Source organism: Azolla caroliniana, unplaced genomic scaffold, assembly GCF_043228905.1.
Source record: "Azolla caroliniana isolate FFs.n. ecotype wild unplaced genomic scaffold, voAzoCaro1.0.p SCAF_4, whole genome shotgun sequence".
Classification (NCBI taxonomy): Eukaryota; Viridiplantae; Streptophyta; class Polypodiopsida; order Salviniales; family Salviniaceae; genus Azolla; species Azolla caroliniana.
In genome coordinates this window covers 16,825,861-16,897,949 of record NW_028230439.1, presented here as the reverse complement: position 1 = coordinate 16,897,949, position 72,089 = coordinate 16,825,861, and the positions used below count along the sequence as shown (strand labels likewise).

General features: G+C 44.6%; 4 protein-coding genes and 1 pseudogene across 10 annotated transcripts in view; 2 read left to right on the top strand and 3 right to left on the bottom strand.

Moving 5' to 3' along the window:
* The window catches only part of LOC147865162 (uncharacterized), a 5,002-nt gene extending 4,571 nt beyond the window's left edge, over positions 1-431 (top strand). The window contains exon 3 of the mRNA XM_087317917.1: positions 1-431. This exon is cut by the window's left edge and continues 34 nt beyond it. Coding sequence (XP_087174043.1) covers positions 1-248 — 248 coding nt within the window. The 3' untranslated portion in view covers positions 249-431.
* Positions 432-2,964: 2,533 nt separating this feature from the next.
* On the bottom strand, positions 2,965-5,599 carry LOC147865161 (LYR family of Fe/S cluster biogenesis protein). The gene is made up of 2 exons (XM_087317916.1): positions 5,319-5,599; positions 2,965-3,445 (listed from the first exon to the last, which is right to left on the bottom strand). The coding sequence occupies exons 1-2, from the start codon at positions 5,541-5,543 to the stop codon at positions 3,254-3,256; spliced, it is 417 nt and encodes a 138-aa protein (XP_087174042.1). The 5' UTR covers positions 5,544-5,599; the 3' UTR covers positions 2,965-3,253.
* Positions 5,600-13,544: 7,945 nt separating this feature from the next.
* On the bottom strand, positions 13,545-28,421 carry LOC147865159 (Peptidase M50 family protein). 7 transcript variants are annotated; one of them, XM_087317911.1, is made up of 12 exons: positions 28,334-28,421; positions 23,227-23,337; positions 23,078-23,143; positions 22,177-22,246; positions 21,965-22,057; positions 21,663-21,766; positions 21,351-21,498; positions 21,140-21,220; positions 20,583-21,002; positions 14,694-14,772; positions 14,476-14,546; positions 13,545-14,105 (listed from the first exon to the last, which is right to left on the bottom strand). In XM_087317911.1, the coding sequence occupies exons 1-12, from the start codon at positions 28,411-28,413 to the stop codon at positions 13,929-13,931; spliced, it is 1,500 nt and encodes a 499-aa protein (XP_087174037.1). In that variant the 5' UTR covers positions 28,414-28,421; the 3' UTR covers positions 13,545-13,928. The 7 variants fall into 7 exon arrangements, with proteins under 7 accessions (XP_087174037.1, XP_087174036.1, XP_087174034.1 ...); XM_087317910.1 differs by having other exon boundaries at positions 14,694-14,775; positions 28,334-28,418; XM_087317915.1 differs by having other exon boundaries at positions 13,966-14,105; positions 14,476-14,554; positions 14,694-14,775; positions 28,334-28,418.
* LOC147865160 (uncharacterized) lies at positions 24,796-26,041 on the top strand (annotated as a pseudogene).
* Positions 28,422-30,755: 2,334 nt separating the features above from the next.
* Positions 30,756-33,462, bottom strand: LOC147865158 (uncharacterized). The gene has a single exon (XM_087317907.1). The coding sequence runs from the start codon at positions 33,426-33,428 to the stop codon at positions 30,981-30,983; it is 2,448 nt and encodes an 815-aa protein (XP_087174033.1). The 5' UTR covers positions 33,429-33,462; the 3' UTR covers positions 30,756-30,980.
* Positions 33,463-72,089: the final 38,627 nt, after the last annotated feature.

The window sequence follows — 72,089 nt, the reverse complement described above, 5'->3', positions numbered from 1 at the left end:
TTCCGGGAGCAGAACAACGGATCTATATAGTGGGTGATGAGAGTGAATACAATGTGGGAGGGGGATTGATTGGGCAACTTCGGGATCCAATCTTCAAGGCAATGGCTGCACAAGGGGAATTTGATGCTCAGGATGAGAAGGAACAACAAGAAGAGGCAAAAGCCGAAGAAGAAAGGAGGGCTCAAGAGATCAGAGACAAAGAGGCCCAAAGGAATGAAGAGATTGCAAGACTTGAAAGAGAATCATGAAAAGAGAAACAAAATAGAAAAAATGAAAAAATAATTCACTTTGAAGAGCCTTTGAAGGGCAATCCTTTCAAGAGCCTTTGAAGGGTCTTTTTAAAGGTTTCTATAATGGACTCTTGGGTCATATTCATAGTGCACCAAATAAGAAATTTTTGTCTCATTGAAGGAAATTTTTATTTATTTTGATATCTATTCTCAAGGTGAATAACAAGAGATTACGTGGCTATGATCTTTATTAAATGAAAGCATTTTGTTCCCAAGAGATTTCAATTCGAATGCACTCGGCCTGTTTACCAAGTTGCTCTTGGCATGCTTAGTCAAGTGTTCATCTTTGCCACTCAAAATAATTGATTTTGCTTACGAAGAGATTCACAAATGCTCATAAGTCTGTGTATATTGATGTGTGGAAATCCATAACCCAAAGTGTGACAATCGTTACTTCTAGTCATAAGGTATGTTTATGCTTGTTTAGTATTGCATTTATTATATAGCCTGTAATAATGATTTCAATTACTGGTAAATAGGTGCGAGAAAGAGAGATGCCAATTTTCAAAAATGTTGGTAAGCATCTTGGTAAGGGTAATTTCCAAATTGATTTCCACATTTTTGAACCTTTGTGGAAAGGGATGTAAACCCTAAACCCTAAACCCTAAACCAAGTCGCTGGATGAAGAATATGAACTAAATATTTCTCACATCAGGGAGTCTTATGGATCAAGATAAATTACTTAAATGATATATATGTATATGCTTCTACTTAACCCGTTGAATGGCATGATGTGTATATGACTACTACCTTACTATGAGTGTGTCTACTTTGTTGGCATTAATCACAGTAGTCTATGAATCTCCAAAATAATTTTTACAGTTTTACTTCTTGGTGGAAAGGGACCCAAACCAATTCATTTGAGTAAATATGACCTGTAATATATTTCTTTCTTACTTCAAGGAGTCTTGAGGAACTAGATGAATTATTTGAGATGCGCTTTCATATTTATGTACCATGAAAACTCATTTTGTGGCAGCTTCATCTTTCGACCCAATGTTTCTTTTTAACAACATGATACTCACTACCATGTCATCCTTATCCATGCTCTAGTTCTGCAAATATAGGATCTTTTTCCAAGTGGATCTGGTTGTTATCTTAACACAAAATGTCAACAAATTTACAAATAGACTACGATGAAATGAGAGTTATCTTGTATGTATAATGTCCTCCCAAATATTTAAATCTATTGCATTTTTTGCTACAATTTAATGTTTATTACATTTATAGTCCATGCTTATTGTTAGGAAAGAGAAAATCCCAATTTATAAATAAGGATATCCAAATAGTATTGCTTTTCTTTTCCTTGGATGACTGAATTAAATGGGAATTTACTGCAATCAACTTACTCCAGTGAAACCCATACTAACAAGAAAATAGTTAAATGTACATAAAATTAATAAACCTGTAGTTTTTCCGTGGAAAACACAAATAAGGAAAAACCATGGGCTCTTGATACCAATCTAAAAATCTTCCATTATTAACAATAATGGGATTACAAATACAATCTCCCTAGAACATCTATGGGCAGACCAATTCAACAAATAAACCTCAAGAGGACACTCTTGGGTACCAATAACAATAGCAAGAGCACATAAAATATCACTCGCAAAGGGGATGCAATCATCAAGTTTGAATTAAACTTGGAATTAAGTGGAGAAAACTCGTTACCACCAAAAGTGAAGAAAATGGATCATCAAAACAGGTAGATATGTAGAGCACAATGATATGAACGGCCCCCAAAATTTAATCAAAATAGGACCACAAACAGTCTTCAATGTCACTGTTTTTCTCTCAAGTTTGGAGATACCGAATGTTAAATCAAATAAGCTTTTAAGTCCACTTGTGCAAGCTCACTTGCAAGAGCCAATTCTCCCGTGGCATAGACCATATTTCATATTTCTCATGTCCATAAATCTTTTAATATAGTTCAGCAACATAACTTCTTGAGATGTAAAGAACAAACCCCAGCTTCATTGTAAATGATCGTTCCAAACCATTATTCTTCGCATATTTCATGAAACTTCCACTTCACGCATGCCCTTGTAGATGCATATAATTGATACTCCCTTTTAGGAAGTAAATATAGCACTTATGACATGGCCAAATGCATGTAGGCATATATTGATGCAATAAAAATAAGTAATGGCATAATGCAGGTCCACCTCATACCTTAATACTTCTTTAATTCATGCCAAGCTTTGGTCATGATCTTCAGTACACTTGGAACTCAAGGTTTGATTATTTATTCTTCCCATTATTTACTTGAGATTTTGTCTGTGAATCACCTTTATCGTAATAATGAATTAATAGCCTCTCAGCCTGTGAAATATAGTTGACTCAACTAATGCACATTGAATGACTGAGTTAAAATAGTGGTCACTCTAAACAGAAAATATACAACAAAAAGCACATGCGCCAAAATAACAACAGGATTTTCTTGGTAGATAAATCCAAATCCATTATCATGTGGAAGTAAGCAAAGGACAAGCTTTTTTCAGGCATGGCCATTTCATGTGCCTCTGAAAGTTTCATGTTATTCCTTCATGGTCTGTTGCTGGCTAATATACATATGCTCAATTCGTAATGTTCTTAAGATATGCATTAAACAAACTATTCATATGTGCACTTGATAAATCTTTTCACTTGAAAGAATGTCCTGTGAATCGACTCATAGTCCAAACAAAATCTTAGAAATCTTGTCTACCTTGAGAAGGAGATGTAACAAGCAGCACCTTGGCAAACAAAAGCTTACAAACCACACATCAATCTTGGCCTCCTTGACAAGGAGATTTAGCAAGTTATCAGCATCTTGTCATCCTTTTTATTGAGAAAAGTATAATCAAGCAAGAAAGATCCTAGCTAAGGACATGCAACCAGAGAAATTCGATGTAATATTTGAGCTCTTTGACAATGCTTCAAGTTCAAAACAACAATGTGTTCTATGTAAACAATGTTTACATCTATGCACTGTTGCTTATATAGAACTTCTTCAAGAATTCCGACTCACCATGATCGGCGATTCCCAACTTCAAGGGGTTTACCATACCTTCAGCTCCCACTATGTACTGAGAAAGCACATGATGTCGTTGCTTTGCTTGTGTAGTCATATTTTCCAGTTCTTCTTTCCCTTTGAAGACCAGCATATCTATAACCTACAGAAACACAATCCCATTGGATCACCATGAATAAAATGATCAAAACTAAACTTATCTCGAGGGAAAGTTATATCACTCAAAAAACCTAGATATAAAAGAGCTCAATGGATAAATTTTGAAGGGCTGAGATAAATAGAAGTAATAGGCTATTAATCCTCTAGATGCAATGAGGATCTGTTGATCGATTCATACATGACAACTCCCAGCATTTGCTAAGTGACAGTAGCATAAAAATAATTTGAACCCTTCTTTACCCATTCTCTTGCTCTTTCCAGGACCATACCTCTCACTCTATGAATTAGCTTGACAATAACTTGCATAATTTAACTGATGAGTTCCACCATTGCAATTGAATAACACATATATCTCATCATAGAAACACCACTGTAACATATTTCTTTATTCAGTGTTGTATCCTCAATGAAGAACAAAGTTGTCTGAATAGCTTGCAATCATGGAAACAGTTGGCATATGCCTTTTCTCAGTTGGACTGTAGGAACAGATTGTTGGGCAGATAACTTTGTGGTTCACAAAGAAAAATATATATGCTTGATACGAATGTAATAATGTCTACATGTTGCATATCACAGGGAACCCTATCTCTCTACATTTATAGACCCAAAAGACTTGCATCACAAGGAAGCCTCTTCTCACAAAGATGAGCAACTACAAAGATAATTTCATGAACTTCTGACAGGATGGATTTATACAGAGACCGCGCCGCACGAATTTCTATACACCCCATAGTACTCACAAAGCAATAGGCTAATTCAGAATTTAGTCCCACTAGCCAGAGAAGGACAAACACTTTGCATACCTAGGGCCAAAGGATTTTGCAAATTATGTGATGGAGAGGTCGAAAGAGAAATCAACATAGTGTGTGAAGGTCCCCTACTTACAAGCACATCAAAGAGAAGCATATCACCCTATATGGAGAAAGCTGACCACAGCACTCTAGCTAAAGTTTGCTTGAGCTTCAAAAGCATTGGAAATCAATCACCATTCAAAAAGTGATTGAGAAAGCTGACCACATCACTCTAGCTAAAGTTTGCTTGAGCTTCAAAAGCATGGGAAATCAATCCTTACATTACCAGATGAATGTGATGGCAACCAGGCATCGACTTCTGTCATAGGCCCAAACCTTCATGAACAACATCTCGACGAGTTATCATAGAGTAAGCAAGGGAATGCTGATGAAAACAGATCCCGACGAGTTATCATAGAATAAGCAAGTACTGGGATATGAGGAAAACTTCCTGCTCATAAACCATCTCCAGAATCATTCCACTCTTTAGTAAATCTAGAGCTTTTATTTTTGTTTCAGCATGAACCATATGAATTCGCCTGTACTTGTAAACACAAGTTCTCTCTCTCTCTCTCTCTCTCTCTCTCTCTCTCTCTCTCTCTCTCTCTCTCTCCACCAGTTTAGAATCTAGTGGATAAGCCCCGTCTTCAATAATGGATGAACTCCAACGTTAAATTTCAGTATATGCACTAATTTACTAGATACTGCTGCCCAGACTATAGGGGTTGAACGCATGATCTTCTGGTCTCTGCCATGCAACCTTACCAACTGAATTGCAACACTTCTTTTGGTCACCATGAAACGCCAAATACACCATCATCATCATATTTACCCACCAGAGATCATAATGACCAGAGAGAAAAAAAAAAACACATTTTATTGGAAGTGGCATATATCTTAGAATCAACGGGGAACTTTCAGGATACCACAAAAGAAAAAAAGTAAACGTTCATCGCAAAAGAAAATTAACAAAATTTCATCGCAATTGAAGGAGATCAACCTAAAGAATAAAAAAAAACAAGATATCCTCTTTGAGTTCACGCACAGCGTGTTTATTCTTCCTACCTTAGGGTTCTGTATATTCTGATGCTTCCGGAACTGCGCAGAGACGATGGATCGAAGGTCAGAGAGAGAGATGGTTTCATGGAGGATGTAGATATCCATGAGGTGTGGGAGAGCTCGGCAACAGTCTTTGAAGAAGGACATGGCTCTCTCCTTCGCCTCTTCAAGACTTGCAGAGCTGTCGAACGTCGTCGCGTACCCTCTCCTGCACAGATGTCTCGACGCCATGGCGACTACTCACACACACAGAGACACACACAACAGACAGACAGAAAGAAAGTAAAAGATATGTTTGTTAACGTTCTTTTAATAGGCCAAAATGGCCTATACATACATACATACATATAACACCCCAAACAAGAGAAACGAGAGAAAGAAAGAAAGAAAGAAAGAAAGATATATTAACCGTCTTCTAAGACCAAAATTGGCCCTTAGAGACAATTGGGTTTCGAACCCAAGACATTGTAACTTGTAGTGTAAGAACTTACAATAGGGTAAGCGAGAGAGAAAGAGAAAGAAAGGAAGAGAATGCAATCTTTTTAAAGAGTATCTGCACGCTGGTTTCTGTAGAATGTTACAGGCAAAATTGCCATTCGGTTTGTATGCATCTCATGATCGCTTGCTTTGTTTCCTTCTCCAACCAATTTACTTGTAAGTGAGCTCTCTCATATATATTTTGTGATATGGATGTTAGTGTTTTCATGAATATGGATGAGTCTTCGAATTCCTCAAAGGATGCATTGCATGGTTAAGTCAGTATCGAGTCCAAGAGGGGATTGGTAAAAGACAACGATGTATTAGAGATGATACTAATGATATGTCGTATATTGATGCAATGCGACAAGATGATATTGAGAAAGATGATGGTCATTGGGAACATTTAAGATGCATGACAAATATACTAATGGAAGATTGTATAATGGAGAATGTAAAAGTTGTTGACGATGAAGTGGCTAAGGTAGAAATAGACAATAAGGAGTTTTTGGGTTCATTTGCTAAAAAAATTTTATAGAGGGGTCATATTATTTTTCATGGGGAATATACCTTTCTTTTGGAGGGTCAAACAATGGTTACGTGGGATTTTACAAGCTGATTGTGTTCAAGATGTTTATGTCGGTCCTTGTGGGTTTTATGAGGTTGTTTTGGTATCACAAGAGTATAAAGAGAAATTACTCAATAAATTGCCAGTTTTTTATGAGAAAAGTTTGGTTCATATTGTTCCGTGGAGGCCACTTGTAGAATACCAAGATATATTGAAGCAAGAGTGTCCTGTATGACTTGAGGTAAAGTGCACATATTTGGTGGTTTGGCCAATATTACGATCAACAATGGAAAAGTTGGGAGAGATCTTGGTGCCTCCTAGTGCTAATGCTCAAAAACGATATCGGATGTGTATTCTTTGGAATACAGCTACAAAGAGGTCAAGTTCTTTGCAAATTGCATGCTCTGGTATGCCTCCTATGTATTTTTAGCTTAAATGGGGTACATTTGCAAGACATTGTTTCCATTGTGGTGTGTTAGGGCATTTCATGGTTGAGTGTCCTCAAAAAAGAAATAATGTAGTGGAAGTGGTACATGAAGAGCCAACAAATTATGATCAGATGCAAACTTTAACAATTTTAGAGCAAATAAAAGGGAAGGTCACAATTTGTGAATGACAAGGATGGAAAGACTCTAGAGGATGAAGGGAAATGGTCAATAGTTTTTGGAAAAATGAAGAAGTTTAATAAGAATGTTGGACATAATGTATCTATGGAGAAGGTAACACTGATTTAGCAAACAAATTCCATGCGGAATAGACCATGGGGTCGTCGTGAGGACTATCTAAAGAAATTGTCTTTTGATAATAAAGGTGATTTATATAGTCCTTGAATGAAACGGAAATCAATGCCTTTTTCATTGTAGGAGCAATCGGGGTTTGGAGTTTTGCATTCCCATAGTAATTCGTATGCAATCTTAGGTGATTTATTTCAAGATATGACAAAAACATTATCAGTGAATGAGAACGAGATTTCTCTAATTAAAGGAAAAAATAAAGTATGAAGATCACCCCATAGAATATGAGGGGATTGTGTTCTAGATTTAGTATGCATGAGGTTTGGAGGATTCTGTTAAGTCAGCAATGGGATGTTTTATGTGTAGTAGAGCATAAAGGCCATCGTATTGATGGATTAATTAGTTATTCTAAGGGTTATATATTATGTTATGCTAGTGATTAGCAATGGGCCCGGTTTGGTTTTGGTTAGGTTCGATTTTTTGGCCTTAAAACCAAGCCAAACCATTAATTTATAATAAAAACCAAACCAAACTGCTTAAAATTTATGAAGCCATTTAAACCGAACCGTTTAGAGCTGAACTGTTTAAACCAAACCGTTTGCGAAAAATGTAGAACCAAACCAAACCATTGTTTAGAGATATTGATTATCATATATATTATGAATTTGTGTGAGAAAATTATCATAAATTTGCTTATCATACTTATCATAAATTTAGTTATCACACTTATTATAAATTTGGTCATCATATCATACATATCATAAATTTGGTTATCATACTTGTCATAAATTTGATAATCATACATCAAAATGAGACTCTACTTATAATGCATATAAAATTTAATAAGTTACAACCTAGAAGTTTAAAATTAAAAGTTCAAAATTAGAGCCTAGAGGTGAAAATTTAAGAATATTTTTTAACCTATAAACCTTTAAATTGAACCACATTAACCGAAACCGATAAGCCGCTAAACCGCTAAACTACGAAATTCAAAACCGAACCGAACCGAAACCAAATCGGATCATAACATTTGAAACCAAACCAAACCAAACGGTTTATTTATCTTTGAACCAATAAACCATTAAGTCACGGTTTAATGGTTTGGGTTCGGTTTGAGCCGAAACCGGGTCCATTGCTACTGGCAATGTTCATGGGGATTATTCTGGGATTGTCAGGTTTATAAGAGATAAATTTCCCCCAAAAGTAATTGTTTCAAATGAATTTGGAAGATTTATCGTGGTTGAGATATGTTATGAAGGGCAAGTTGTTTGGTTAGTTGGTGTGTATGCATCGAATGTTTCACAAGAACGAATGTTGTTATGGAGATCACTAAACTCAATGCTTAATAATGGTAGATCGGGTTTATTGATGGGGATTTTAATGTTTGTTCTGAGACAGATCAATCAACATCTATCCACTCTATTATGGATGGACCAGCGGCTCAAGAATGGGGAGATTTTGAAATTGAAGTCATGTTAAGGTATGTATGGAAATGGATCAAGGGAGATGAGCTTAGTTATACCTTTCAATCGGCTCAATATAAGAATACTTGGAGTAGGTTGGATTGCATGTATGTAATGGATACCGAAGGGTTATTACTAGAGATTTTGGATATTCTAGCATCTAATGGGTTAATTATATCATATTATTTCCCATTAATTTTTGAATTCATTAACCACTCAATAAGAGCTTTTCATGAGTTTTTAGGAAAACCGTCGTTGATTTTTAATTCTTCATTTTTGGATCATGAGGTCTTCCATGCCTAGATATGTCAATTGATTGATGCATTTGCCTATCGTGTACAATTTGATAGGTATGAAGCATGGGAAGTAATTGTTACAAATGTTCAGAGGTTAACTAGGTATTATGGAATTCACCATGCTTTTAGAAGCTTGAAAAAAATTAAGTCTGCTAGTTAATTTGCTTAATAAATGCAACTCATTGTTAACTTATTGGCCAACAGATGTAGAGTTGATGGGATATCAAGAGGTATTAATTTCTACGATGGATGACCTTATGGCAAAAAATTATCAACATGCTAGACTACATCGTCTAAGACAAAAAGTGGAGGATGCTAATTGTCAATCACATAAGTTTTTTCATGACCTTCATGAATCACATGCACGCCATAATGTGGTAAGGTTAAAGGAAAATGGTATCGTGTCTTCCGATCCTCAATAAATTGTGAAGAAATGCGTAGAATATTATACACAATGGTTGGATGTACAAGTGTGTATCGATGATAATGTTAAAAAGGATAGAGATGTATTTTTTAATGGAGTGAAAAATCATGTATCGCATGATGTGGCACAATCATTAGATACAAATATTTTAGAGGATGAGGTGGAACATGGCATGCCACATCTTGCTAATGATAAGAGTCTTGGGCGAGATGGATTAACAAATGAACTCTTTAAGAAATATGTGATTAAGTTAAAGGGGCCTTTTATGGTTTTATTTCAGAAGGTGTGCACATTAGGGGAAATGTCTCATTCTTTGAAGATTGGTTTGATAAAGCTTTTGCCAAAGGTACCTTCTCCATCTTCCTTTGCTCAATGGAGGCCTATTTCATTGATGGGGGAAATGTACAAGATTTTTGCAAAAGTGATGGCCAATAGATTGCATAAGGTTTTACTTTCTATTATTCATAATGCTCAATATGGGTTCTTAGCAATAGATGGCCAATGGACAAGGATGTCTAGTCAATCCTTTACTATTTACTATTGTGACACATCCTATTCTTGTTAAGTTACACAATATGGCTACAAAGGAAGAACTGCTTGGACTAAGGTTGCCATCAGGGAAGCCATGCATTGTTCAACCTCTCATGGATGACCATATTATGTTTTTGGCACCTAATTGGGAAAATATTAGTAAGACAAGAGATGTGTGGGAATTTTTTTCAAATGCTTTAGGGTTGAGAATTAATATACATAAATTGATCCTCATTTCATGTACAGAACAAGATGTGTTAGGGTTGGGGTGGTCAGGAAGGATAGTAAATCGTGGTATGATTTTTCGTCACCTTGGATATCCAATTGGGGTGGAAGTTTCTCATGTGAAACTTATTGAGTGGGTATCCAAAAGGTTGGAGGATAAGTTTATGTATTAGAGGTCTCAATTTTGGCCTTTTCATGTACAACTTAAGGTGCTCCAATCGATTATGGTCTATATGGTGTCTTATTATCTTCTTTTGCTCCCATGGAAGAAGAAAGGTCTTGAAATGTTATCACATGTGAATGTTGTTATAGAAAAGAAAAGGGAGAAGTGCCTTGTCGTGGTTGGCATGAAATCATGTTTTTACTCTGAAGTGTCTTGGTGGGGCATCAATATTGAAGCTATATGAGCATATAGTGACTCGTCGATTTACTTTCATCCAATTTATGTTTGAAGGTGTACAACTTTGGGCAGAAATGGTAGTGTACATTATATAGAAGAATGGAATTAAGCTTGGAAACATGAAGGTTGAAGCTAATTGGTGGAATGTAATTAATTCTGGAATGGATGTTAAATGTGCAAGGTCTCTAATAGTTAATCATTTGACATCTTGGTAAAGTATGTTGGATGTCAAATGTGCAAGGTTTTGGTGACATCAAGGTTGTTGAGGTGGGAAGGTAAACAATTTCTTAACCTTCAATTTAATCGGATGGCTAGATTGGGTTCGGTAACAGTCAAGGATGTTATGTTGGTGGCACAAAGAATATTAATGACCTGTCGAACAACAAGATCGACATTTCGTATTCCAAAAGGTTATACCTTTATTTGGGATAAGTTGCAAGAAATATTATCTTCATATGAGCCAAATCTTGATTTCGATGGGCGATCTCAAGAGCTTGATTGGAGGTTTGTTGGAAATAAGAGATTGACTATGATCTTAACAAATGTTGCTTATCACAAGTTGATTGACGAGCATAAGTGGTTGGAAGAAATGGTTATAAAGATATGGGGTTTTTGTAAGTCCATTACTTGGTGGTTTCATGTGATCAAGGCATGTTGGTGTTCTCGATTGATCCTACAAGGTAAGGTATTTATTTGGAGAGTTATGGTTGGAGCTTTACCATTCGGGGATGCATTAAAAAAAAAAGAAACATTACTAAAGGATCGTGTTTCTTTTGTTCGGTGGAATTGGAACATAGTAGGCATCAATTGCTTTCATGCCCGATGGCAAGGATGTTTTGGAGGTGTATCAGTTCAATGTGGATATCTCTAACTGGAGTAAGCCTATCTTCCTTCAGTTGGGTTTTTGCACATATGGAGAACAATGAAGCAATGCCACATTTCCAAATTATTTTTGAGTTCTTGAGGTATTGGGGGCTATGCTTCAATTGGAATATGCGAAATGCTTTCACTTTTGATTTGCTAGTTGGGGTGAGAAAATATGTTTTGAAGTTAAAAGGACTTCTTTTATAGAAATTGATAGTGCTAGGGAAGTCACGAAATCCAACTCATGAAGAGAGAGAACTCTGCAAGGTCACATATCATCATATTCGCCATTTGAATTGGTGTATAGGGTGGCATTGAGTTTGGAGTCGTAGTAGTCTTTAGATCCATAGATAGAAGGGTTCTATACTTTGTAGTAAGTTAGTCATGGTGGTGTTTTTTCTTTTATAATGAAAGCCATTATTTGAGAGAGAGAGAGAGATATAGATAGATAGATATATTATATTATCATCTTCGGATGTCAAATATGACCTATGAGACCAAAAATATTACATTTCATGTGATACGTGTGAAGGTGAGTAGCGACTCTCGATGTTCAAGAACTTTACCAATGAATGCTGCAATCGAGAGTGCACATCGTGGTTGTGAGAGAAATTCGTGCAAGGATTGGGCTCAATCGAAGAGATGTGGAAAGCATGGTCGAATATGATCAAAGGCAAAGCATTGTATCAAAGTGTGATACTTAGACTCTTGAACTTGTTTAGGGCAAAGTGTGCATAGTCGGCCACTCTCATCACTTGTGCCCCAACGCCCCGTCTCACATCTCAATGCGCGCGAGCTAAGTTGCATGGAAGCAATGGTTTGAATGGCAGATATCAAGATGGGCTCTAACATGTATCGATGTGTATGGCTTCCCCGTTCCACAAAGAATATGGTTTGTAGTTAGGTGCAACATTTGTAGTATAATGTGTGAAGTGTGAGCCACCACATTTGTCCCATGTCATGATACATTAGTGTTGCAAAAAGGCCTCATTTACAGAGGAATCTAGTGACGCATCATGAAGCAAGTGTCTTGCATCCCATCTACGAAACCATTTTTCTAAATCTTGCATCCAACCAGAACACAAAATTTTGCTTTTATGCGTCTTTTGGATCTTTTTGCTTGCTTCCCATGCAATTCTAGGAAGTCGATATGAGAGACTTTTTTGAACCTTAAGCATGTATTCAACAACCCTTTCCATGGCCATGATTTCAATGGGAAGCGATCCCGTCTCAGGGAGGAGGGTGTAGGGTATTTGTTTCTTTACTTGTAGAAACTTTGTCAGTAAATGTTTTTGGATATTTTCAAACTCTTTCCACGTAGATTTAGGGATGCTACCGCCCCATACTTCCACCCCATAGAGAAGAACCGGGGTCACCAAAGTGTCAAAAAGATCATTCTTGAGAGAGAGAGAGAGAGAGAGAGAGAGAAAGAATGGAAAAGAAGAGAAGGAAGGAAGAAATTAGAATTGCAGAAAATGCCCCCCCCCATGGATTTTGGTGTAATCTTCAGGCTTACCCTTCTCCGATGTGGTTTCTCCTCTATTCATTTCATATTATTTATTCATTACGTCTCCATATATTATAGATACGCACATATGTACGATATGTTGTGTCCCCCAACATTGTTCCCTTGGCCCAAAGTTAGCTTTCAGTTGTCTTTGGTTAGTTTAGGAACACTTCTTGTTTCAGATTTTCAAATTTCGCAAAACACCATGCTGATTTGGCATGACTCTATTCAAATTTGGTTGCAAGAAAAGCAAGACAAGTAGCCATGAGACTTAAGGTTATCCGTCCATCAAAGTGCATCATATAGTAAAAGTCAAACTACGATTAATTTCAAAATAACAAAAACTAGGAGGTAAGCATAGGTAGCACTATAAGGCAAGCCAACAATTTACTACGATTAAAGGAATATAATCTCAAAGTATACTCTTAATCTGTATATAAGGGTCTAAATCTCCTCCACTAGCGTGCTAGATTCCCAGATTTCCAAAGGATCATTCAAGTGCAAGACAATTTCAACACATTAGAAATATGTGAGGTCTCTTTTGCTAAACTCCATTACCAAAGATCTTGCAAAATGTCATATAGCAATGATCTATATTTGAACATTTTGTTTATCAGTTGCACATCAAAAAATAATTGGAAGGCTCACAAAAGAGACAATGCAATGATTTTGAGATAAATTTGAATTAGAGCATTACCAATTATGAATTGAAACATCAATGAAAAGATTGTTGAATCAATTGCTTTGGTGATAAGAATAATAAAATTGTTAATAGTAAGAGTAATAAATTTGCTTATACTTTACAAAACTGGGCCTTAGGTTAATTGGTGAACCACATGGTAACTAAGGACAAACAAGAAAACCTGATCAATGTCACTCAATGTTACATTACAGGCTTTACTCAGGAACCAATAAACACTCTGGATTGTGCCTTGCCATTGAACACAGATGATGCACCACAAGATTTACTTTCAAGGAAAGTTTTCAACTAAAGAGGAAACTATTAAGACATGGTGAATTGTTTCCATCCAAAATCTCAATCACCCTCATGGGAGGGGTTACTGGATTATTTAGCATTAGAAACGTAATAATGATTGGGGTTTTTCCAGGATCACAACGATCAATTATCATAAAACCATGTTGATAACACCAGATGCGAGGAAAAGAGCGCACACAATACTACCAATGATCAAAGAGATATGAATTATCTTCTTTTGTTTGTTCGGGTGAATATAGATATTGCAGAATGTGAACGATATTTGGATCCATGCTCGAACCATGGACTCCCCATCTAGGTAAAATACCTGGTCACAAGCAATGTTATTGTAAGCAAAGATGAGAACAAAAAATTTGCATTCATGAAGACATCCAAAACAAAGTAGATGTGACTATATTATCACCATTGATGATATCTTAATCCCTAAAATCCTAAACACAAAACAATCAATTTCCCAACTAGATGAAAGAACTGGCATGAGCTACATTAGTTTGCAAGCAAAAATGAACGAAAATGGCATTTTCATCGATGAAACCCTTAAACAATAAGAAAGCCTGGGATACAACAATGAAACACTAAACCCCAAACACAACAAACAATTGACTCTTCATGTAGATGGACCAACCATGACATACCACATTACTGTAAGTGAAGATGAAAGATAAATAAGACTATACCGGAGCACTATTCAAGAGCACCATAGCTGCTGATATTGAAAAAGTGTATGTAAGTAGCCGCATGACAACATCTGGAAAGCTTTGAAACAAAGATAAAAGAATGAAATCGGAATATAGTTGTCGTGGCCTATATTCAGTCAGTTTCAGAGAATAAAAGAGAGCCTTGGGTTCTCCAATATATATGAGGCTTTGATGACAAGAAGCATTTGTCGCCTCACATTCTGAAGCCAAACGCTTGAATTTTATGTCAATTAATGCTTCTCCCTGACTCAGTATTGGTGATACACATGACCGGTTCTGCTGTAAAATAAAATGAATATAAATTGTCTCTCTCTCTCTAACTATGCTAGAGATCTTTTGAAGACAAAATTTATAATGTATCTAACTTGAGAATCTCACATGTTCCGAGAACCAGATTCTTTCCTCTCTTTTATCTTATTTACTTTTATATTTACTAAGTAATATTTATTTTATTTTGATTTGTTGTTCTCAAAGATGAGACAACACTTCAGATGTAATCTCTTGTTTGGTATCTTAAAAGACATTAATATTTTCTTTCTTTCTCTCATGTATTATGTGAAAATATTACACTCATACATAGGTCATATTTGACCTTTGAAGAAGATAATAAAATCTCTCTCATAGATCTTAATCAGTTTCCATGGACATTAAAAAAAACATCTATCTATCTCTGGGATCATTGACCAAATTAAGTGTTGAGAGCTAACTACTTTTGACACTCAGGTGAAACCAGTGCTTCTTTATGGGGTGGAAGTATGAGGCAGTAACATCCCTAAGTTCACTTGTAAAGAGTTTGAAAATGTCCAAAAGCATTTCCTTATGAAGTTTCTCCAAGTGAAGAAACAAACGCTTACACCCTCCTACTTTTTTAAAACAATATCACTTCCCATTGAGATCATGACTATAGACAGGGTTGTCGAATATATGCTTAAGGTTCAAAAAAGTTCCTCACATCGGATTCCCTAGAATCACATGGGAAACAAGCAAAAAGATCCAAGAGACACAAAAGCAAAATTTTGTGTTCGGGTTGGCTGCAAGACATTGAAGAATGGTTTGGAAGATCATGACTATAGACAGGGTTGTCGAATATATGCTTAAGGTTCAAAAAAGTTCCTCACATTGGATTCCCTAGAATCACATGGGAAACAAGCAAAAAGATCCAAGAGACACAAAAGCAAAATTTTGTGTTCAGGTTGGCTGCAAGACATTGAAAAATGGTTTGGAAGATGAGAAGCAACACATTTGCTTCATGATGAATCAATCAATTCCTTTGTGAATGAGGCCTTTTTGCAACACCAATGTATCATGACATGGGAAAAATCCGGAGGCTCACGCTTCACACATTATACTACATATGTTGCACCTAACTACAAAACTAAGTTCTTCACCGCACAGGGAGATTGCACACATCAATATATGTAAGCACCCTTTCCATTGCCTGTCATTTGAAGCCATTACTTCCGTACGACTTAGGTCACACTCACTATGATGTGAGACGGGGTATTGGGGCACAAGTGATGAGAATAGTTGACTGACCATGCACACTTTGCCCTAAACAAGTTTGGTAGTCTGGGTATCACACTTTGAACCAATGCTTTGCCTTTGATCACATTCGACTATGCTTCCAACACATCATTGACCAAACCCAGTACTCATACGAATTTCTCCCATAGTTAAAGAGTGTGCACTCTTAATTGCAATGTTTATTAGCAAAGTTCTTGAACATCAAGATTCACAATTCACTTTGAAATGTATTACCTGAAAATATTATAATTTTTGTCACATAGGTCATATTGGATATCCGAAAATGAAGAGGAAAATTATAATACATTTTATTTGAGAAACTTATATGTACCGGTAACAAGATGCTTTAGTCTCTTTTTATCTTGTTTACTTTTTTTAATTGATAACATTTATTTATTTTGATGTGTTGTTCTCAAAGACAAGACAACACTTAGAATATAATCTCTTGTTTGGTCTTTAATATAGAATGGGAGTCAATATGTCGTCCCCAACCTCGGACACCGGTAAGCACTAGAGGTTTGGGAGGAGTGGCTGTGTTATACAAAACGAAGCTACATGATAGAGTGCATCTTGTGCAGAAGGACGTAGATTTGGCGAGACCTTTAGTCTTAATTATTGCCCACGTGATAAGGAGCAAAGTATCAGTATCCCATGATATAATTTTGGCAGAGATGGGCACAGCCTGAATAATCACCAAGGCATTTTTCTGATCAGTGACCGGTATCCAATGGCTATGGGAGCTCCCTAAATGAAAGTACTCAAGGTTGGCACTTATGCCATCAAAACAACTAGCTAAACACAGAACTAATCATTGTTGGTATGCTGAAACACAACAAGGGGTCAAGGCACATGGCATAAGCAGAATTGCAATACCCCCATTCAAATATAGCTTGGAAGGATTTATTGTGGGGCCCTCTTATATGGGCATAGATCTATTCCATGGGCTGCGTAGTGTGCTATGACATCTGTGAACCTCTTCACATCAGTTAGAGGTTGATGCATGCACACCTTGGAAGAACGATTTTGCCAATTGTGTCATCAGGAGTGGAATCTAAAGAACAGAATGTCACTGTACTATTTGTTATGAAATAAGAGGGGGGTATCATTACCTCTTTAACCAGACTTTGGCCCACTATACAAGGTAATGGAATATCAGGTTGTTCTTGCTAGACTCAAGAGACAAAGGGAAATGTTATTGAAGGACGACAATAGAATGACACAGGCTCATTGACATAGAGCAATCACAACTTTCTTTAGGCCATTATCTTCCACCATCACAAGTGCTTCCCTCGCTTCGGAGATCTCTCCATTCTAGATCGACCTATGCAAGATATCTTTTGAAGACCTATGTTTCGTTTTATGCGAGAATCTTACCTGTATGGACAATGGGATTCTTTAGTTTGCATTTATTTTGGTTTGTTCTCAAATACAAAACAATATTTTAAGATGTAATCTGTTGTTTGGTCATATAGGGCATTTTAGCCTTTAAAAAAGACGTTAATGTATCTTTCTCTTTCTACACAAAAGAAATCTGGAGACTAAGCTTTCATTAGGCTCAAAACTGGACAGTAAAGAGACCTTTAGCCTCAATGATTGCCTGCATGATAAGGAGCAAATATTGCTGCCCCACGATATAATCTGCATGAGATGGGAGCAGCCCCAATAGTGACTGAGGCATTATTCCGATCTGTGACCAGTATCCAATAGATTTGGGGACTCCTAAGCAAAGGTACTCAAGATTGGCACTTGGGTCATAATATTTGGATAAAAATGGAGACAATAATTGTTGCCATTAATATAAACACACTCGCCCCACTCCAATATAGCTTGCTTGGACTGGACACAACTGAACATGACTAACACGAAAAAGAATGGCTTTATTGGGACAAGGGCACCAGAGAAGTCATGGAGGGGCAGGGAGGGGGTGGGGCCCCAAGGGCAACTTGGAGTTTATTGGGGCTTGGGAACATCACAAAGATGGAATACAGGTTGGGAACTTCGAAGCATGGGCAGCATGCTTGAGATGGGAGGTGGATTATGGATAAACACAGACAAGCTTGGAGTTGGCAAAATATCAATGGAAGACGTGGGACAAATGGAAAGCATTATCAGCCATTTGGAGGGCTTGGAACTCGAAATGGAACTTGGGAGTGTGGGTGAAGCATAGAGTGATCCCAGCTGATAACATTAAATTGGAATATCAAAAAACATGGATCAGCACAATATCTCTTCATAGGAAGATGGCCCACTAGAAAGCACTCTTTCTACATGTGTTGCGGGATGGATTTCTTGCCAGTTCTTATATGGATACACATCTATCTCATGCACTCCAATGTGTGATAGGGCAGCTCAAAACCACTTCACATTGACTAAAAGTTGAGATAGGCAAATATGCAAGTAAACCTATGGGAGAACAGATATGACCATTGTGCCATCAGGGATGGATTCAGAAGACCACTATATCCACCACTAAGGTGTTTTTTATGAAAAAAAGGAGGTACAATTGCCTCTTCAAACAGGCCTTTGAAACACCACGAGAGGTAATGGAATACAAAGACTAACAGTACTTGGCACTTTTCTTGCTACAAAGACATCAAAATGCCTTAAAACTATTTTATACGGACAAAGGTTTGCCAATAAACATGGATATAACTAAAGTGTTGGTGTTTAACACCACTCAAGCATGGGTAACAAGATGAGAACCAGAATTCTGCTTGGGAGAGGAAAAGGTGGCATACACACACCCCTACACATATGTGGGAGTAATATTTACAGGGCCTTGATTCTCCTTACCGAAGGCTGCTTGTGCTTGACTTTCACGTGGATATGCAACCCTTGTTGCTCTCAAAAGACAATATGCCGATTTGCAGTTCCAAGAGTTACAAACTAAATTGTGGCTATTTGATACACTTGTGACACCAACTCTACTCTATGGATTGTGAAACGTGGGTACAAAGTCTGAACAAGGCAAGTTAATGGAAAGATTTAGAGAGACCTTTAGTGCAATGATTACCTGCATGATAGGGAGCAAAGCAATCAATGCCCCATGATATAATTCTGGCAGAGATGGGATAAGCCCCTATAATCACCGAGGCATTATTCCAATCAGTGACATGTATCCAATGCCTTTGGGAGCTCCCTAAAGGAAGGTACTCAAAGTTAGCACTTATGTCCTCAAGACAACCAGTTATGCTCAAATGTGGCAATGGTTTGAGTCACATGGCATAAGCATAAATGCACTAGCCCCATTCTAATATAGCTTGGACTGTCCCCATATAGACATGACCAAAGTGGAAAAGAATAGAGTGATCCGAACTGATATTATTAACTTAGAAAACAAGATAACATGGATCAGCCAAAATATCACTTGGTACAAAGATGGCCCACTACAACACATCTTTTTACACACATCGGAGGATGGACATACATCAGGCCATCCCATATGCACATACATCCATCCTATGCACCGTGCAGTGTGATAGGGCAGTTGTGAACTTCATCACATGAATTAGAGATTGAGTTAGGTAAATATGCACGAATACCTCTAGGAGAAAGAATTTGCCAATTGTGTCATTGAGTGGAATCGGAAGAACACTATGTTTTTCATTGTAGTGTCTTTTATGAAATAAGAGGGAGATACCACTGGCTCTTTCAACAAGGCTTTGGCCCACTATGCAAGGTAATGGAATATGAGGACCAACGGTACCTAGGACTTTTCTTGCTAGAACTCAAGAGACATGGGGAAAATGTGTTGAAGGAAAATAGTATGTCCACACAAGCTCATCCACAAAGAACAATCACAACTTTCTTTAGCCCCATCACTCCTAATGCAACAAGTCAATCAAGGACTACAGAAATGGGTTCCCAACCAGGACATAACAAAGGGGTTGCAATAGATCAGGCAATAGCAATTTGTCGTGCATGTAGGCCCCAGCCCCATTGACCATGATCTCACCACCATTGTCATCAACAAATAAAGGCCATTATCTCCTGCCATCACAGGTGCTTCCCTCACTTTGGAGACCTCTCAATTCTGGATTGACCTATGTTAGAAATCTTTCAAAGACAAAGTTGAGAATCTTACATGTACTGCTAACAAGATTCTTCGGTCTCTTTTGATCTTATTTACTTTTATGTTTACTTAGTAACATTTATTTTATTTTGATTTGTTGTTCTCAAAGACGAGATAACATTTGACATGTAATCTCTTGTTTGGTCTTATAGCCATTTTGGCCTCTTAAAAGACGTTAATATATCTTTCTTTCTTTCTTTTCTCATCAAAGGTGCTTCCCTCGCTTTAGAGATCTCTCATCTTGAGCAGATGTTGGAGATTGTTCAGAGACAATCGTTTCAATCCATCAATGTTTAGAATCTTAAATTCTTAGAAATATGTAGTTGTGTTTATTTTGGTCTGTTGACCTCAAAATCGAGAAAACATTGCCAGATGTTACCTTTTGTTTGGTCTTATTAGTCAGTTTGGTCTCTTAAAAGATGTTAATATAGCTTCCTTTATTTCTTTCTAATTCAAAACAATGCTACATAGTTAATCAATGGTGACTTACATCCAAACATGTAGATTTCTCAATGCTGCACGCCTGTTGTTCAAATAAATCAGTTGCTTTTAAGCAGAATATTCGTTGCGATAAATTCAAGCCGATCGACTCCGTAGAAATTTGATAAAACAAAAGAGTATCATTTAAGCAAATCGGATCATGTATCATGTTTCCCTGCATTGTAAGACGTTTTCGAGGAACACAATAACCTTCTGTTGAAATGTAATTAGGTGGTCCAGGTGGCAAACCCTTAATAAGTTTGTTTAATTGAGATGTGTCATCTGTTGAGGATGAATCCTTTAGATCATGGAAATGCAAAAGCTCAACCCAATCAACTATACTGTGCACTTTAACTCCTCTTGCCTCAAGAATCGAGTCTCCAGGTTTGAGATATCCCTTCAAAGGTGAGTTTGAATGAATGCTAAATACCTTCATAAAAAAACTGTAAATTTGTAAGAATATGTTAGAGATGATCTTTGAATATGTATATCCAAATTCTAAAAAGATTGAACTTCCAATAATGGGTATAGAATTCTCATCTATATACAACTGTTGTGCTCCGTTACCATTGGGCTTTCACAATGAAGATAAAATGGGAAAAGCAGCAAAGGAAGCAGCAACATAAACAGATGACAGATGGAACATAACTGCAAGGATGCCGAACACCAAGTTTTACAATAGAAATGGCCTTATACAAGTTGATGTTTTTTTCATATGTGTGTGTGTGTGTGTGTGTGTGTGTGCATGTATATAATATGAAATAAAAAATTCTTTTACAAGAATATTTTGCCAGATTCCTGCCGAGTAGATTCGGAGAGCTTGAATAGGGCTTAGTTGCTCTACACCGTCTTCGTTTAATGCCACAAAAGCTCCAGGAACTAAGCATGCTAGAAATATTGCCACGTGCTCAATGCATACAGCCTCACTGTTTAAATTAATGCATCACAAACCTGAAAAAGAATCCATAAGAGGCCCCCAAAAAACCAAACAAACTGAATATAAAAACCATTTTAAATCAGAAGTTTTAAAGATTTCACTATCTACTAAATGAGGTATACTCGCTATCTAGAGTAAATGTAAGAGCTAAACCTTGCAGCAGCAAGTGCATGGCCAAGTTCATGAAATCCCACGGCAAATGCAGTTGCCAATATCATATAAGGAAGGTCACTCCAAGGCACATTGACTCCTGGAACCTTTAATAAGCACAGAAGAAACAATTGAAGCCCACACTGTGAGTTTGATCATGGTATATACATGAAACAAAAAGGCAAACCAATTTCTCAAAGAAAAGCATGGAATAGGTATTTTGACCAAGGTCACTCTTTCAAACATGTAATAAGAAATATTCATAGAATCAAGAATCTTAAAAAGCGTATGATAAAATTCCTCACCACCAATGTCACAGTTTGCTTGTCTTTAATATACCCATCTGTAGCTTGACCACCACCTAATTTAGAAGATAAATTAGGCACCTGTGAAAGCATCTGAACAGTGACAAAAATAAATAAGAGTCAACCAAGGTATATGTCTCACATCCCATACATATGAAAATAGTAGGTCTTCAAATGAAAGGAAGGACAGAAATATTCAAGAAAACACTTACTACAAACACTGATAAGGTCATGGATATCAAACCAAATCCAATCCCAATACCAAACCAAGGTTTCAGATACCTGTATGAAAACACATTACACGCATCACATGAATCCTGTTGTATATATACAGAGGCTAAGTAAGGTACAATTTATCACAAGATGTTCGCTTATGCTAAATGGTTTAAGGCTTGTACAAGGTGTTCCCCCCAATCAAAGGGAACTGTAAAATAGAGCGTTAATATATTTAGTTCACATATATGAAATCCAAGAAAAAAACAAGTTGCAAGAAAAGACTCTACTCTCTCTTTCTGGGAAGAGCATGACCTAAAATATGAAATCAACTTATCACAACATTCATCCAAAATAATCATTGAAACCTCAAATCGGTTATTTCTAAAGGTTTTATATACCATTTTAAGACAAGATACTAAAGGCACCTGAAATTTCTGTTCACAACATTAATGCTGCATTGCCCCCTAACTTTCAAATAACATGTTCTGATGTGATCTTATGTTATCTGTGATGAACCACCAAGAACTCCAGCCAAAACAACAAATAAAAACCTCCTCAAACGTTTTACTTCTAGACACCCGAGGGCTTTGTCAATGAGGATTTTAACATTTTGGATTGTTGTTATAGGATCTATAGCATGATCATTATCATTTATCAGGACAACCTAAATATTCAATTTTGACAGTATACATATCACATTTTAGTTTGCTTATAATTATTTCAGAAAGGCAGGTCTGTTTTTCACTGATGTCTTGAAATGGCTATGTTTATGGGCTGATAAACTGATAATATGCCAGTTATTCACCTTATATAAACATACACACAGAGAGAGATATACATATGCCTAGATATGTATAGATAAACTACATTACACATCTTAAGGTTCCAAGTTCCAACCTTGAGTACCGTACACCCCAATTGAAAAGGAAGTTGTTGAAAAATTCAGTTTCCCATGACATATATCTGGAAATATATGCATAAACCAATTAGGAACAAGATTTCAATAATTCAAGAACATTTTCCTTTCATTTCTCCAAATTACTTACAAAAGACTGGAAAGGCGATCAAAAGAAACCCGAAATCGTCTCTGCATCCTGCCACCATTTCTTCTCCTTCTACTTGGCAACATAATCGATTCATTAACTAGTTTAACTCCTGCTTCAATATCAAGGCAAACCTTAAATAAGGATGTATCATTGAGAGACAAATTTTAAAATTCTACATTAAGGATGTTTTCTGCATATTATAACATAGTTTCTAAACCTAAACATAACTAGGAGAAAATGTAAGCAATTGTAATGGAAGATATGGTTTAGCAATGTAACTTGTGACTTATCCACAATGACCCTGAGAAATAAATATATATGTGAAGTTGACCTTTGTAGTGTGAATTACCACTATTTTCTAGAAACCTAAGGCTGGTGTCACAGGAATGCATGGGTGTGAGTAAAAGTGAGGCAGAAACACACGGATTTTGAACCAGGAGAAAGTGTATGGTTGAGTCAAACGTTGCTTCTAAATCCCATTATCAAATGTTCTGGAGGGTTCATTGTTTGCATTTCGAGGATTCATCGATATAAGACTTAATTTCAACAATTTGTCCAAAATGGAATTTAACTTCAACAATTAAACAATTCCTGAAAGTTGGACTTGATTTCATGATTTGTCCAAATAGGACTGAACTTTGACGACTCGTTAAAAGGTGTAATTTCAATGATTCATCAAAATGGCGTGGTTTCAACAAATCTTCAAGGTAGGCTTTTTAATGAATCCCCTTTGTCATGACTTAACTCATAAAACACAACATGGACGTCAACAAATCAAAGTAGTGACAGAGAGTTCAAGATTAACTGGAATGTGGACAGTGGTATGAAAGACAACACCAAGCACAAATGCTACTATGAAGGTGAACAAGATAATACAAACATAAATAACTGAACCAAGACCAAATAAAACATTGCAATTAGATACCTAATTATTATGAGCTGAGTACAAACAAGGAATGAGATACTCCCCAAGAACCCCTAGGATCACCAGACGAGATGTTGAGTCTTGGACAAAGAAGTGTTGATTTATCTCCACAACCCTGATTGTCACTTCCATGTTTGGGCGAGCACCGTATAAATCTTTTATAGACTTTGTTGCCATCCAGATCTTCCACCATGGTCAGAGTTGATTGGCCATCTACCCTTTGTGTAGAACTCTTAGACATCAAGTTAATTTCCACACCATGATCAAAGCTACCACTAGTTCTTTAACCCCAATCTTCAACAGGGTTTCTGTCATAGCTCAACGACTGAAATGGTTATTTACAAATGCATCTTCAATCTTCGCCCTTCCATGAAAATCACATTTGTGGAATCGCTCATCAGTTTCTCACCATCCTCATCCATCAATTGCCTCTTTGTCTTCATGAAATCAATAATGAACTCAAGAAATTCTTTCTTCACTATCCTCAGGACCTTCCTTAACATAAACTCAACACAATCATCAAGCATCCTTTCCTCTAATACCATTCTTGTGTGCCCGGTTTTTTATATGGCTGACCACGACTTCTACATTGGCCCAACTTCCTCTATTCCAACTCTTCTCTATGGAGTACAAACATGGGGACTGAGTCTTAACATGGCAAATCATTGGAAAGATTTAGAGAGACATTTAGTGTCAATGATTGCTTGCATGATAAGGAGCAAAGCATTGGTGCCCCGTAATATAATCCGGGCAGAGATGGGAGCAGCACCTATAATAACCGAGGCATTGTTCCGATTAGTGACATTTATCCAACGTCTTTGGGAGCTACCTAAACGAAGGTACCCAAGGTTGGCACTTATGTCATCAAAACAACTGGCTGAAAATGGAGACACTCATTGTGGAGCTACCTAAACGAAGGTACCCAAGGTTGGCACTTATGTCATCAAAACAACTGGCTGAAAATGGAGACACTCATTGTTGGTATGCTGAAATGCAGCAATGGTTCGAGTCACATGGCATGAGTATAAATGCACTACCGCCGTTCCAATATATAGCTTGGACTGTCCCCACCTAAATATGACCAAAGTGGAAAAGAATACAATGATCCGGACTAATATTATTAACTTGGAAAACAAGATAACATGGATCAGCCCCAAAATACCACTTGTTACAAAGATGGCCCACTATAAGATGCACTTCTTACAGACATTGGAGGATGGATTCGTCATCAGGCCACCTTATATGGACATACATCTATCCTATGTGTTGCGTAATGTGATAGGGCAGCTAAGAACTTCATCACATCAGCTACAAATTAAGGTAGGCAGATATACACGACTACCTCTAGAAGAGAGAATTTGCCAATTGTGTCATGAAGGAGTGGAATATGAGGAACACTATGTTTGTCATTGTAGTGTCTTTTATGAAATCAGAGGGAGATACCATTGCCTCTTTAAACAAGGCTTTGGCCCACTACGCAAGGTAATGGAATATGAGGACCAACGATGCCTAGGACTTTTCTTGCTAGAGCTCAAGAGACATCGGGAAAAGTTGTTGAAGAATTCAGCCACACAAGCTCATCCACAAAGAACAATCGCAACTTTCTTTAGCCCCATCACTCCTACTAATGCTACAAGTCCATCACGGGATACACAAATGGGCTCCAGACCAAGACATAACAAAGGGGTTACAATTGATCGGGCAATAGCAATTTGCCGTGCACGTAGGCCCCGCCCCCATGGATCAAGACCTTGACACCCTTGTCATCAACAAATAAAAGCCATTATCTCCCGCCATCGTAGGTGCTTCCCTCGCTTCAGAGACATTTCCATTCTGGATCAACCTATGCTAGAGATCTTTCGAAGACAAAAGCTATACCTAACTTGAGAATCTCACATGTGCCAAAAACCAGATTCCCTCATTTCTTCTCTTTTCATCTTATTTACTTTTATATTTACTGTGTAGTATTTATTTTATTTTGATTTGTTCTCAAAGACGAGACAACACTCAAGATGTAATCTCTTATTTGGTCTTATAGGCCATTTTGGCCTCTTAAAAGTCGTTAATATATCTTTCTTTCTTTCTTTCAGCAATTCCCTTTTTCATTGACTCATTCACCTCTTCTCTTCTTCTTGTTTCATCCCTCATCTTATGTTTTTCAGAAGGTCCTCTTGGCCATCCATCCTTTTTCTCTTCTCATCCACAATTATAGCATGAATCTTTGGATAGGCTCGTTTTCTTGTCCACCTGGTCTGTTCCACCCATGTAGTTTCCACTCTTATGGACAATTCATCAAAATAAGACTTCTTCGACGAATCATTGATGTGACTGAGTTTCTAAAATTCATCCAAATGGAACTTAACTTTGACGACTCATCAAAAGGAGGCTCGATTTCAATGATTTGTTGAAGTGGCTTAATTTCAACAGTTCATCAAAGTTGACTTTTTGACGATTCACCTCTATCATAAACCGTAACTTGGACCTCTAACAAATTGAGGATTAGTGAACAAAGAGCTCAAGACTAATTGGAACGCGAATAGTAACGCCCTCTTAATCAAATTTTTAGTATGATCGTAAGCAAGATAAAACAAACACAAATAATGGAATCATGCCCAAATGCATACTTGCAATCAGATACTTTTTTGTTATGAGCTTCATATTAACAACGAAGAATTTACTTAAAGTTTTTTTGCTATAAAGACAACATGATGCTAGGAAAGAAATTCCTGCCCAAGCAAGTACTCTAAGGGAATCACAGGATAATTGGCACTTTCACTCCTCTATTAGCAAAGGAAGTTCCTTAATCCCTATATTGAATCTCTTCACAAGTTTCCAGCATGGTAATACAAAAGAAATCCACCCTATGATGATGCAAAATGAGCACTTCCACTCCTTGATTAGCCAAGGAGGGCCCTTCATCCCTTAACATCATTCATCTATGTCAGATGTAAGTTCGAAAAAAAAAACCTATATCCTATTAAGACCAACCCACTCATTTCCTGGGAAGAAGAAGAGAACCCCAAAAATATAATCCCCCTCGCATCTCTCTTTTTATTGTTCGTTTTTTTCAATTCATTCCTATTGGGTTCACCATGAATGCCCCATGAAGTGCTGTGCTCCCCCTGCCCTTCGCTTTGCAAGAACTGATCATAATTGTTTCTCTCTTTTCAGTTTTGCAAGCAGTGGATAGGAGCCTCTGCAGAGGGGAGTTGTGCTAACACAAGACTATCTCACTGATTGGACGGAATTCTTGGCAAAAGAATTCTTTGACATGGCAGGGTCTCACCAGTTTGGAGGAAAACTTGGCAAAACGGGTATTGGGTTAACATGGTAGCATCTCATTGTTTGCAGAAGAAACAGTGACAGAAGTATTCCAATGTTATAATTCTGGATCAAAAATAAATTCCGGGGGGGTACGTGTTCAAATATTGCCAGGTGGGTTTTGAATTCGTGTCCATCGATCACAAGATTCAACATCTACTGAAGAATACCCTCCCTTTTATTCATGAATGCTCAAATGAACTACCAAATAATTGCTAATAGGGTTCCTGGATGCCTTTGTGTTGAAAACACCACAATAACTTCAAAAAATGCTGAAAGGTTAATTTATGTCTGGTATATGGATGCAGGAAATATCAATGATTGAGTGATAAATCACATTTATTTTTCCCTTGATGATCAGAAACATGTGTGTATAGATGGATCGATCTAGATCAATGAATTTATCAATCTCTGAAGTTCAGGCACTCGCCAATCCTCATCAATACTCAATTCAATGTTCACCAAAAAAAATTATCTGACGGTCACATATGACCAGCCACAAATTCCTGAAGATAAATAAATAAAAGACAACATCTCATTCACCTCTAAATGAAAATAAAACTCAAAACATGGAGCAAAGCAACAGACAGTGCCATAGATGGCCTTTTGGGTCTTGTCTAAGTTAATCGCCATACTATATACACATATTCTGGAAATATCTGAGAGAAATGAAGAAATACATATGTGTAGAAGAGTCGGCTACATCGTTTCTGTCATTTGTCTCTCTGTGCATATACATTATCGAATGTTTCCAAAACAAAAAAGGGGGAGAAAGGCGGAGTACATTCCATTCATTGCCTATCGTATAATGAATGTAAACAAATCAATCCCATGTTTAAATTTTTGTGTTCCATTCTTACCTGTCTGTCGGTGATGATTGTGTGCCACACAAAACACGGCTCGCAATGGCTTCTTGCCAGGAATCTTTTGTGTTCAAACATCTCCCCAACTCTGTGTCACATATATATTTCTAAAAATATGCAATATTATGGCACATACAATGGTATGTGCAAAATACATATAACATAATGAGCCAATGGACTCATGATCTCAAGCCTAATGAATGTTCCTCATGAATTATTTATTATTTATTATTTAATCTCTTGCATGAACAAGAAAAGACATGCCATCAAATGAAATTGTTGGTGTGTAAAGGGAATCTATTTGTTCAACATAATGAGGCTAAGTACCATTATCAAATACATAGATTACACATTCTTTGCATTGCTAGAAATGACGCAATTATAACATATTCCTTCTTGTTATCTAATTGGGTACCGCACTTTACATTAGTTGTATTGGTGGTATGACCAAAGCACGTGCATGTAATGGGCAAGCCATCCATGCAAGGAATTTCATGTTGGCCATATATGTTGTTTATGATTGATCTAGCAGTCATGTAGGTAGAATAGATATTTATCATCCATGAGAAGGTTTAAATTGATATATGGAACTAAATAATCATATCATCATGTATGTGACTACTTCATAAGAAGGGGGGGGGGGGGGGGGGATTACTAGTTTGTAGTAAAAACTTTCCATGAAGCTTACCCATCGTGGTGGTGATCTTGGTAGAGTGGTATAGGATTATAGAATATTGATGGTCAAGAACACAAATTTCATTATAAGGCCAAGCAGCATTTCACAAAGGGTCATCAATTATATCGTAGGATCTACACTGATGTTAGTATGTTTTTTTTATGACACAAGGTACCCTCGAGCTTGTATTTATATATATATATATATATATTAATGATATCGTATGAAAGACTATTTATTATGTGCTTTAAGTGAAGGAATCATGACATGTTATCAAATCTTTTGCCGACATCCAAATGCATGTCTCAAATTTGTGATGTTTTCTTGGTCTCATCTCTCATATTTGTTAAATAATTATATTGTTGATAAATTCATTTGCCCTTTTAAGTGGTTTCTCTTCTCTTTTTATTGATAATTCAATCATTTGAAGTGTTGATTACCATAACTAATTTTGCACCAGCCATGATTGATTTCTTTTTCTTCCCTTTGTTTTAAATCAATTTGCAACAATTAGCTCATGGTTAATTGAGTTCAATTACAAACAGTTTTGTTTTGTTTTCTTTCTCTCTCTACATTAAATGGGCAGTTAATGCAAATGATTTAAATCATTTTCTTGTTCCAACATCTTACCTAATTACAATAGATTCATTTTGAATAGTTCAAAAACCAAACAATTGATTGATGTTAATTCTCATTGATAAGTTGCAAGTACACATACATTCAATTTTCAAATACAAAAGTGTGTTTGGATAATGCAAGTGCAAATTACAATGGCACATTGCAGTGAAGAAGTTTTGCCAATCATCCATTAGACAAGCATAGCTAGACATACCATAAGCAATGTGGTCTGATATCATTTCCTTAAACAAACTCAGCTCCATTTTTGGCTAGATCCAACCCAACTATAGCCGCAACAAGCTCCAATGTAGAATATATTTCAAGCTCACAAAATTCTTGTATACATTCGCATTCTACATAATGTGTTTCACAACTCCATAATTCATTTTACGTAGTATTTGTTATCTCAAAAGAATCCATTCTAGCTAATCTCATCATGTCTTTCAAACCCAAACAGTATCCCTCATCTCTAATCTGTCCAGGCAATCAGAGTCTCCTCAAACCACCTATCTTGAGCATGAGCATTTACCAATTCCCACCTTTTCGTGTATTCCAGAGATACATAATTGCAGTGTGAATGACCATTAAAAGGCTTCTTGCACTTCCGTCAAAACCATACTAGGCATTCAAATTCGCGCATATTATATTTCCAAGCTCAACATCTTTATGTATGTATGTATCCCAAGTTTTCCCTTTTTCAAGAGCAACAAGCTTTGTGAATCTATGAATAGCTCCAGAGGAATGTCTTGCATTTTAATAAGCAAGTCAAGATACAGCATCATGTAAAATACAATGAAGTCTCATTTCCCTGCAAATGACTGCTAGCACATATATCTCCATCTCTTTCAGGATTTGTCTCAATAATATAAGAAAAGAGGCACTCTATGTGTGCATGCCTGTTTTCATTGTTGTTACTGCCTGATGTTCTACAAACATACCAACTACTTGACTCGTGTAAATATATAGAGATCCTCAAAGAAAAAAAGTGCCTACATGCCTATATGAAAAGGAAATGTCATTTTCTGCTCCCCCTGCAACACAGAAAGCTTGCAAAAATGGAAGCATGCTGAAATGTTAAAATTAATTTAATTGAATAGGACTTCAACAACCATCTCTATGTTAACAGTGAATAATGAATATAAACCCTCAAATTTCAAATGATCGTCGGATAAAACATGAAGAACGCCTAAACAAATAATACTTGAAACCACCTCTGAAGTATCAAGCATTGATTCACAAGGCAGCATGTTTTTAAATTAAGCATGACATTAGTCAAACCAATAAGCACACACATGAGGAAAGGATCTAAAATGCAAAAAGAGAATGAACAAAACCACATTCATCACAAAAGTTACTCTTTTCTGTTTATTTCTTTCAGTACTTCTGAGATCTTTCGTATAGCTTTTGACATGGTCTGGGTTTTTGAACGACCTCTTCCAGGTTGTTTATTAGGAACTAGCTCAGCATTTTCTCCCTTTGAAATAACCTTTCTACTCAAATAATCTTTCTCTTCCTCCGTCTCTGATTTGACAAATATTTCATTACTTTCAGGTGAATATACTATTCCAAACAATTCTTTAATACGCTTGTTTACTCTTTTTGTGTCCTTTGGGCCAAGATTCCGAAAGAGAACCTTTAGCACCATATCATTCGGAGTGCATGCTTGCACTTTCATGTCGTCCAGAAGGCCAAAGACTATCTTCATTCTACCACCATAAGCAAATCCATCTAATAGGATCCCAAACATGACAAGATCTGGTTGACATCCACCCTCTTGCATTTCTTTGTACAATGCATGTGCTTCATCAAAATCACCAGTATTGCATAGTCCATGCATGAGTACTGAATAAGTAATAGTGTCTGGCACACATCCATTTGCTTTCATGTTGTGAAAGAATTCCTTTGCTTCTACTAATTTTTGGCTTTTGCAAAGTCCGTCTATAATGACATTATATGTGGATATCCCAGGTGTACACCTAACTCTCAACATCTCATTGAAAACTACCTTTGCAAACTCAATTTCTCTACTTTTAAAGAAGCCATCAATTAGTGATGTGTATCTATTTGAATTAAGAACCACACTGCTTCCAATCAGGGGCTTGAAAAGGTCAACTGTTCCATTAAGATGGTGTAATTTTCCATCTATCAATGCTGCATAAGTAGCATGATCTGGGGGAATACATTTGCTATTCATCTCATGTAAAAACTTTCGAATATCATCCACCCGTTGGACCATACTGAGACCTTTAACAATGGCATTATATGTGCTTCTACATGGCTTCAGTCCTTGGTCGCTGATCATATCCAGAAGCTTAAGAGCATGATCAACTTTCTCTTCTCTGCAAAGACCCTCGAGGATAGGAGTCCATATTATTATATCTGCAACACAACCACTCTTTGACATATCATTATTGATAAAGTCTATTGCATCAAAGACTCTACCTAATTTACAAAATCCATTAACAAATGAGCTGAAGGTGTATTTGTCTGGAAAACGGCCATTTTCTGTCATATCTTGCAGCATAACATACGCATCTTCCGTCCTTCCTATCTTGCATAGTCCATCAATCACTTCATTATACAGTATTGTATCAGGAACAACATCCTTTTCTTTCAAAGCAAGTGTTAGATCACAAGCTCCTTTCACATTTCCCAGCTTGAAAAGACCATGAATGATAGCTGAATACGTGTGAACTGTAGGCATAAAACCTTCCCCAATCATCTGAAACACAAGTTTTTGCGCTTCTTCTACCTTCCCACTTTTGCAAAGACAATTCAATATGATATTATATGTTGTCACATCTCGTTCCGACATATTCTCAAAGAGTATCAAAGACTCATCAGGTTTTACTTGCTTAGACAAGCCATCGAGCAAAGTATTGAAAGTAACAATATTAGGTTCGATGGACTCCTCTGACATCTTCTCAAGAAGTCTCACTGCTTCGTCCACTTTTGCTATTTTGCAATATCCACTCATTAGTTTGTTGTATGTGACAACATCTGCTGATATCTTAAAACTTTTCATCTTATCTACATATCTAGAAGCATCATAAGGTCTCCTGGTTTTGCATAGAAATCCAACAAGTCCATTAAGTGTCAGAGTATCAACACTTCCTGAATCTCTTGCTACATTTTCGACTACTTTCAAGGCTTCATTCACCTTATCTTTTTTGCATAGAAAATTAGTATACATACCAATTGTGATGCTATCTATATAAACGCCAGAATCTCGCATTTCGTTATATACTTTCATAGCTTCATCCACATACCCAGCTTTAACAAGAGTGCTCAACACACATGTGTATGTGAAAGAGACTGGTTGACAACCAAAGTCATTCATTTGATAAAAAAGACATAATGTTTCATGTATTAATCCTTCTTCACTCATAGCTCTTAGCAAGAACGTGAAATCAGAAGCTCGGATAGAATGCTTTCCATCTTTCATTTCTTCCAAGAGCTTCTCTAACAAACTGAATTGCTTCATTTCACAAAGGTACCTCAACATTGCACTATAAGATCCGTCATTATGCTTATTAGAACCACTATTTTTTCGGAAATGATCGAAAACGCGATATGCTTCTTCGGGATCAGTTTGCTGTCTAAGCAAATCGGGTAAAACTTGGCGTTGTTCAAACTCTGAGGGAAGATGTTTATAACGATGATTCAGAACAGTTCTTTCTTGGTCCGCATTCTGAAGGAACGAAGCCTCGTGCTCATGAGGATTTGAAAGAAAAGCTGGACGATGGAAAACTCTGTTCAGAGGCTGGAGGATTCCTCTTCTTCTTGTTCTAGGGATCATTCTCTTCCTTTCGCTGACAACTTCCTTCGATTCAACATGTGTATTATAGGCAGAGAGAAACTGGAGAGCAGAGCAGAGCAGAGAGGGCTAAGGGTGCCATGTGTGTGCAGAAGGACAGTACAAATTTGACGGCGTTAGGTTTGACGGCGTTAGGTTTGACGGCGATGTTTTGCGGCCGGATTCCTTTCGTCCGTCAATCAAATTGCATGCATGTATGTATGTATGTATACAGTATATGTACGTATGCACATCGAGGCTTTTAAATCGCTTATCCAATTTCCTTGGTGTTCAATTTTAAACTAAGGCAGCACATGTATGTATGTAATAATGTATGTATGTATGTATGTATGTATGTATCCTTCCTCAACACAAGGATTCTCTCAAGGGACAAAAAAATGGTTTACTCTTTGAGTCTACATCTTTGATTGTTGATAAATAAATAAAATCCATAGGCTCGTCAATCTCGTTAGAATCACATATTTTGATGTTACTCTATCTTTCGATAGACTCCTTCAATGGCGGTGAAAAGATTCTTAATACCAATGATCCATAGAATTATACCATCAAGGGGTCAAGAGTTGACGAGGATAAATTTACGTCTCTAACATACATATTGGTTTGAAGCTAGACGCAAATTCGGTGGGTTGATCATCACAAGGTTTTAAGAAGACACTTTGGAGGATTCGAGGGAAAATGGAAAAGACAAAGACAAAAGAATGGACAAATATTTCTATCAATAGATCTTTTTAATGTTGGTATTTGACCAATAATCAACGTGGGGATTTTTGTTTGTGTTTCTATTTGCTACCAAATAATAAAGACGCTTGGTGAGGACATCACGGTCATCGACACTGCAGGACACGTTTCCAAATCTCTCTATTCACAAAAAGCGCACGCCTAAAAACCAACTCGGCTCTAACGAGCCTCTATCACGCCTAACCTTCTCTCTTCAAGTTCTAAACCGAATGCTTTTTCTCTGAACCGGGACCGAATTTACAATCCGACTACTTCACCTAACCCAGCTAATTTGGTTGAAAAGACTATTTTCTAAAAACAATTCTAAGATTACCCACAAATATCAAAAACATTTTCGAAAAACAAAATTTCTGAGTTTTCCATATAAAAACTCACCAAAACCTTGGTCCAACATTGAATGTAAACAAATTGTCAACAATTTTAGCCACCAATTAGGCCATACGTGTTCAAAGATCAAAATCTCAGAGTTGTACACATACCAACTACAAACACTACAAACATAAAAATTCACAAGATCTAATGTAAACAAGAACTCGGAGATCATGGCTCTTGTTCAGAGGAGGGCAAGATACACCCCATAGTTTTTGCAATAATTTGCATTAGAGTCTCTTGAAGTTAGTGTAAAGCCATCACAATGCAAACACTAGACCTTCTCTATCTCAGATATTGGCAATTGCCTCTTAGCACAACGAGCACCTCTTTGCAGTGTTCCGTTGTGTGTTTTGGTCATGTTTGGGGAGCTGCCAATAAGTTCTTGCAAAATGTTGGATGTGGCTCGTCTTTTCACACCAATTTGTTGCTTCTAACTTATTGAACCTCCGGATGCCATATTGGTTGTTGTCGATGCGCCCATAGATTAGAGCAACTCTTTTCACAAATTTGCCATGAGTTGCCGCAACACTCAACAACTGCCTAGTTCATTGCTCTTGATCCTTGCTCGAGCAGTTGAAGTGCTTCTATAGTTTAATGTGCTTCTAACTTCATTTGTTCCCTTTCATCAACTTCTACATTCATCTCGACTTCTGTTTCTTGTGCCGACTCTAGTTCTATATTTGTTGTGGCATCATGCATTCGCATTTGGGCCGCATGATCTATAAATGGTAATGATCAACATAGTGATGACATATGTCTCTCAACAATCATCCGACTGAAGACGATCTGACTGTGGGCCATAAGGGCCGACAAGACAACTGGGTCGTACGACCATAGTCTGACATGGTCGTATGGCTATTAGGACCTATATTCCTATTTTAGTAATAGGAATATTATAGGCTAATTAGTTGTCAGAGCTCATAAGTGAGCATTTAGTACTTGTGCCAGTACTTGTATCAGCCTATTGTCAAAGGCTTGTATATAAAGTGCTTTGTGAGCACATTGTAAGTATTGAGAATTATTGTTTTGAATAGAAGTTGTTGTTGTCTGCTTACTCAATCTCTCTCTATGTACTTTGTCTCTATTTCCAACCTTTGTGTTTTCCTAACTGTCTCATGTATTGTGTTGTTTGGCTCAACCGGTTGTGTTTGTCTTTCACGCTTCGGCACGTAACTTTTTACATGGTATTAGAGCTCTAATGGAAGTTGTCATTATTTTGTAACTCTTACACCCTTTGAGACTCAAGATACAAGAATAAGGTATTTGTTACAATGTTAGGGTTGAGCTTACATACTCAAGTGCTAGCTCAAGGACGCGTTCACACTTAGGATACAAAGTGGAAGGAGTCGGCCTTTTATGCCAACAAACTCCCTCGTAAAAGGACTACTCTTTCCTATGTATACAAGTGATTTGGGGTTATCTCCCCCATAAACCTAGATTACAAAATTAATCTAAATTTATGTTACAAGTCAGTCGGCATATAGCCGACTCGGCAAAGGTGAAGTCGATGTCTAGCATAGTTCGGCTAGTCTCAAGGTTCGACTGATTTGAGTCGGTCGAATTGACTTGTTCAAAGCGTTTTTCGTTCGAATTGGCTCGTTTGTCGGAGTCGGCTTATGTTCGATTCTCGATTTCGGCCTTGTGTTGACTGTTTGCCGTCCCACTCGTTTCTGCTCCTGTGCTCCTCGCTGGATCCTCGATTTGTATCAGAGTTCATTCGCCTCTCGATCATTTCCTTTCCAGTCGGTGTCCTCGCTCAATGTTGCGTCTTCAGCTTCTTGGTATTCTGATTCTTTTGACTTTGCCTTGTCGGCTCGTTTGATCAGGTTGGTCTTCGACTTACCTTATGATCCTTGTTTGGCACTCTTTTGCTATGTCGTTTGTCGTAGTCCCATCTTCATCCTTAGTGTTCCGAAGATTTGTTCTAGGAGTGGCTTCGTCAGGCAATCGACGATGTTCACCTCGGTGTCAATCTTCTGGACTTCGAGCTTCTTCTCTATTACGAGTTTCCGGATATGATGAAACCGCACCTCAATGTGTTTCATCTTCGCGTGATAGACTAGGTTCCAAATGAGGTGTACTGCGCTCTATGAGTCATAATAGATGATCGATGGTGGGTGGTTGATTCGACTTGTTGCTGAGAAGTCGGTTGACAGTCAAGGCAGCCAGATTGCTTCCTACGCTGCCTCTGATGCATCTATGTACTCGGCCTCGGTGGTAGACAATGTCGTGCACTCTTGCAGCTTCGACCTCCATGATATGGTGCCACCGCCATAGGTGAAGACATAGCCTAATGTTGACTTCCAATTGTCCGTATTTCTGGCATAGTCGGAGTCGGTATAACCTTCAACTTCGGTCGGTTTTGTCGATCCGAACGTCTGCTGTACATCTTTGGTTCCTCTTAGATACTTGAAGATGTGCTTGACGGCCTCCCAATGCTTCTATCTTGGGTTTGACATGTAGTCGTTGATGACTCCTACGGCATAGGCAAGGTCAAGTCGGGTCGCCACCATCGTATACATGATACTTCCTACGGCCGACGCATAACGCATCTTCCTATTGAGCTCTCTTTCCTCATCCATTGAAGGAGATTCTTTGTCCAATAGTCAAATCAACGTCGATAGTGGAGTTGATGTTGGGTTCGCATTCTCCATGTTGAAGCGCTTCAACACCTTAGCTATTTCGTCCACAGATCGTCATTCTTCTGCAAACATTGAATCTGGCTTGGTAGTGTGCCCAATAGCTTCAACTTGTCATCGGATGATGAGTACATCCTACATCATTTCCATCTGTTGAGAGATCAAGCTCAATTTAGTTTAGTTAGTTAGTCAACAATGTAACTTCGTAGTTACCTAGATAGAATCTAGTCAAAAGTGTTGACCATAACGCCTTAAATAGGACCTTGTACTTAAGTGGGATATTCTAGATCCTCCACTCCTAAGTACATTTAATATAGGACTTACACAGTAGTACATATATTCTACTCACACATGTGCACCTTTGCACATGAGATGTATATATACCTCATTGTGGGTATTTTTGTATGATGATGATGATAATGCTAATTTAATATACTTACTCATCCCCCATCTTGTGTTGTCTCTCTCTCTCTCTCATCAAACCTTTAAGGCCTCTCGATCATTGTATGAGTCCGACTATACTAGCTCATGGTATGGCATGATGGTGAGTTGGCTTCTTGTGAATGGTCTAGACATTAATAACCTACCTCCCCTTAGGTATAACCACACGATTGATAACACTTCAATCTCTCACGAGGACCGCAATAAAGTAATACGCCAAGACATATGGCAAATTTACACTCGGTATAAACGGATCACCCCACGAGAGCCACTCCCATCTAAAATGTTGTACTATAAGGAACACTTCATGCACTTCTCTAAGTTAGGTTTTATCACGCGGCCAAAATATCTAGATGTATTCTTACCACATGCACTAAGGGTTGCCATTGGACAACTTAGAATATCATCTCACCAACTTGAGATTGAGAATGGTCGTACTAATGGAGTCCCTAGGGAGGAAAGGATATGTAGGTTATGTCACATAGAGATAGAGGATGAGTATCACTTTACATGCAAGTGCCCAATCTACGCCGAGATAAGGGCAAAATACCAAGACATACTTGGTTCCTCTCCCACCCTCCCCAAACTATTAGATACTCTAGATATAAAGAAATTAGGCAAATACATTCTAGAGCTAAAACAACACAGAGAGAATAAGTTACAAAATGTTGACAATAATGTTGCTAATGTTCACCAACATGTAACAAATGGAGTTTTTTAGGAACATGGGGAGCCAACAAATGTCGACACACTTGCACCACTCGGCCTTTCCCTTGATGAGGCAAAAAACCAAAGAAGAACTAGACATCCTCGGGTGTCGGGTTTCAAAGCAACTTGACGTGGTGTGGAAGCAATAATGAAAATAAGGGAACGTGAGCTACACCGCCTAGAAGCCATGGCTAGGGCACTCTCTACATTGGAACCACGGGTCACACCCACCTCAAAACCCTTTGACCCCCCACTTCTTTTCGAGAGGCTTGGGTGGAAATAAAATTAGGATTAGTGTAAGTCACTTCCTTTATAGAGTATACCACATATTGTACACTACTAGAACTCTTTTAGCTTAAGTTCTATGTTTACTTTATTTTATTTTAGTTATGATGACTGGATAAATACTCATTTTGTTGTAAACCAATTGTCTCATGGGCCAAATTTGGCCTTAGAAGATGTTAATATATCTTTCTTTCTTTCTTTCTCTCTTTCTCTCTTCCTCTCACACACATACACACATATATCACTTAATCTTCCGCTTATAAACTAATCACATAATTAGGTACTAATTAACCCTTGCTTAATTAATCTCCTAATTCTTAACATGGTATCAGAGCGTGTGGTTTAGAAAATCCACTAAGCCCACCCGACTCCGTGATTGTGTGTTCGAGATGCCGACGACAAAATCCGGCTATCGGCTACCGTAGTGCCGCTACGTAGCACGTGTACGTGATCGAAGGAAGAAAAGCAAAAGAAGAGAAGACATTACAATCAACATGAATACACAAATGGGTAGCTCGCTCCCTAGTGAAAACCTAGACCGGAGCAATTATTCATCTTGGGAGTACAAGATGACCCAATACTTCGTCGGCCAAGGGTATTGGAGCTACATCAACGACGCTCAAGAAAATTGACCCGACTCAAATAACGCCGACTACGCAACATGGGAGCAAGCGGCTAGTCGAGTCATGTATTGCTTGGCAACATGTGTCCACGATCGCATGCTTAGCCACATTCGAGACGCCAAGATGCCCAAAGAGGCGTTGTCGTGCCTTTCGGCTCCGGATCGTTGCGTGAGTCGGGTGGGAACCACAGAGGTCTTGGACTAGGAGAAAGAAGTTCGTGAGATAGAGATTAATTATGAATAAATAACGAAGAGAAAGATAAGAAACTCGTGAATCACACGAGTATACTATATTAATTGGTACTTAGGGTGTTAAGAGAGAAGTAGACGTATAAATCGTGAATCCCACGAATAATTTTTGTATTAATTAATACTTAATCCAAATAATCAACAACCCTTTACATATTTCTCTCCTCCTTATATAAGGAAGGAAGAGCTAAGCATGGCTTCATGCTTTTTTTTTAGTGTTCATGTCCACTAAAATGTGCATGTGATGCTTTTTTATTTCCTAAGTATAGGGCTCATGCACGCTAGATGTGCATGAGTTATTTTTAGTGTCTCGCGTTTTTCTTTTTCATATATTAAAAAAATACACGATTTACCTTTTAATAAAGGTATGCATAAATAAAGGTCTTATACGTATTAAATCTATATTTAAAACACTTAAGATAAGTTAATGTAATGGTAAGGTTGGGGTTTGTCAACGTGGAGGTGCAGAGTTCGAATCACGCCCTGCGCAGTAGTGAGTATTTCCTTTCTTTTTACATTTATGTCTCTTTATCCGGCTCTTCCTTGCCGGTATGCCGTTTTCTTCCTTGCCGGTATGCCGTTTTTCCTCCTTGCCGGTATGCCGTTTTCCCTCCTTCTTGCCGGTATGCCGTTTTCCCTCCTTGCCGGTATGCCGTTTTCTTCCTTCTTGCCGGTATGCCGTTTTCTTCCGGTTCTCACCGAGCACTCCATTCTCTATCCGGAGGGACAAAAATATAATTTCCACATAGTGTGCAACCTACACTACGACACTCGCCCCCTCCAAACCCGCACATCCTCCGGTATGTGCCGAAGTTCTTGATTCTTCGTATCCGTCTTCATCCGAAGCTTCCTCCGAATCTCCCCTTATGTCGACTATGAGTTGTAATCCACTTTCTTCGCTTCCCGCATCATTGTGGTCTTCGTCCGATTGCTCCTCGTTGTCGACCTCGACTTGGATCACATAAGGTTTGTCGTCGGTCCGCTTCTTGAAAATCTTCACCCGCTTCCCGGCTATAGGCACTCGTAGTATTGTTCCATCCAACTCGGACAGTCGGTACGTCCCGTTGTCGAAGACCTTCCGAACCTCGTACGGCCCGAACCACCTTTTCGCGAATTTCCGCATCGTTGTATGTTGATGGTCCAAGCTACTATCATAGACGATCACCCAATCTCCTTCTTCAATCCTCCTCGGTCGTAGTCGGTGCTTTGTGTCGAACCGGCTTTTGTTCCGGAACCGTGCTTCTTGTTGTCGGCGTGACGCTTCCGCTACATCTTTCGGTCTTCCCTCCAGTTGTCGTATCCGGACCGCTAGTAGTTCTTCCCGGCTCATCTCTTCCTTCCACGGTAGTATTGTCCATGTCGCGATTGCGGTTTCCGTTGGCATTACCGGTGCTTGTCCGGTCATGAGTTCTGCCGGCATGTAACCGGTCACGGAGCTATGCGTCGTCCGATCCGCCCATAGTGCATACGGAAGCATTTGTGGCCAATCCTTCACCCTTCCGTCGCATGCCTTCGCAAGTGCTTTCACGATCGGACTATGTCCTCGTTCGATCTTCCCGTTGGCCTCCGGATTGTAGGCCGTTGTCAACGTTAACCGAACTCCATGTTTGGCGAAGAATCCCCTAGCTTTGTCCGAGTCGAGTTCTCCCCGGTCCGCAATCACTTGTCCTACGCAGCCGTACCTACAAAACACTTCTTCCAAAAGAAATTGGCACACCGCGGCACACGTTTTCCTCCGAAGCGCTCGACCTTCAACTTGGTTTGTGAGATCTTCTCGAGCTAACACCAAGTATTTCTTTTGTCCAATCCCGGTTGGCATAGCTACAATGTCGACCATCCACTTGAAGTTGATTGTCGGTGAGAATGTTGGATGCAGCTCATCTCGGTGTCGGACCCCGGAGTAGACTTGGCATTTCTCGCAGCTTTCTGTGAACTCCGCGACATCTTTATACATGTTCTTCCACCAATACCTTTGCTTGATTTTCACAAAAGTTGCCCATGTTCCTCGATGTCCAGCCCAATCGGATTCGTGGAACTCGGACATTATCCGGTTTCGTTGCTCGTTCGTCCCGACTACTCGAAGTGGTATCCCATCCGGTCTTTTCGGCGTCCTCCATATTAAACCGTTTTCCAAGAAGAACTTTTGGACTTGCCTCTTCTTCCTTCGGATCTCGGCTCTCCTTTCTTTATCATTGGATGAATCCTCGACCTCTTGTAGCATCTTCCCGATCATCAAGGTTTCCCCCTCGTATTCTTCTTCCCGGAATTCTCGGATCACGTTCACTCGGCATATGTGTTCTGACGTGAAGTAGTCTTCGGAAACTTCTTCATTATCTGATTCGGTTATGTCGTCTTCAAACCGCGCCCTCGATAACATGTCCGCTACCGCGTTGTCCTTCCCCGAGATGTGTCGAACCTCCGGATTAAGTGACTTGACATATGCAATCCACCTTAGCATAGCCACATCCGGTATCGTACAACACCGCATCATCCCGAGTATCGGAAGACAATCCGTCTCGATCACCACTTCAGCTCCGATCAAATAATCCCGATCCGATTTTATCGCCGACACGACTCCCCACAACTCTCTTTTGACTTGTGCATATCCGCGTTGCCTTTCGTTGAGGACCTTTGCTCCAAATCGGATCGGATACCGCGAACCATCCGAGTCGGCTTGATTGATGACCCACCCGATACCGGTTGGACTTGTATCAACCGTTACTATGATTGGCCGCTCGTAGCTTGGCTTCTTAAGTGATTCCGCCCTCCATAGTGTCTTCTTGAGCTTCCTCATGGCTTTAGTGTGTTCCGGTTTCCACTCGAATTTCTTACCTTTCCGCAACAAGTGATAGAGCGGGTCCGCTATATGTGCATAGTGCGGAATCCATATGTGATAGAATGCACACGCACCCAGAAACCTTCGGACTTCCGATGTTGACTCACATACTTCCTTCATAGCTTGAATCGCATCGATCTTTGTTGGTGACGGTCTTCGGCCGTAGGGTCCACATAGATGTCCGACCACCAATATTTCTTCTTGCCCGAATGCCGATTTCTCCCCGGAAAGTGTTAGGTGCACATCTTCTAGCTTTCGCAACACTTTCTCGCAATCATGAATATGGTCGACCACGAACTTTCGGCATCCCCGATCATCCATAGTCTCATCTTTTTCTTCCACCGCGCATCCTTTCATCGGAATGTCATCTAGAAACGGCATCGTTATCTCCGGGATGCAATCTCGAAGCACCTTGTTCATCGCGTTCATCATATGTGCAACCGAGTTTGTCGCTCCTTGTGGTAGTGTGCACATTCGAACTAGTCCTATCGGTGTCCGCATGGTAGTGATGTCTCGGCTCTCCACGGCTAGTTGGAATTGGTCATACCCCGAGTATAGGTCCCCGATGGAGTATATCGCACGTCCGGCAAAAGCTTCCGCGAATTCGTCCACTATCGGACCGACTCCCGAGTTCCGGATCGTGACCTTGTTCACCGGTTGCAAGTCTTGGATGAATCGGAGTGACCCATTCTTCTTCGGAACCGTAAACCATCGATTTGAGTACGGAGCACTTGATGGCTCTAGAATCCCCATCGCCACCTTCTCCTTGAGCAAGTCGATGACTTTCGGAATATGCGCCCGTGGCACCGGAATCGGCTTCAGGTTCCACGGTACATGATCAATCGTGAAAATCACCATCGGCTCCACTATCTTTGGATCAATGCATCCGATCTCCCTCGATGTGAACGCGAATGCTTTGCCATGTTGCTCCAACATCTCTCGAAACCGTTTTTCTTCTTCTTGTAAGAGGAACCCACCTCCACCGATCCGAAGTTTCTTCCGGGTCTCATCTGTGAAGGCATGTCCGATATCCACGGTCTTCCGAAGTGTCGGATCTCCCGAGACTTCTTTCCTCTTTTGTTCGCTATCGGCGGGTAGTGGTCCCGCGGCCGGTTTTACCTTCTTCTCCACGGTCTTGTATTTCGTACTTACCATTGCTTCTTCTTTGCGGAGCGCATCCGGCCCCATTTTCGCAACGATCTCGTACATCTCGACCGATTCCACCGGGACTACCCGGTTCCCTTGGCTTTTATCTTCCGCAAGCTCTTCAAGCCGTTGTAGTGTATTCCCATAGAACACTTCCTCGATCACTCCCACGATTTCTTCGTCTTCTTTTATTATTGATGCCGACCGTAACTTATCCTCCACTTGTCGGTATTGTTTCTTCATTCCTCCGGTTACGACCGTGTACGTAGATGCCCCATCCGGCCCGATTCGTACTTGTTTTGCTCCGAGAGTTTTCTTCCTGTGTGGGGTATCAGGGCTTCTCGGACTATCACTTCCCCACTCCGCAACAGTCCGCTTTAAAAATCCATTCTCACTTGGGACAAGAGTTCCCTCTTGTTCCTTTCGTGATTTGCCGGCACCGTTAGGAATTGGACGGATTTCCCTCCGTTTTGGCTCCGAATTCGCGCAAAAGCCGCACCACTATCGAGCACCTTCGTCTCCATCCGTGAAGCCGTGATAAAGGGTTGGCCGAGGATGACAGCATGTGAAACCTCATCCTGCACAAAGAAATTTTGGTCAATTTCTACATCCCCGATCTTTACCGTCACATCCGGACAAGCCGCAAATAGGTCTTCTGTCGTTTTCGTGGCTGCCCGAATCTTCCATCCATGGTTGGTGTTTATAGGCCACTTCCCCTTTCGGTAGAACTCCTTGGACATCAAGTTGATCTCCGATCCGTGATCAATCAATGCTAGCACGGGTTCTTTGATGTTGCCGATTCGGACCGGAGTCTCCGTAGTCGCACGTGCCCAGTGTGGCCTTGTATAGTGGGAGTTCGGAATTTCGCCTTCCACTTCGGTGTCGTTCATTGAAACGGTATTTGCATTCACCCTTGGAGCATTTTCCTCCGTACTTTGTCTCTTCCTTTTCACGAGATCCACGAGAAGATCGTGAAACTCCTTCTTCGCTATTCCGAGTAGTTCCCGCAGCGAAAAATCGACCCGGCTATCCAAGATTCTTTCCTCGAACACTCTTTTCAAGTCGGTTTGTTGTTCTATGTCCGAGGCGAGCTTGAATGCCGGAGTCGCCTTTTCTTTTCCCTTACCTCCGGAGTTCCAACTTTCCGGTATCTTCGATGGTCCGGCCGCATCCTCCGTGCGCCGTCGTTTCTCGTCCACATACACCTCATGTAATTGACACAGGGCGTATATGCTATTCTTGTCGACAGGGCACTCCCATCCCGTAGCTTCCCGGACGCCTTCCGCGGTGTTTCGGATATCGTTGGAGTCGGTTTTCTCGGTGTTTCCTAGCACCTCCGGCCAGAAAGACGCCTTCGCTCCCGTTGACTCCCCGACACATATTCCCGCGGTTGTCGCATAGTTGCTTCTTGCCGCTAACTCCTCCTCGAGCACCTTCTTCATGCCGCCTTTCCGGAAGTTCGGTCGGAGTGGCTTTCGAGAGTCCATCGAATGAATCCGGTTTCCCTCGTAGTAGATGAGATCCCGTCGTAGCGCCTCCTTATGGTCGTCGCAATCCCTCCGATCGTGTTCGGCGCTATCGCACCATATGCACCGTCGATCCGTATATTTGGAGCTTGTGGGGCGATCATCCGACTTCTTCACCATCGCGATCTTTAGATTCTCCATCTCCTTCAGCAGCTGCTCCACCGTAGACGCGTCGACTCCCTTCTCGGCCGTAATCTCCCGAGCCCTCGGTTGATGGTCTTCCAGTCCCGTTCTCGGTTTCGGAATCGGTTCCGAAACCCTCTTTTCTTCGTTGGCAAGCCATTGCCCCCTCTTCGTGTACCGCGCGACGATATCCCGCACGCTTTCCCATGTTTCGGTGAGGCCGCTTTCGGTGGTCGTGTCCTCAAGAAGCACTCCGAGATCTTTCCGGTCCCGGACGTCCACAGCTCGCAAAAACATGATGACTTTGTCCGGTGCAAGAATAGTTTGATCTCTCGTGGACAACCTCCCGAACCGACTTTCGAATGTCGAAAACACTTCGAGGACCTTCAGCCCCTTACCTGACGTTTCCACCCAATCCTCGAATCCCCTCCGCGTTGCCTTGGAGGAGTCCTCGATGGCAAACGTGGTCTTTAACGCCCCTTCGAATGCTTCCCACGTCGGATTTTGTTGTTGCAACCCGTGGATACTCCCTTGAAGCCCGTCGGTCGCCACCCGGTTAAAGGATGTCACTTGCAGTCCTTCCGAAGCCCGGCACCGGAGCATCTCCGCCTTGTAGTCCTGCAAATATCGCGACACATCCTTACCATTAAATTGCCCGTTGCGTTGCACGAGCCGCTCTACTGATGCCGAAATCTCCGACATCGTGCGTTGTTCTTGAAGCATCCGTTCGAACATCGCCATCATATTGTGAGCTTGTTGAGCCTCCATCTCCTTGCCACCCGTCTTCACGTCGGGTTCACCAACTGTGTCGTGCCTTTCGGCTCCGGATCGTTGCGTGAGTCGGGTGGGAACCACAGAGGTCTTGGACTAGGAGAAAGAAGTTCGTGAGATAGAGATTAATTATGAATAAATAACGAAGAGAAATATAAGAAACTCGTGAATCACACGAGTATACTATATTAATTGGTACTTAGGGTGTTAAGAGAGAAGTAGACGTATAAATCGTGAATCCCACGAATAATTTTTGTATTAATTAATACTTAATCCAAATAATCAACAACCCTTTACATATTTCTCTCCTCCTTATATAAGGAAGGAAGAGCTAAGCATGGCTTCATGCTTTTTTTTTAGTGTTCATGTCCACTAAAATGTGCATGTGATGCTTTTTTATTTCCTAAGTATAGGGCTCATGCACGCTAGATGTGCATGAGTTATTTTTAGTGTCTCGCGTTTTTCTTTTTCATATATTAAAAAAATACACGATTTACCTTTTAATAAAGGTATGCATAAATAAAGGTCTTATACGTATTAAATCTATATTTAAAACACTTAAGATAAGTTAATGTAATGGTAAGGTTGGGGTTTGTCAACGTGGAGGTGCAGAGTTCGAATCACGCCCTGCGCAGTAGTGAGTATTTCCTTTCTTTTTACATTTATGTCTCTTTATCCGGCTCTTCCTTGCCGGTATGCCGTTTTCTTCCTTGCCGGTATGCCGTTTTTCCTCCTTGCCGGTATGCCGTTTTCCCTCCTTCTTGCCGGTATGCCGTTTTCCCTCCTTGCCGGTATGCCGTTTTCTTCCTTCTTGCCGGTATGCCGTTTTCTTCCGGTTCTCACCGAGCACTCCATTCTCTATCCGGAGGGACAAAAATATAATTTCCACATAGTGTGCAACCTACACTACGACAGCGTGGGCGAACTTAAAGAAAATGTTCGCCACCAACACAACCGCCCGAAAGCTTCGACTCCGACAAGGGTTGAATAACATTCGACAAAAAGACATGTCCGTGTCGGACTACACCACCAAGATCAAGAACATTTGCGACTCACTTGGCTCCATCAACATAAATGTCGATGAAGACGAGATGGTTCAAGTATGCTTAGGCGGCCTCGCACAACGATTTGATCCATTACAGACGGCAATCTTGGCAAGAGAAAACCCTCCTTCATTCTTCGACCTCCAATCAATGCTATTGGTCGAAGAGAAACATGTCCAAACCAAGATGAAGAAGTCGGAAGACCAAATGTTCTTCTCAAGCTCGGATGGTGGCCAAGGACAAGGTCACGGCGGTAGAAGAGGTCAATTTGACCCATCACACGAAGGGAACTCAAACCTTCACGGAAGCCATCAAGGAACCTTCGGAACTAGGGGGAGCTTCCACGCCGAACATGGTCGGCAAACGAGGCCCGCAACTTGCAATTATTGTGGCAAAATCGGCCATTATGAGCGGAGTGTCGGAAAAAGAGAAGTGAGTCGTCATCAACAAGTCGACAACTCACAAACTACACATCGAACTCCGACTACGACAATCGTAGCGTAATGTTCACGAATCACGCATCAAATTCCAACTACGGAGACCATGGCGGAATGTTCGTAATGAGGCATAGAGTGAACTCTATGATGACCTCCAACTCTGCAAGCACCTTCAACTCGGGAGACGTGTAGTTCGTCAACTCCAGCGCCTCACATCACATGACATCTCGCGAAGAGTGGTTTCGTGATTTACGAATGCCAGATCGACCTCGCTTCATAGAGACGGGAGATGACACCACACACCCCATTCGGCACATCGGCAATGTCCCATTCAGGAAAGAAGGCGAGCAAACTTGCATCAAGAATGTAAGAGAGACGGCCGAATGTTCATCCTTGATTCGAACGAGGTGAAATCGGCAATGTACGCTAACGGTCTCAAAACCGAGACAAGCATCGAGTTGTGGCACAAGAGAATCGGCCACATAAACCTCCAACAACTTCGAGCGATGCAAACGAAGGGAGTCGTCATCGGACTTCCGGCATTTGAGTCGAAACGAGTCAACCGAGTATGCGAAGCATGTCAACTCGGCAAACAACATCGACTCCCATTCCCGAAGGAGAGCCACACGAGCAAATGCCTCCTCGACGTCATACACTCGGATGTATGGGGACCAGTGTCGTGTTGCTTCACTTTCGCACGTGAAAAGAGACAGGACCGCGGGGGCCCTGAACCAAGGAACGTGAGAGAGAGAAGAAAGAGCGTTTGCTGAAACACAGAAAAAGGGAGAGAGACAAACAGAAGATTCGATTATAATGCCAATAACGATTACAACTGGCAAGCCAGTGACAGACCTAGCTCGGGGTTCCACGCACACACATAGGCAAACCATGCCAATATTGAAACGCAAAAAGAAAAAGGGGGGGGAGGCAAGGGGAGGGCCTCTGCTAGAAGCACACGGGCTATCCACGAAGCAGAGGCAACGAACTCCGAAACCCGCAGAGGATGATGGGAGGAGGAATAGTGACCGCTCGGTACCCAGTCTGTTAGCACTTCGTCCTCACAGAACCACGATACCCTATGTCCTCTTCTCCCTTCCCTTATATAGGTCGTCGAGGAGAGAGCGTTCTCCCTCAGTCATGTCACTTTATTCTCTGTCCCTTCGGACAGAGATACACATAGATTTCCTAATAAATATGTCATACCTAGTATATTTACATCAACCAACCTATTCATAATTATATACAAGTGATCTATTCACACGCCCACTCATGTAAGGGCCGGTTCATACACGGTTCCTCTTGATTCCTCCTAGGGGGCGGTTTCTCCACAACATCCACCCCCACTAAACCATGCGTCCACCGGTACGCGCCAGATACAACGCTTGCCGGAGAAAACCGGCCCGCCATCACCCGTCGCTGCCCGAATCATCATTCATTTCAAGCCGGTCATCGTCGTCAATGGCGCATTCCGGGTCTGGCTCTTCCTCTTGCCGCTTCTTGAATACCTTGACCCTTTTTCCTGCTACAGGCACCGCCATTCGTGTCTCGTCGAGCTCCGCGAGATGATATGTGCCGTTGTCGTTCGTGCTCGTTACCGTATAGGGCCCGAACCATCTCCTCGCAAACTTACACACTGCCTTGTGCTGATTGTCGAGGCTGTTGCCGTATGCCAGCACCTAGTCACCCTCCTCGATCTTCCTCGGCCTCAGTCGATGCGTATGGTTGAACCGACCTTTGTTTCTTTCTCGTGATGTACGCAGCTTCTTCTTCGCCCGCTCCACGTCTTCCGGTCTTCGCTCAAGTTGCCGGATTCGCACCACCAATAGCTCCTCCCGGCTCATCTCGTCCCCCCAATCCATCGCGACCCACGAAGTGATTGTTTTCTCCATCGGCATGATCGGTTTTTGCCCATACATCAGCTTCGCTAGCATGAACCCCGTCACCGAACTTTGCGTAGTCTGATCCACCCATAACGTGTAAGGAAGGAGCCGCGACCAATTCCCGACCTGTCCTTCGCATGCACGTACTAATGCCTTCACAATGGGCCCGTGGCCACGTTCCACTTTCTCGTTTGCCTCCGGATTTTACGTCGTAGTGAGGGAGAGTTTGACCCCTAGTCGGTCAAATAACTCAGCTTCCTGCGCGTTGTCACGTTGTTACGCGCGTACGTGTAGAAAGGGGCGGGACCACGGGGGTCTTGGACCGAGGAGAGAGAGAGAGATTCACCGACCCGTCAAAGCAAGAAAGAGAGATATAGAACGTAACACTTAATTATAATGACAAGAGATTACAAACTCCGACAGTTACAACCGACAAAGCGGCGACGGACCCGACACGGGGACCCTACTCACGCACACCGACAATAGTCACACGACTCAAAGAAACAAAAGGGGAAAGGGAGCGACTCTGCTGGAAGCACACGGGCTGTCCACGAAGCAGAGGCAGCGACCTCCCGACACCCGCAGAGAGCAACGATTCGAGTCGAAGAGAGAGAGCTCCCTCCTTCCCTTCTGCAGCAACCCCTTTTCCTTTCCCAACACGAGATACCCGTTTTCCCTTGTCCTCTTCCCTTTATTCCCTGTCCCTCTGACCGGGATACGCACAATTCCCTCCCCTAATAAATGCGTGCGGCTTAGTATTTACATCCACCGGTTCGTGTACAAATAACAAGTCACGCGTCCATCCATATAAGGGCCCGTTTACGCGCTTTCTCTCTGATTCCTCCTATGGCCGGTTTTCTTCACGACATCCACCCCCACCAAACCGCGCATCCACCGGTATGCGCCAGAGATGAGTAGATATCGAAGAAACCTGGCCTCACTCGTTGCTCTCCGATTCTCCGCCGAACCCGAACTGATCGTTGTTGTCGCTCCCGCTCGCAGGCTCCGACTCATCTTCGAACTGCTTTTTGAAAGCTTTGATCCGCTTTCCGGCCACCATCACCACTAACCGTGTCCCGTCGAGTTCCGCGAGGTGGTACGTGCCGTTGTCGTTCGTGCTCGTCACCATGTATGGCCCGAACCATCTCCTAGCAAACTTTCACACCGCCTTGTGCTGATTGTCGAGGTTGCTGTCGTATACCAAGACCCAGTCGCCTTCCTCGATCTTCTTTGGTCGCAACCAATGCGTCCAGTTGAACCGGGTCTTGTTCCGCTCCCTTGCCGCTCGCAGCTTTTCCTTCGCCTGTATCACGTCCTCCGGCCTCCGCTCGAGTTGCCGAATCTGCGCCGCCAGCAACTCCTCCCGGCTCATTTCGTCCTTCCAATCTACCGCCGCCCACGAAGAAATCGTCCGTTCCACCGGCATGATCGGCTTTTGTCCGTACATTAGCTCCGCCAGCATAAACCCTGTCACCGAACTGTGCGTAGTCCGGTCCGCCCATAGCGCGTAAGGAAGGAGTCGAGGCCAATTCCCGACCTGCCCACCGCATGCACGCTCCAACGCCTTTACAATCGGTCCGTGCCCACGTTCCACCTTTCTGTTCGCCTCCGGATTGTACGCCGTGGTGAGGGAGAGTTTGACGCCTAGTTGGTCGAACAACTCCTCGGCCTCCCGTGCATCCAGCTCTCCCCGGTCCACCACGATCCTCCCGACGCACCCGTACCGACACACTACTTCTTCGATCAGGAACCGGCATACCGCCGCGGTTGTCTTGCTTTGCAGTGCACGGCCTTCCACCTGGTTCGTTAAGTCTTCCCGTGCAAGCACCAGGTATCACATCTATCCTACCCCCATAGGCATCGTCACCAAGTCCACCATCCACTTGAAATGGACCGTAGGCGGGAAGGTCGGGTGTAGCTCGTCCCGGTGTCAGACTACGGAGTGTATCTGACAGCTTTCGCAAGTCGTTACGAACCGATGCACGTCCTGGTATAGCCTCGGCCACTAGTACTTCTCCTTCAGCTTCTCGAACGTGGCCCACGTTCCGCGGTGTCCGGCCCATGGGCTCTCGTGGAATGCCGCCAATAGTCTCCCCTGTTCTTCTTTCTTTGCCACTACTCGGAGTGGGATGCCGCTTCTCTTCTTTGGGTGCTTCCATATGCACCCGTGCCGCAGGAAGAATCGATACGCCTTCCTCCATATCCTGCTCGCCTCCTCTCTCGCCCATGCTGCGTCCGGCGTCAGCGTCCGTAGGAACCTCCCGATTTGGAGCCACTCCCCGTCGTACCTGCTTTCGTCAAATTCGTTAAGCGCCGGAGTGTTCCATTTCCTCGTCGTTACGTTAGCCGACCCGAAGAAGTCCTCGCCGACTTCTTCGTCTTCCGAAACCATGCCGTCTTTGTCGTTGAACCTTGCCCTCGAAAGCATGTCGGCCATGGCATTGTCCTTTCTGGAGATGTGCCGTATCTCCGGGTTCAGGGACTTAATGTACGCTATCTACCGGAGCATTGCTAGGTCCGGTGTCGCGCATCCGGCAGGCAGTCCTTCTCGATAATCACCTCCGTCTCGATCAGATAATCCTTGTCGGCCTTGACTGCCGAAATGACATCCCAAAGTTCGCGCTTAACTTGGGCGTACCCTCACTGCCGCTCGCTCAATACCTTCGCCCCGAACCAGATCGGGAATCGTACGCCGCCCTTGTCCTCCTGACTGATTACCCACCCGATCCCGGTCGGGTTGGTGTCCACCGTTACGCAGATGGGAACATCCTTGCCGCAAACCGCTTTACGGAGAGCCCGCGCTGCCGTAAGCGCCTCCTTTAGTCTTCGAACTGACTCCGTGTGCTCCGTCCTCCACTCAAAGCTACGCCCCTTTTTCAATAGTCCGTAGAGGGGTTCCGCGACATGTGCGTAGTGCGGGATCCAGATGTGGTAGAACGCGCATGCCCCCAAGAATTTGCGGACCTCCGTGACCGACCCGCAAACGTTCCTCATCGCGGAGATGGCCTCTACCTTTGCCGGAGACGGTTTCCTACCGTAAGGCCTGCATAGGTGTCTGACCACCAAGATCTCCGAATGTCCGAAGGCCGATTTTTCCCCAGAGAAGGTGAGCCTCGCACGCTCTAGTCTCTACAGCACCTTCTCGCAATCATCGATGTGGGACACCACGAAATTCCGACATCCGTCCGGCCCGATTGCCTCATCCCTTTTCTCCACCGGGCATCCCTTGATCGGGATGTCGTCTTAGAACGGCATGGTGATGTCTGGGATACAATCCCTGAGCACTTTGTTCATCGCGTTCACCATGTGAGCCACTGAGTTCGTCCCTCCTGGTGGCAGGGTACACATCCGCACTAGGCCGAGAGGAGTCCGCATCGTCGTAATGTCTCTGCTCTCCACGGCTAGTTGGAACTGATCGTACCCCGAGTACAGATCACCGACAGAAGACATCGACCTTTCAACGAAGGCCTCCGCGAACTCGTCTATGGTCGGTCCGATCCCTGCATTACGGATGGTCACCTTGTTGACCGGTTGTAGGTCTTGGATGAAGCGCAGCGTGCCGTTCTTCTTCGGCACCGTAAACCACCGATTCGAGTACGGGGCACTCGACGGTTCGAGGATGCCCATCTCCACCTTTTGCTTTAGGAGCTCCATCAACTTTGGGATGTGAACTCTTGGCACCGGAATCGGCTTGAGATTCCACGGTACATGCGGTACCGTGAAGATCACCATCGGTTCGACAACTATCGGGTCTACGCACCCGATCTCCTCCAGTAAGAATGCGAAAGCCTTCCAGTGCCTCCTGAGCATTCTCTGAAACCGGTCCTCCTCTGCCGGCAGTAGGAAGCCGCCCCCACCGACCTTGAGCTCCCGTAGCGTTATGTCGATGAACCGGTGCCCTATGCCAGCCGGATTTCGTAAACTTGGGTCCGACGCGACCCCTTTTATCCGCTCCTCGCTGCCCTCAGGCAAGGGTGCCGCGACTGGCCTCACCTTCTGGTCCACAGTCTTGTATTTCATATCCACGTGGGCCGTCCGATCCGACCCGATCCTTTCCCCGAAGTCTGCGATGACTTCGTACATTCCCATTGACCCCACTGGAACGGTCCAGTCTTCTCTAAGGTCTTCACCGATCACCTTTCGTAGTTCGCCCAAGGTGTCGTCAAAAGAGACCACCTCCACGGCGCCGCTGATGCCCTCATCGGGGAAGAGGACTCCGCATCCCCTGAGCCGCTCCTCCGCTCGCTTCCTCTCCCTGCCGCTGACGCTGGTTATAGTACAACCTCCGTTGTCGGAGAACCAAAATTTCCTACCTATGGTACAGGTCTTCTTCTGTACTGTACCTTTGTGGGGTTCTTCCTGGGTGTCCGGACTATCGCGGCCCCACGCCTTGATAGCCCTCTCTAAAAATCCCCTCGTGTTTCACTGCCGAGGGCCTCGCGGTTACGCTCGTGGTTTGGTCGCACCGTTAGGAACTGGACCGAGTGAAGCTCGTCCTGGCTCTTGACTCTTGCATAGGCTGAACCGTTGTCCAGCACCTTGGTCTCCATCCGTGCAACCGTGATATATGGCTCTCCTAGTATAACCGGATGCGAGGACGTCTCCTGCACGAAGAAGTGATGGTCGATCTCGACATCACCGATTTTCACCCGTACATTCAGACAGGCCCCATGTAGTTCTTCCGTGGCGCGCGTCGCTGCCCGTATCTTCCGGCCATGCTTGGTGTTGATCGGCCATTTACCCTTCTTGTAGAAATCCATGGACATCAGGTTGATTTCGGATCCATGGTCTACCAACGCCACCACCGGTTCTAGAATGTTGCCGATCCGTACAGGGGTTTCCGTAGTCGCCCTGGCCCAATGCGGCTTCGTGTAGTGGCTTCCTGCCAGCTCATCTTCCAGGGCTCCATCTTCCAGGTGCATGGTCCGCACTTCCACCGGCTTCTCCGGTTCCGGCTCCGTCGAGAGCCTCTTCCGCTTCACCAAGTCTACGATAGAGTCGTGGAACTCCCTCTTGGCGATTCCCAACACCTCCCGCAACGACATCTCCACTTTACTGTCGAGGATTCGCTCTTCAAGGACCTTCCGTAGGTCCGTTGCTCTCTCGATTTCGGTGCTCAACCGAAACCCCGACTGCTTCTTCCCATCCGGCACACCCGGGTTGCCGGCACCGGTCGGTTTCGATCCGAACCGGGTTTCATACCTCGGGGGGCCAACCCCTCCGGCCTTTCCTGCCCGTTTGTCCTCCACTAGAACCTCGTAGTTCTGGCAAGCGGCTTCTACGAAGCCCGTTTTCTCTTCGAACGGATCGTCCCAACCGGTGACCTCCTGAACCCGTTGTTCCGCGTGGTCCGCCTCTTCCTTCCTCAGCCGAACTCCGGAGAGGCCTTCTAGCACTAGCGGCCAAAATCCGGAGTCCTTCGCCTTCCAGGTCTCATCACCCCCGACCCGAATTCCCGCCGACACTGAGTAGTTAACGGCTTCGACGTGCCGTGCCGCGGCCTCTTCCATCAACCTCTTCATTCCACCACGCCCTGTATTAAGTTCCAGGGCTCTTCGGGTCTCGCTCGCGTGCACCCGCCCGTTCAAGAGGTACACCACGTTGGTCCTGAGCGCGTCGGCGAAATCTGCGCAATCCTTCCGAATGTGACCAATCACATCACACCACATGCACCGCTGCCCAGCCGGCGAACTCCGGTCTTGAGGTTGTTCACCGCTGTCTCTTCGGGCGTGTGCGATCTGCAGGTTCACGCACTATCTGTGTTAGCTCCTCCGGATGGGCCTCTGACCACGTCGTTCGATGCTGACCCCGACTCCGGCCAGATTCGGGTCTCTTCCTTCCTCCCAGTCGGCACCGGAACCGGCTCCTCGAGCCTCCTCCCCGGGACCGGCCCCGACCCCGAAGTGCTTCCATCACTCCAATCACGACCGTTTGTCGAAACGGCTGCAGACCCATTTTACCACGGCCCAGTCCGTCGTGAGCCCTTCGTCCGTTTCCAATAGGGGCCCTACCTTTTCCCTATCGAGCGCATCCACCGACTTGACAAACAGCAGTACTCGACTTGTTTCGAGCACCGTCCGGTCTAGCGTTGACAGCCGCGCGAACCGTTTTTCGAACTCCTGGAGGAGCACCGACGTGTTCCTCACTTTTCCGGGGCTTTCCACCAACGCCATGAAGTCCCGCCTCGACAGCCGAAGCAAGTCGTCAAACCCGTACTTCTCGAGGAGTTGCAGCTCAAACTCCTCCCAAGTCTGGCATCTGGCCAGCACCTCGAGCACCTCCACATGGATGCCCAACGTCACCACCCGAGGGAATCCGGACAGCCGCCTGTCCACCGGGATATCCCTCATGATCATTTCGGCCCGGTAAGCCTCCAAATAACTTGTGGCGTCTTTCCCTCCGAAACGTCCTATGGTATAGGTGTGGGGTTTCTCCAGCGCTTCCGGACTATCGCGGCCCCACGCCTTGATAGCCCTCTTTAAAAATCCCCTCAGTTGTCGCCGCCGAGAGTCTCGCGGTTACGCTCATGATTCGGCCTTACGGTCAGAAATTCGGCCTTACCGTTTTGACTCTTCACGCGCGCGTATGCCGAGCCGTTGTCGAGCACCTTTGTCTCCATGCGTGTTGCCGTGATGTATAGTTCGTCGAGTATCACTAGGTGTGAGGACGTTTCTTGGACAAAAAAGTGTTGGTCTATCTCAACGTCGCCGATCTTCACGCATACGTTCGGGCACGCCCCGTGCAGCTCCTGCATTGCGCGGGTCGTCGTGCGTATCTTCCAGCCTGTTTGGTGTTGATCGGCCATTTCCCCTTTTTGTAAAAGTCCATGGACATCAGATTGATCTCGGATCCATGGTCTATAAGCGCCACTACCGGCTCTTGCACATCCCCGATCCGGACAAGAGTCTCAGTAGTGGCTCTAGCCTAGTGTAATTTAGAACAATGGCTTTCCGCCAACTCGTCCTCCAGGGCCACATCCTCTAAGTGCATAGTCCACACGTCCACGGGCTTCTCCGGCTCCGGTTCCGTGGAGAGCCGTTTGCGCTTCACCAAGTCCAGACTGGAGTAGTGGAACTCCTTCTTGGCGATTCCAAGCACCTCCCTCAACGACAACTCCACCTTGCTATCGAGGATCCGCTCTTCGAGGACCTTTCGTAGGTTCGTCGTTCTTTCTATCTTGGTGCTCAGTTGGTACCCAGTAGGCTTGGCCTTGTCCGGTATGCCATAATTGCCGGCGTCAGTCTTGTTAACTCTTTGGGCCGAACAATGGCCTAACACAGGGTGTCTACGGGAGACACTTCAGCAAAGGGTGTTACGGCAACCAGATTAGACTTCAACGCTTAATCCGACTTAATTAAGTTACTTATTAGGATCGTTTTTCATAACACGCGTAAGATATAACAATTAAGACAGAACGGCAATTAACACAGAGAGATAACAACGCTTAAGCTTTCATTAATTAACCGCTAACTATTACATTGTATCCGGGCCTTTAAATAGGTTTCCGGTCTGTATTACAAAACGGTGCCATCCGCACCTGTTCGGGATCGGCTGCTGTGGCTGCTCCTCTGATTGTGGCTCTGACACCGGTGTCTCCGTCGTTGCTCCCTGCGTCGTAGTGGTCTCCGGTTGACTGGTTCCCGGCTGGCCCTCAGCCGACGACGGTTCCTCATCACTAAGGTTAACCGTTGCCGCCTCCCGTACCCGGGACCGCTCGTAGCTTTCAAACTGGATTTGAGCGTCCAGCCTATCATCGTCCAGCTGAACTACGAGCTGCCTGACCTGCGCCAGTTGTTCATCTGCTAGGACTTGGAAGTCGTCGGCCAGCTCGTCCCGTATGGCGGTGAAGTCCTCGGAAGTCAACGTATAACAGTCATCTCCTTCCTTCCGCCGGTTTGCCACATCCGCCCGTAGCAACTCGAGTTCCGCCGCGTTTTGTGCCCACTTTGTCCACCATTTTACGGAGCTTTCATCAATCAAGTGTTTTGTCTGATTCAGCCATGCCCGGAGGATGGATTGAATCCAGCTCGTTCCCAATTGCGATTTGGTTTCCGCCGCTTGCTGTTCCTCCTTCAGTTGTTTGATGATTTTGATGTTGTCCTTCGCCTGCGCCTGGTAATGCATCAATTGCCTTTGATATGTGCTTTGTAATTTCTGCAATACTGTTGACGCTCTCTCTTTGTCTTCCTGCTGCTGCCTCTGGAGTTCCATCCGGACCTTCTCCGCCTCGTCCAAGCGTCTTGTATTTTCCGCCCGTTCGTCGGCGATCGCCGTCGCGGCCCGGTCAACTGCCTGCTGGAGCTCGGCCATCCGTTCTTTATGCTCCGTTTCCAACCGTTTGTAGTCCCAGTGCAGGTGCTCAAAATCATCCGTCTTTTGCTTGAGCCGTGCATTGATCTGACGACGGGCCCGGTCCTCGCGTTCCTTCTGCTGGCGGAGCTCTTCCTTTAGCTGTTCAATCTCTATTTCCGCCGTTTTCCGTAGCTTGTCCTTTTCCTGCAGCACTTTGTCTTTCTCCTCCTTTAGCCGGTCGTACACTTGATGGCCTTTCCGGAGGCTCTCCTCTGCCCGACGTAGGTTCTCAGCAGTCTTCTTTAATTCGTCTTCGGCCGCTGTCTTCAATTCTCGTTCACGGCTCCTTAGCGCTTCTTGTGCGGCAAGTTCCTCTCTCAATTCCGCAAGCTCCTGAGCTTGCGCCGCATCTCTCGCCGGAACGGTTTTCGTTGCCGGGGTTTTATTGCTATGTACAGGTCGTTCCGTTTCTTTATTCTATACACTTACCGAAGTCACCGGTGATTGGATCCGTATTTTGGCCATCTCTGTCGTGACCTCATCCAAGACTTTTTCAAGGCACCGGATTCTGGACCGGGCCGTCTCTAGTTGTTCGGTTGTGACGAGCAACCGTTCGCTTTGCGCTCTTTCTTCCGCCTCTATATACCCCACTGCTCCGGCTATCTGTTCGCCTATCCACCGGAGCCACAGGCTACCGGTGCCTTGTTGTGCTTGCACGGAGATTTGACCGATGGGCTCACTTGTAGAGGGGTGGTCCCGCCTGGTTGCGCCGAGTTGCAGTTCCGTTTCTGCCTGTGGACCATCCTCCTGTACTGCTTCCCCTTGCGCTTCTTCTTGGCTGACCGAGGGAGGCTGCATTGACCTTTCCGACTCTCGCGGGATGGGACTTGCGGGTGTTGCCGGTGGTGCCAGGGCTTCTGTTTCCGGTGCCATCTGCACCGGTTCCGGTTCCTTCCTTGGCGTGGGAGTCTCAATATGGGGAGCCGGTGTTCCCTCCGTCTGAGGGTCCGAACGTTTCCCGGCTGTCTCAACGGTCCTTGCCGACGACCGTCGCTGGAGGTGCTCCGTAGGCTCCTCCTCTATTTCCTCCTCCTGGGATCCGCTTCTCGATTCACCGGTCGGCGGAGTGTGACCTTTACGGGCCGTGCCGATGGTTCCTCCTGCGCCTCCGTTGGGCGCTTCTGGCTGCCGCTTCCTGCTGCCTCCTGTTCTGCATCCGCCGCCTTTCCCTTAGTGGCCTTCGAGGCCAACAACTGTTGCCGTTTGAAAGTCGTCCTTGGGGTGCCGTCCGGCACTCTTCCTCACTTCTTGGGCTGGACGGTCTGAACGGGTGGCACCAACAAGGTGAGCCACTGCGTTACGGCGTGCCATATCCTTCGTCCGTCTCGGCCTTCTTTGCCGTCTTTGCCTCTGATGATCTCGATCGCCACACACAACCCGTCTGCGATCAATACCGGCCAATCCACCTTGATCCCTTCATAGGTGGCGATGATCATCCCTGTCCGGTTCTGCGGCATGACAAGGGGTCTAGGGTACACGTGGCCGTATTCATGGAGCACACGAGTAATTTCGCGGAACAACATATCTCCGCCGCCTTGTGTCCGGTAGCCCTTGCTAGCTAGAGAGTACTCACCAAAATACCTGATGAGTTGCTCCGGGGTTGGATTATCGATCGTGAGTATGCCTCCCTCCGGCAGGCCTGTTAACGCTCGAATCGCCTCTACCGTTATGACCTCTGTATCGATTTCCTTGATCACTTTGTCGGCTTCTTTGTGTGGCGGTACTTCCATCATCATCAAGAAGCCCTCGAGCCCATGTTGCTTCAGCCATGTCTTGGCGGCTTCCGACGTCTTGGTGGTTTCCGTCGGTCCTTTGCTCAAACGGGTTCTTAGGCATCGGTCCTCTATATGCCTTTAACCGGAATCCGTTGACCCATTTGCCTAGCACTTCGCCGGCAAGTGTCCCTAACTGGTAGGACCCATTATACTCCCGTGTTAGCCAATACGGTCCGGTCCATCTAAACCTTAGTTTACCCGGCATCTTGCCCATCCGGGTTTGGAATACTAACACCGGTTTGCCGATTGCGAACGTTTTTTCGTTACCTTTCCTGTGCCGGTCTACGAATGCTTTCCGTCGCCGTTGCTCCAATTCTAAATGTAGGATGTTGGCCAACCGTTGTTCCTCGAGCTCACACAGCGCTGTCAACCTTATTGTCTCCGACTCCTTCTCGTTCAGCCGTTCTCGTAGCTGGATCCGTAAGCTAAGTACTTGGAATTCTACCGGTATGACCGCCTCGAGTCCGAACGCCAACCGGAACGGTGTTGTTTGGATGCTCGTTTTGTATGCCGTCCGGTATGCCCAAAGCGCGCTATGTAGCTTTGTGTCCCAATCCATCCGGTTCTCGTTGACGATCTTCCGAAGGATATTCTGGAGCGTCTTGTTTGTTGATTCCGCTAATCCGTTCGCCTGTGGATAGTAAGTTGTGCTTCGTTTGTGGACCACGGCATAGAAGGTCATTAGGCTTTCCACTACTTATCCGAGAAAGTGCCCCCCATGGTCACTTATCAATTCGATGGGGCATCCGTAACGGCACCAGATGTACTCATATAGAAACTTTGTCGTTGACGCAGCGGTGTTATCCCGTAAAGCTTTGGCCTCCACCCATTTCATGCAGTAATCTGTAGCAACGATAACGTACCGATTACCTGTTCTCATTGTCGGTGGCTTGAACGGTCCTACAAAGTCCAGCCCCCACTTTTGGAATGGCTCGAGTGGTAGTACCGGCTGGTGTGGCATACGAGCCTGCTCCGTTGGCTGGCCCATTCTCTGGCATAGGTCACATTCTTTTGCGTACCGTACCGCATCTCTTAATGTCGTTGGCCACCATAGACCACTTTGCCATATTTTTCTGGCCGTCACATCTCCGACATAGTGACCTCCGGCAACTCCACAGTGGGCTTCCCTCAGTATCAGTTCCTTTTCATCACTGCGCACCGCCCGTCTCCCTATGCCGTTCGCGCCCTTGTGGTACAGTGTGTCTTGCAGTAAGCAGAAATGTCGGGTTTGCACCGCCAGGCGTTTCCGTTTGTCCCGGTTCAGCTCTTCCGGAGGCAGTCCTGTGCTCAGAAACTGGTGCATATTTGTGAGCCACTTGTCTTCCTGGGCCACTGTCTCATCTGTTGCCGTCTCCGTAGTGACTCGAAACAGCTCCGCATCCGAAAACTCATCCGGTACTCCGTCACCCGTCTCTCCGGACTCCAATCGGCTTAAGTAATCCGCTACGGCATGCTGTATACTGGGTCGGTGGAATATTTCAAACTCGAACTCCTATAACAATAAGGTCCACCGGGCCAATTTGCCGGTGAGTGACGCCTTGGACACCAGGTAAAGGAGTGCCGAATGATCTACATGGAAGGAAAACTTCCTTCCCAATAAATAGTGCCGAAACTTTGTCACACTGTAGATCATCCCTAGAGCTTCCCATTCCGTGGTAGAGTAGTTTCGTTCTGCTTGGGATAGCTTTCGGCTGGCATAGTACACTGGCCGGTACCACTTTGGCTCCGTAAGCTGCATAAGTATGCTTCCGATTGTGATGTCGGAGGCGTCCACGAACACATGAAATTCTTTACTCCAATCCGGAGGTTGTACTACCGGTGCCTGTGACAATAGTACCTTGAGGGCCTTATGCGCCCTATCCTTAGTGTCGATCCACTGGAATGGTGTCCGATGTACGGCGGCATGCAACGGTGTAGCCAGGTCAGCCAAGTACCGGAGCATCCGGCTGTGCCACCGGATCTGGCCTAAGAATCGGCTTAATGCCTTTGCCGTTGCCGGCGCCGGTGCTTCTAATATGGCTTTCACTTTGTCCGGGTCGACTGCAATACCTTCCTGGCTCACAATATGTCCTAATAAAGTTCCACTGGACACGCCAAATACACACTTTGCCGGATTCAAGCTTAGCCGGTACGCTCTACACTTTTCTAGACAAAGACAGAGGTGCTGAAAATGGTCCTCCTCCCGGCTATAGACGGCGAAATCGTCAAGGAAAACCTGCATAAAAGCCGGTATATATTCACCAAAGATTTCCATGATGATCCGTTGAAATGTTGTCGGTGCCGTTTTGAGTCCGAACATCATCACCACGGCGACAAAGACCCCCCATTCGGTGACGAATGCCGTTTTCTCTTGGTCGTCGGGGTGCATCCGGATCTGATTATACCCGCTGAATCCGTCTAAGAAGCTATAGACCTCATGGCCGGCGATGGCATCCAACACTCCATCTGTGAACGGAAGTGGAAACGCATCTGTTACCGTAGCTGCATTGAGTTTCCGGTAGTTCACGCAAACTCGAATTTTCCCGTTCTTCTTCGGTACGACTACGATCGGGCTCAGCCATGTCGCTTTCTTTACCGGACGGATAAAGCCAACTCTTAGCAGTTTGTCGATTTCTTCCTTGACCTTGGCGGCATAATTGGGATTCATCCGGTACCGTCTTTGTGCCACTGGTTTTGCGTCCTTGCTCAAGTGCACTTGATGCTGGTATAACTGAGGGTCGAGTCCTCGCATGTCTTCGTATGACCAGGCGAATACGTCGCGAAATTCCGTGAGAAGTGTTATCATCGCCGTTTTGTCTCCGGACTTCATCTCCTTGGCGATGTGCACCGGTTTTGCTTCGTCCGTGGTGCCTAAATTCACCTCTTCCAGTTGCGATGCTTTTACGCGCTGTGAAACGGCCATTTCCTGTTCCAACGCTTCCTGCGCTTGCCGTAACTCCCGGATTGTGTCTTTATCCGGTTCTGCTTCCGCCTCTTCCGGTTGCAGTAAGTATGGTGCTACGGCTTCGGCAATGTCAATTTCAAAGAGGGGTATGATCTTCGGGTTTTCCTGCAGGTATTGAGCTTCTTCTTCGTCCGCTAACCCTTCTAGCATGTTGACGCATTCCGCATACAACGGTGTACATTCCATGCCAGTGCTCGTCCTTGGTTGTGTTGGTACCCGTACCTTGGCTTTTCCTCGCTGGAAGGTAATTATATTTTTTCGCCAATTCTGTTTGATATGTGCTGTTTTCAACCATGGCCGCCCCAGCAATAGCGGGTATGCGCCTTGTGCCTGTAATTGTAGCACTACGACCGAGATGTGAAATGTATGCCCGCCTACGGTGACTTCTAATTTCCGTATTAATCCTGTCGGCCGCACTGAGCTTGTATCGGCCATCCGCAACCAGAACGGACACGGCTCCCACTCGTGGATTCCTAGGTCATCACACGTCCGGAGGCTTATAACATTTACCCCAGAGCCTCCGTCTATAACTGTGCCGGGGAGTTCTTTCCCTTTTACAATGGCAGTGATTACCGGACTGCTGGTGTCTACCACTGTTGGTCCCTCCTCCGGATTCGAGAAGAGTACCGGTGTCGGTGATGGTTCTCCTGCCGTCATGGCCGTCTTCAGTCCTTCCGTGAATCTTGGCACGAGTTGTAGGAGTCTTCCTAGTGGTAACGTAATCTGGCATTCTTGCAACACTTGCCATGTCTCGTTCTCGGAGTGACTGCCGCCGGCAAGCCCTGCGGTGTTCTCCTTTTGCTGCGTTAAGTCTGTGACATTCTGCTCGTTTGCTTTCTTTACCCATTCTGTTGCTTGTTTCCAGATGGTCTCCTGTGTCTCCCATTCTTTGGTCATGCCCTTCGACCTTGTGGTCACCTGCTGCAGGTCTGCCACCTCAGGGACTACCATATTTACCGCCGGTCGTTTTTCATAGCTCTTCACCGGGCATTGGTTACTATAATGGCCTTCCTGTCGGCAGTAGTAGCAGTAGGCCTTCCGGGTATTGCTAGATTCGGCATTGTCTGTTGTACCCGGGGCAGGTCCTACGGCACGCGTGGGGTTTTGTACCTGTTGGCTACTTGGAGCTCCTTGTTCCGGATCCCGGGGGTAGCCGACTTTTTTAAAATGCCGTTTTTTTAAATCCCGGGGGTACTCTTCACGGGGTTGCCCGTTATATCTGCCGTATTCCTCCCGTTGCTGACGATATCCAGGGGAGTGCTCCCGGTCGTACTGTTCGTATCGTCTATTGTAATCCTGGTACCGATCATGCTGGTCATAGTTATCCCTTCGATCACCACACTGGACATCATTTTCCCGTCGATCGCCATACCGGACATCCTGTGCCGGTCGGTCACGGTCCATTCGCCGCCAGCGTTCGTCTTCTTCATCCCGGCTGCTGCGTGGCTCAATTTGTCGGACGGGCGGTGCTTGCCGATTCAACAGATTATACTCGCACCTATCCGTCATATGGCTCTTGGATTGACAGATTACACATTGCGTCCTCATAGTGCATTCTAGAGCCGAGTGTTCGGAATTCAAGCAGGTTGTGCACTGTATTGCTTGTCGAAACCGGAGGTCTTCATCGGACGGTAACGCCCGTTGAAGTGCTCCCAGTGTGAGCCAGGAGCTTGTCTTTTCCATCTCTCTCACCCGGTCAATGACCTGGTCGATGGTACTTGTGCGGAAGTCGATTACCGTGCAAACCGTGCGTAGGGGTTCCCGGAGCGCGTTTAGGAATATCATCCGTAATTCCTCCCCCGGGGGTGCGCGGGCAAGCTGACTATGCATCCGTTGAAACCGGATGACAAATTGGAGAATGCTCTCCCCTGCCTCTTGCCGGATGGTATAAAATTAGCCTACCATTACGGTCTAGTCCACCTCCTTTTGAAAAAAATGCAAGAATTTAGCTTTTAAATCTGCAAAGGTGTTGATGGTAGACGGGTCCTGCGTCCGGCGCCATCTTGCTGCCAGTCCCTCCAATGTGACGCCAAACTCTGCTATCTTAGAGCGTTCTTCTTCCTCCGGTGTCAATCGCTGGGACACATGATTGGCTTCCCATGTCTGTTCAAAGACGTGCACATGAGCTTCCGCGTCCGGATCATCTTTATACTTGGAGTACTGGAACGGTATGTCGTCGTCCGGTATCGGTGCGCGGGCTGGTAGTGTTGGTGCTCGTTCCGGAATTTTCTCCGGTGTCGGTGGTTTTTCCCGATTTGATTCCGGTGTCGGTTGTTTCTCTTCCTTTGGTGACGGAGGCCTCTCCTCTTCGACTTCCGGTATCGGAGGTCGTTCTTCCTCTGCTGGTTCCGGGGGTTCCAGCGTTAGCACTTCCGGTTCCGGTTCCGATGTCGGTAAGGTATCCGATCCTTCGTCCTCCGGTCCGCCCGGGGTTTCGTTGCTGCTACGGTAGTTCGTGTGCACGTTGTATTCCCCTTCGGAGTTCGATTCATATGCTGAAAAGGCCTTTGCTTCGCCTTCTCCGTTTGCCAACGCGTGGAGAAGGGATTCGGTTTCCCGGAGGCTGCTTAGGCTGCTGCCGTCGTCCGAGTGCGATGTTTGCTGTAACCAGAGGGAGTCCTCCGCTACTCTCCGGATTACGTTGGAAAACGAGCGATCCGCTCTAATTTCCTGCGCCGTTTGCTGGAAAGCCTCGCGTCTGCTTTGCCTTTCGGCAAGGCGTCGAGTTCGATATGTAACCAGGTCGTGCGTTGATCTAGACATCCATCCGTGCCGTCGTTCGTTGCAAAAACAGGAATCGTGGTCGCCAAAAACTGTGTTAACTCTTCGGGCCAGACAATGGCCTAACACAGGGTGTCTACGGGAGACACTTCACCAAAGGGTGTTACGGCAACCGGATTAGACTTCAACGCTTAATCCGACTTAATTAAGTTACTTATTAGGATCGTCTTTCATAACACGCGTAAGATATAACAATTAAGACAGAACGACAATTAACACAGAGAGATAACAACGCTTAAGCTTTCATTAATTAACCGCTAACTATTACATTGTATCCGGGCCTTTAAATAGGTTTCCGGTCAGTATTACAAAACGGTGCCATCCGCACCTGTTCGGGATCGGTCCGGATCCGGAACGGCATACCGTTTCCGGTCCGTCCGTCCACACTCATAGCTTAATTACAACCACATTCCTACTACTTAATTAGCTCTCCGTTTCCCACTCTGGACTCCTTTGTCGGCCGGTAACAACTCTTTTTCGGGCCAAACCGGGTGTCGTACCATTGCGGGGGACCGGCCCCTCCAGCCTTTCCCACGCGCTTGTCTTCTACCAGAACCTCATAGTTCTACGAAGCCAGACTTTTCTTCGACTGGGTCGGCCCACCCGGTGACCTCTCGAATCCGCTGCTCCGCGCGGTCCGTTTCTTCCTTCTTTATCCGGACTCCGAAGAGGCCTTCCAACGCTAATAGCCAGAACCCGGCGTGGCTTGCCCTCTGTTCTTCGTTGCCCCCGACCCGGATTCCTACCGATGCCACATAATTCACGGCGTCAGTGTGACGCGCGGCGGCCTCTTCCATCAGCCTCTTCATTCCTCCACGCCCGGTATTCAATTCTAGGGCTCTCCGAGTCTTCCTAGCGTGCACCCGCCCATTCCAGAGGTACAATGTGTTAGTTCTGAGCGCATTTGCGAAATCCGTGCAGTCTCCCCGGGCATGGCCGACTGCGTCGCACCATATGCATTGCTATCTTGCCGGTGGTCTTCAGTCGCGAGGTTGGTCACCGTTGTCCCGTCGTGCTTGCGCGATCTGGAGGTCGCGTACCATTTGCGTCAACTCCTCCAGCGCTGCTCCTCCGGAGGGACCTTTGACCGCACCGCTTGACGCCGACCCCGTCTCAAGCCAGTTTCGGTTTTCTTCTTTTCATGCCGGCGAAGGCTCCTCGAACTGCCTTGCCGAGACGGGCCTCGCTGTCGATGGCCCTTCGTCACTCCATTCTCGCCGTTTGTCGAAACGGCTGCAGACTCCTTTAACCACGGCCTAGTTAGTTGTGAGCCCTTCATCGGTCTCCAACAAGAGACCTACCTTCTCTCTTTCCAATGCATCAACCGCTTTGACGAACAGCAATACCCGGCTCGTATCGAGCACGGTTCGATCCAACGCCGACAACCGCGCGAACCGTTGTCGTGAAGATTTTCGTCCACAAGCGGAAACCCGAGCAACGAGAGCCAAAGAGCGATGTGCAACGTTGCACACGTACATAACGTATTTGTAATAGTAATAAAGGTATAAAGGTGATGTGGTTGTACGCACATCCACGAGAGAGAGAGAGAGAGAGGTACTATGCGGTACATAGGTACCTAGTTGTTTGTGAGGAGGTGGGAGTTAAGGGGCCATCAATCTCACCCTCCCCCAAATCAAGGCAAATATCACCTTTGAATGAAAGGGGATATTTGAGTCTCACTTTTGTAAGCGGTCTTCCCTCCTTGTGCGAGAAGGAAAGAGAAGGCGCCATTGAGGGGGTTGCCTATTTTGAGTGTGCGAGGTATACCACGTAGGTCGAGCATTAGGGTTAGGGTTAGGGTTTCGAGTAGTCGTTTGGTGCGGCCATGGCAGCCACCATTTGTTGTAATCATTCACTTCTTAATAGAACTTCTTGTTGAGTATCTCGATTGCATCTTCTTCTTCTATCATAATGTCATAGGCGTTCTCTTCTCCCCTTGAGCTAATCTTTCTCCTCCACTCCCTAGTCCAAGACCCCCGTGGTCCAACCCTTCTACACGCATGCGCGTAACTACGCGACATCTTTGGTGAACCGACGTGAAGGGCGGCAAGGGAGCATGGAGATGGAAGAAGACTTCGACTTCGAGGAGATGATGGCAAAAATCGTGATAGAAGCCAGACGGAAGATGGCGAAGCGAGATGCGGCTCAACAAGCCGTCGAAACGGAGGTCGATCGAGTCGGCCGGTTCAATGGGAGTGAGGTCCCAAAATTTTTGGGAGCCTACAAGGCCGAGATGGCGAAAGGGGGCGTGGACGAGGCGATGCGACTAGAGTATTTTCCGCGAGTGGCGGCCGTATCAGTGCACAAGGACGTCAAGGAGCTACGAGAAGCTCACGAGTCATGGGAGTCCTTTGAGGGAGCCCTATTGGAGGCGTACGGGTACACGAAACCAGAAGGAAGAGGTCGACATGAGTTCGATCGGTGGGTGTGCCGGCAACATGATGCGAGGCGGTCGGCCACAACACGGCCCGCGAGCGGCGGAGAAGAGAGAGCGGTGAGTGGGTACGCACTACCGCCGGAAGAGAGCTCAACACAAAACGGTTCAGAGGAGCTCGACCTAGAAGCGCTAATACGGGAGGCATGCGAGCTTGTAAAGGGGAAAATCGAAGCCGAAGAAGGGCTTATTATGGAGTCGGGCCGGAGGCGATCGGAGGTTGAGGAGGCCGAAAGAGAATGGTACATCGGTACCACAGGAGAGGGTGCGGAGCGAGCCACCCTCTCGACATGCGGAGAAAGATCGACCGAGGACGAGGTCGGGGACAGTGAGGCGGCGATCGCCGATTCGAGCGGACATGAGGGAGTTCGGGCATGGAGGCTCGAAACATCGAGCAGGGAGGAGACAAGCGGCGGTGCCGCGACCTTAAGCACACCGGGCCTAGAGACTCCGGCAACCGACCCGAGAGCCGGTGTGAGACGTGGAGTGACGGACGGTGGCGGCGGCAAGGCGGGCAACCGAGACAACGGTAAGGAGACCGTGGAAGAGGAGGCGGCAAGCATAATTGATGCTTGCATATACGGAGGCGGGGTAGCCACGGACGACAATGTCCGAATGGAGGTGGCTACGAGCATAGCATCGACGAGCGGCGGCGTTGCTACCTTTCACGCACCGGTTCAAGAGACCCCAGCGGCCGGCCCGAGTGCCCGCGTAAGACCTAGGGTAATGAACGGTGGCGGCTGCAAGGCGGACGACCACGGCGACGATGTGGGAGAGGGTGCGAAGCAAGCGACCCTCTCGACTTGTGGAAAGAGGACGGCCATGGATGAGGCCGATATCTACGGAGCAATGGACGCCACTTCGAGAGTGGGCGAAAGTTTCGGGACGCGGTTGCCCGAAACGTTCTACGAGGATTTCGCGAGCATACTCGAGGCTTGCGAAATCGAGGAAGAAAAGGTGACGAGCGGCGGTGCCGCGACCTTCCACACACCGGACCTAGAGACTCCGGCAACCGGCCCGAGAGCCGGTGTGAGACCTAGAGAGACGGACAGTGGCGGCGGCAAGGCGGGCAACCGAAATGACAAAGAGGAGGTTTGTAGCGGACGGAGCCAAGATCCCTCAACACCGGGGCCGGAGACTTCGGCGGTTGCGCCCGAGCGCGGACATAAGACCGGGGAGATGGGCGGTGGCCGTGAGGATAAGAGGCCCGTAGTGGGCACGTGCGAAAAGACCGAAGGAGAGATCCGGAGCGGCATCGAGGAGCGAGTCGGGAACCGACCCAACCGAAAGATGAGCCAGTCGGTAATCCAACCCGACCGGGAGGCTGAGCGGAAGAAGAGTGAAGCGGGAACCGGTCAACCGGGCACGAGCCGAAGGAAGCCGGCAAGACCGGGATTGTTTGATCGATTCGTAACCGGCCTGGTACGGTTACGGTGGGAGCCGGTGAGAGCGAGAAGGAGGCCTAGTGGGCACGGTGATCACAGCTTGCTAGAAGACCAAGAGCGAGAGGGACCTTCCACACCCATTCTAGAGACTTCGGCGGTTGCGGATCAACGTGAGACCGGAGAGACGGCGGGTGGCGGCGAGAAGTCAGAGGCCGAAGCGGACAAAGTTATCGGAGCGGGTATCCGGTATGAGATGATGGACGAGCGGGTCCAAGATGGCGAGCTCGGGTCGGAACAGGCTACGGTGACAAAGGAATAAGTGGCCGACGCGGAGGTCGGGTCTACGGCGGATGAAGGGCGACGTGAGACGCATGCAATACGGCCGGTGGAGGGCCAAGACACAAGCATGCATACGGCGGATGGGCGACAACGATTGACCGACGATGACGGTCGGGTCAAACCTTCGAGAGGCAAGCGCGGGACGAAGGACGGTGCGGCGAAACACCAAGATCGACGACATGGGCCGAGCGCGATCGGCATGAGCGGAGAGTCGTATCTAGGGAAACGGAGGAGATGCGTGGAGAACAACGGGGTACACACCGGGAAGAGAAAGCGCGGCGGCTTCCCGGAGGGCATACAAGGCCAAGCGGGCCAAGAGGGCGCAAGGCGAGGCGAGGCGATAACGAGAGCCTCGAGGGACACCGACACGGAGGTCGGGATGACGATACGCTCTACTACGAGAGAGCACGGCGAAAAAGGGGAAAGCGAAAAACGCGTGATGGGGTCATCGAACGACCAAAGCACGAGCACGCATTTGGAGGGCAACATCGACATACGGGAAAAGCCTACGGAAGGCAAGCGTGGAGCGGAGAGAGTCGGCACGCCGAGGTGTGCGGCACGCAGAGGGCGGAATCCAGCATGCAACCGAGAGCGCATCCGGAGGATATAAGAGGCGGACAAAGGAAGAGCAACCGGGTCGGCGACGTCGTTCGGGAGGACCGAATGGGGAGGAAAGCACGGGCATCGAATACGGCGGGTCGGATGTATTCGGTGGTTCAAGGACCCATGGTGGACATGGCGGATCGGGTGGAGGCAACGACTTGGCGAACATCGTCGAGTGTGGCGGATCGGATGGCGCCGACGGTTCGAGACCATTCGGCGAGGATGGTGGGCCGGAAGGCGGCGGTGGTTCGTGTGGACGGGGTGGTCTTGCTCGAAGTGGAAGACAAAGTCGGGCGGGCCCACGAGGACGCTAAGGACTCGGTCGGTTGTCGTGGCCGAAAATCTCGTGTTCTCTCCCCTATGTTTTGGCACATACCGGAGGATGTGCGGTTAGGTGGGGGCGAATGTCGTGAAGATTTTTGTCCACAAGCGGAAACCCGAGCAACGAGAGCCAAAGAGCGATGTGCAACGTTGCACACATAAATAACGTATTTGTAATAGTAATAAAGGTATAAAGGTGATGTGGTTGTACGCACATCCACGCGAGAGAGAGAGAGAGAGAGGTACTATGCGGTACATAGGTACCTAGTTGTTTGTGAGGAGGTGGGAGTTAAGGGGCCATCAATCTCACCCTCCCCCAAATCAAGGCAAATATCCCCTTTGAATGAAAGGGGATATTTGAGTCTCACTTTTGTAAGCGGTCTTCCCTCCTTGTGCTATAAAAGGAGAGAGAAGGCACCATTGAGGGGGTTGCCTATTTTGAGTGTGCGAGGTATACCACGTAGGTCGAGCGTTAGGGTTAGGGTTAGGGTTTCGAGTAGTCGTTTGGTGCGGCCATGGCGGCCACCATTTGTTGTAATCATTCATTTCTTAATAGAACTTCTTGTTGAGTATCTCGATTGCATCTTCTTCTTCTATCATAATGTCATAGGCGTTCTCTTCTCCCCTTGAGCTAATCTTTCTCCTCCACTCCCTAGTCCAAGACCCACGTGGTCCCGCCCTTCTACACGCACGCGCGTAACTACGCGATACCGCGTTTCGAATTCCTGGAGGAGCGCCAATGTGCTCCTCCCCTTCCCATGGTTTTCAACCCATGCCATGAAGTCCCGCTTCGTCAGTCGAAGCGAGTCATCGAACCCATACCTTTCGAGGAGCCGCTCCCCGAAAACCTCCCATGTCTGGCATCCGGCCAGCACCTCGAGCACCTCTGCATGGATTCTCGGCATCACCACTCGAGGGAATTCGGACAGGCGTTTGTCTTCAGGGATGTCCCTCATGATCATCTTGGCCCGATAGGCCTCCAAATAGCTCATGGTGTTCTTACCACCGAATCGGCCTACGGTGCTGACGATCGATTCTATGGCTCTGTCGAGGGTACCTATTCCCTCACGAGCGCTCACTAGCCGGTCAACGGCTACTGCCATAGCTTCAACAAGCTCAAATCCCCTCATCTTCAACACCTTTGCCGTCTCTTTCACGTCGGGTTCACCAAATTATGTTGTGTTGCTTTGCTTTCGTGCGTGAAAAGAGACGGAACCACGGGGGCCCTGAACCAAGGAACGTGAGAGAGAGAAGAAAGAGCGTTTGCTGAAACACAAAAAAAGGGAGAGAGACAAACAGAGGATTTGATTATAATGCCAATAATGATTACAACCGGCAAGGTGGTGACAGACCCAGCTCGGGGTTCCCCGCACACACATAGGCGACGACTCTCGCCAACACTAAAACACAAAAAGAAAAAGGGGGGGGGGGGGGGGGGGCAAGGGGGAGGGCCTCTGCCGGAAGCACACTAGCTATCCACGAAGCAGAGGCAACGAACTCCGAAACCCGCAGAGGATGATGGGAGGAGGAATAGTGACCGCTCGGTACCCAGTCCGTCAGCACTTCGTCCTCGCAGAACCAGGATACCCTATGTCCTCTTCTCCCTTCCCTTATATAGGTCGTCGAGGAGAGAGCGTTCTCCCTCAGTCATGTCACTTTATTCTCTGTCCCTTCGGACAGAGATACGCATATATTTCCTAATAAATATGTCATACCTAGTATATTTACATCAGCCGACCTATTCATAATTATATACAAGTGATCTATTCACACACCCACTCATGTAAGGGCCGGTTCATACACGGTTCCTCTTGATTCCTCCTAGGGGGCGGTTTTCTCCACGATACCGGCTCAAACGCCGACGATCAGCGGATGTCGATACTACGTAACCTT

Bases quoted from the DNA above. Each gene is read 5' to 3' on its own strand.
- LOC147865161 (XM_087317916.1), bottom strand. From the start codon at position 5,543: ATGGCGTCGAGACATCTGTGCAGGAGAGGGTACGCGACGACGTTCGAC. The intron at 3,446-5,318 runs GTAGGAAGAATA...GTGTTTCTGTAG, and splicing joins AGAATATACAGAACCCTAAG to GTTATAGATATGCTGGTCTT.
- LOC147865159 (XM_087317908.1), bottom strand. From the start codon at position 28,413: ATGTTTGAACACAAAAGATTCCTGGCAAGAAGCCATTGCGAGCCGTGT. The intron at 23,338-28,333 runs GGTAAGAATGGA...TGATATTGAAGC, and splicing joins ACAATCATCACCGACAGACA to AGGAGTTAAACTAGTTAATG. The intron at 21,767-21,964 runs GTGAGGAATTTT...TGCTTATTAAAG, and splicing joins AGCAAACTGTGACATTGGTG to GTTCCAGGAGTCAATGTGCC.
- LOC147865158 (XM_087317907.1), bottom strand. From the start codon at position 33,428: ATGATCCCTAGAACAAGAAGAAGAGGAATCCTCCAGCCTCTGAACAGA.